A 72,089-nucleotide genomic window follows, 5' to 3' on the forward strand; every position below is an offset into this window, starting at 1 on the left:
AAAGCGATTGGCCTTACTAAGGGCGTCAGGGAAGGGGTGATCATCATGGAGAAGAGGATAGTATGGGGAGGGCTTAGTTCCGGTAAGGTGACGGAAGGTGGACCAGAACTTGGACGAGTTTATAGGGCTGGACTAGGGCAGAGCGGGTCCCTATATACGAAACCAGAGGGAGCGGCTATTGGCCGCTGTCTGCACGTGGCTTAGCGGTGGCGCTCTCGCTGCGCGAGAGCCGCTGCGCGGAATAGCCGCCACGGAGGCGGAGCCCTCTATGGACTGACCATGTCGATTTGTTCTGCCACGTGTTCGACTTCCGCGGCGGAAGGTACTAGACTCATGTCACCACTCTGTAGGTGTCGCCACCGGCGGCAACGTTGTGTGAATGCTCTGAAAAGCTAATCATTTGCATATCACAAAATATTCTTCCTGTCGGTTAAATTTCGCGTCTTTATCACGTCATCTTCGTGGTGTAGCAATTTTAATGGCCAGTAGTGTAAGATTGTAAATGATGTCAAGATGTTGAAAATGAAATGTAAATTATGACGTGACAGCAGTTTGATAGTGGTATGTCTATATAAGCAGAAGAAACTAACGATCAAAGTCCGAAAACAATTTATTGGACTGTTCAATTAACCAAAACCAATTCTCCAAGTATAACACCAACACAAAACAGTGATCCGTCTTCGAATCATAACTACATACAAGAATAATATAGAAAACAATTGAAATAATTACCTACTAATCTCCGCCAGAGACTTCTCCGATATACCAAGCCTAATCCGGAGATCAGCGAGAAGATCCAAGCTGGGCTGCTGGGGCGGCAGCTATCCATGTCTGCTGGCGGTCGATGAACTGCCGATGTGTGGCCGAGCGCCGGCCTTTATAGCGCTTCGGCGGATGAGTACCTCGGAACTATTTTCCATCACGTGGTTTGACGTGTGAAAATAGTTCCAGGATCTGCAGCGACCTTTATGTGGGCCGGTAGTGGCCCTTGGTGGCCGCTGGTGTCTTTGCTGTGTTGTTGTTGTTGTTGTTGTTGTTGTTTCTGTGGCCGATGATCAATATTGCCTGTCGGTTGTGTAGTGCTTCGGTGTGCCTGCGAAGTGGGCAACCCGTAGCTGCAGGCTGTCAGTCTGGTTGCAGATACTGTAGGCGCCGTGATGTCTGGTGGAGAAGGCCACAGCAGATAGTGCCACTCTTACGACGCTATATGTTTACAAAGACTGTGGAGATGAAAAGCGATATTATTTTACCAACTAGAATTTGTTTAGATTATCTGTAGTTGTTGCATAAGCATGTTACATCCGATTTATCCCTTTTCGCGTTCTTAAAGCTCAATGAAGTTTCTAAGGTAGTACTTGTGTCTAAATTCTGTATGTTCGTTTAATATTTATTTGTGCGTATTTGCCTGTGTGCACGCAGATTTCTATTTCCTCAATAGTGCTCACTGCAAAAAGTTTTGGTATTCTGTGCAGAATCTGTAGTGCATTTTCGATCGTATCAGCAGTGTGATTTTGATTTTTCAATTATAGAAAGAAGCTCGGCTGATTATATTCCCTCTGTCTAATGTGTTCTTTATATCTCACGTTAAAATTTCTTCCTGTCTAGCCAATGTAAAAGCTATTACAGCTGCCGCAAGTGATTTTATATATGCCTGGGTTATCATTTTCGATGTTCTAATGCTGGCGGAACGTAATTTTATTGAGAGGTTGTTATTGGCTCGAAAGGCTAGTTGAATAACAACCTTTCAATAAAATGATTGCCGGGCGGTGTGGCCGAGCGGTTCTAGGACCTTCAGTCTGGCACCGCGCGATCGCTGCGGTCGCAGGTTCGAATCCTGCCTCGGGCATGGATGTGTGTGATGTCCTTAGGTTTAAGTAGTTCTAAGTTCTAGGGAACTGGTGATCTCAGATGTTAAGTCCTATAGTGCTCAGAGCCATTTTTGAATAAAATGATTCTTGTAGATGGGAACACGAGGGCAAGCACAACTCACGTACCTCCCTCGCCTAGTTATTAAACGGACTTTCTTTCTTCTTTTTTTCCGGTCAGTTTTTTTGCGACCCCTCTGCGTCTGCGCCCTTGGCGGGTGGGCTACCGCGCCACCCTTTCGGTGCGTGGCGGTGGCACCGACAACGTGGCTGTGGAGGTTTGCCGCGGGCAAAGTGCGGCCGACGCGGACTGCCAATGAAACAGCAGCGCAGCTCAGCAGGCGAATCAGGTGCCGCGCGGCGACCCGGTGTTTAACAAATGAAAGCGCCACCCGCCGCCGCTGCGCGAGGCCGCTCGGCATTCCAATGACGGCCCCTGGTACTCTGGAAGCCTCGTACTCTGCTATCGCGAGTCCGGACACGGCCGCTGCGGGCAGATCAACGATCCGCTGTTTACAGACGCGCCCGCCCGCACTCTGCAAACAAGTGCTGCGCGCGGGGCGACTGCGGAAAAACCCGGCGATCATACAGAGAGCGGACGAGCAAACAGGTCTCTCCACTGCCGGCGGGGCAGCAGGGCGGCACCTGCCGGAGGGAGCAGGCACGACACAGCACGCGGGGGCGGTAATAAATTAACTCTTCCTCTCTCTCTGTAGTGTCCGCAGGAAATTAATAACGCGTGGCTGGGCAGTCGCGCCGCGCAGGTTTACGCGTCCGGTATACCTGGACAGCGATCCGTTGCAGCTGCCCCACGGCACATGAGCTTATTATTTCGTCTTTCTCCGGCGTGTTCCTCCACAGTGTCGGGCGTTGTTTGTAATTAACGTTCCGCAGCTGGATAAACACTGCCTCTCTCTCTCTCTCTCTCTCTCTCTCTCTCTCTCTCTCTCTCTCTCTCTCTCTGTGTGTGTACATGTGTGTGGGGGGAGGGGGAGGGAGGGAAAGAGGCGCGCGGGCGAGTGTGTGTGTCTGTGCGTGCGTGTGTGTGTGTGTGTGTGTGTGTGTGTGTGTGTGTGTGTGTGTATTGTTGCTAGAATCAGGACGTGTTTCCCCACCGCAGGACATAGTGCCGGAACCTGTTCTGCTGCTGATACATTTACTTTTTCATAGTTTGAATACGAGCGCGCCGCTTGTATTTTCCAGCTGTGTGAGGAAACTACGACGACTTTCGTTAAAACCAGGGACAAGTTGCTACCATGAGACCGCGTTAATCGATTCTGCCATCCCTGCTTGCTAGAACAACATCATAGTTACAAATGGAAGTTATAAACGAAAAGAACACAGCTGTGGATCTCCCACAGTAGAACATCCTCAGTGCTTGTGGTTTTCATTTATTACCACAACATTGTGAGTGTTCTACTGTAGGAGATCCACAATTGTGTTATTTTTATTATAATTATGATGTTACCAACTGCTTCTCGAAAAAGTGTGTCCCTACTGTTACTTAGCTTAATTTCAATTTGTCTCTGATACAAACATCTCCTACAGAAATAGCGATCGATAGCAACTACACACATCAAAAATGTTTTGCGTCACCTCGGTTCCGAGAGTTCCGGAACCTGTACAGAAATTTGGAATAGAAATCAACATAAACATCATTTCAGCCCTTTTTATTGCTCATGAAAACCACACACTGTATGTTGTACTACTATACAGGGAGATCTTCAGAGGTGGTGGTCCAGATTGCTGTACACGCCGCTACCTCTAATACCCAGTAGCACGTCCTCTTGCATTGACGCATGCCTGTATTCATCGTGGCATACTACTCACAAGTTCATCACCGCACTGTTGGTCCAGATTGTCTCACTCCTCAACGGCGATTCGGCGTAGACCCCTCAGAGTGGTTGGTGGGTTACGTCGTCCATCAACAACCCTTTTCATTCTACCCCAGGCATGTTCGATAGGGTTCATGTCTGGAGAATATGCTCGCCACTCTAGTCGAGCGATGTCGTTATCCTGAAGGAAGTCATGCAGAAGATGTGTATGATGAGGCCGCGAATTGTCGTCCATGAAGACGAATGTCTCGCCAATATGCTGCTGATATGGTTGCACTATCGATCGGAGGATGGTATTCACATATGGAACAGTCATTACTGCGCCTTCCATGACCACCAGCGGCGTACGTCGGCCCCACATAATGCCACCCGAAAACGTCAGGGAACCTCCAATTTGAGGCACTCGCTGGACAGTGTGTCTAGGGCGTTCAACCTGACCGGGTTGCCTCCAAACACGTCTCCGATGATTGTCTGGTTGAAGGCATATGCAACACTCATCAGTGCAGAGAACGTGATGCCAGTCCTGAGCAGTCCATTCGGCATGTTGTTGGGCCCATGTGCACCGCGCTGCATGGTATCGTGGTTGCAAAGATGGACCTCGCCATGGATGTCGGGATTGAAGTTGCGCATCATCCAGCCTATTGCGCACAGTTTGAGTCGTAAAACGACGTCCTGTGGCTGCACGAAAAGCATTATTCAACATGGTGGCGTTGCTGTCAGGGTTCGTCCGAGCCATAATCCATAGGTAGTGGTCATCCACTGCAGTACTAGCCCTTGGGCGGCCTGAGCGAGGCATGTCATCAACAGTTCCTGTCTCTCTGTATCCTCTCCATGTCTGAACAACTAGTTCACTCCGAGACGCCTGGACACTTCCCTTGTTAAGAGCCATTCCTGGCACAAAGTAAAAATGTAAACCTCAGTATTGACCGTCTAGGCATGGTTGAACTACAGACAACACAAGCCGTGTACGTCCTACCTGATGGAATGACTGGAACTGAGCGGCTGTCGGACCCGCACCGTCTAATAGGCGCTGCTCTTGCATGTTTGTTTACATCTGTGAGCGCGTTTAGTGACATCTCTGAACAGTCAAAGGGACTGTGTCTGTGATACAATATCCACAGTCAACGCCTGCCTTCAGGAGTTCTGGGAACCCGGTTGATGCAAAACTTTTTTTTGATGTGTGTAGTTGAAAGTTTTGTTTCCTTCACCGGCAGAGATTGCCGTTTGTGTTGGAAATTATTACTAGTTTCACGCCACTACTCTCAGAAATTCTGAAGGTAACAGGGATAAAATACGGAGAGCAACAGGTTAAACATAACTTGCGCAGAAGTCAACTGGACTCAAGAGAGTCGAAGGACATAAAATGAAAGGAAGGAGACGAGAAGGGAGCCAGTCGCCGTTGCATTCAGTCTCTATATTAAGCAAGCCGTAAATAAAACCAACTTGAAATTTGGAACGGGAATTAACATTGAGGGAAAACGGATAAAATCGTCTCCGACAGAAACAGCGATTAAAAGCAAGCAATTTGAATAGAATTTCAGTATCACTAGCACTTTTATTTTATACACGAGACAGTATGCGACATGCGCTGAAATTCTATTCAGATCATTCTCTACCGATACGGAAGTCTTCTGTCTTCAAGTTAATCGTGTCGAACATGCTTAACAGTAAAAAAAGAAAGCAAATAATTAAAAATTTTGTTTATTCCGTCGTCATACGTCATTTGCTACAAATGATGACAAGTTTCAGGTTATTACTCTCAAAAATTGTTGGTAATACTAGGGATAAAAACACAGCGACCGAAATCTTATCTGCACATACTACAGAAAGCAAACTGCTGTTATAAAATTCAGAGGACATGGAAGTGAGCCAGTTATTGCCAAAGGAGTGACGCAAGGTTGTAACATATCACTGATGATATTCGACGCGAACATTGCGCAGACAGTAAAGCAAACAAACGAAAATTTTGGTAAGCGAGTTAACGATTAAGGTGATGTTTTTGGGGGGGAGGGGGTTGGCGGTGGCGATAGCGATGTAGTTCTCTCAAAGAATGTAGTCGAATATAATAAGAAAGTATTTATGGAATTAGAATAGGGAAAGAGATCCTTCATGTAGAAGACAAATTCTGATATCTGCAGAAGGAAAGAGTATAAAATGCAGACTGTCAATAGAAAGAAAAGCGTTTCTGAGAAAGAGAAATCTTTTAGCCTCCGCGCATGCACTTGCTTCCGATTCACTGTGCATGCACGACTATCCAAATTTCGAACTTTCCTTTCCATCATCTGTCACTCTTACCGATGTATCGCTATGCGTTAGTTACTGCCGTTTGTAATCACTCTGTTCATTTTGTATCGACTTGTACTTGGAGTGTAGCTGTTATGGATGTGAAACGTAGACGATGAACTGTACAGGTAAGAAGAGAATACAAAATTTTCAAGGTGCTCTTACGGAAGGAAGGCTGGAAGATGATAAGTAGATGCGGAAAATGGTGAAGAGGTACTGAATCGAATTAAGGAAAACAGACATTTGTGGCCCAACTTCACTAAAAAAAAGGGTACCAATTGATAGGACATAACTTGAAACATCAGAGGGTCCCAATTTCGTACTGAAAGTATATTTGGGGGGGGGGCGTAAAAATAGGAGAGGTAGACCAAGAATTGATTACAATAAGCAGGTTGAGGTGGATGTAGGTTGCAGTAGTTAACGTAGAAATGAAGAGATTTGCTCTAGCCTGGGACTGAAGACCACAACACTGTATGCCCGAGATGACCACGAAACACTGGATTTAGACATTTTACATCAAAGCGCAATTTTTTTCAGTGAATCGAAAGACAGACGTAACGCCCCAAATTTAGTCAAATTTAGTAGACATTTGTAACAACAAGGTGTACAGTGTATGACAGCGAAATAATAAGCCTTTGAACTGTTTCCTGTTTTCGACAGATATAAGTCAGTTACCATCTAACCGAGACTAACAGTGTTTGACAGAAAAGACGTTCATTCAGATCCTCTCAGAGCCGGCCGGTGTGGCCGTGCGGTTCTAGGCGCTTCAGTCTGGAACCGTGTGACCACTATGGCCGCAGGTTCGAATCCTACCTCGGGCATGGATGTGTGTAATGTCCTTAGGTTAGTTAGGTTTAAGTAGTTCTAAGTTCTAGGGGACTGATGACCACCGATGTTAAGTCCCATAGTGCTCAGAGCCATTTGAACCATTTGAAAAAGACCCTCTCAGATTCTAACCAACCTTCTTAATTTGGTGAAATAAGTCTTTCACGTCACAGATCTTGGATACTATCTTTAATCTCTTTTGATATTGCACCAATCTTTATCTCGCCTATACAGCATCTTGGATTCGTCTGTGCCACCGAAGAAAGTGGTACCGTAGTGAAAAGTTCGAACTTAGCCTGTAATGACATTAACTACTAGAGAAATTAGTCAACAGCTTTTTCCTTTTTGTGTCCAAATTTGTCAGACATAAATCGTCGTTGTACAGCACTGTTAAAACGACGTGCTCCACGCAGATGATCACCTTTTCCCTGTTTCTTTATGTCATTCAAACCGTCTGGTGCGTAATTTTCTGTCTTAAATTTCATTAAAATTTCTCTGAGTTATTGGTGCCAGAGCGTATCTCAAGAACTGACACTGGCCAATATCATGTTTAAATTTCAGTTAAGAGTGGCTAATTTCAAAAATGTATTTGAACGTTTTAACAACGGATATAATGGAATCATTTTGTTTCGTTAGCGGTGGTAAGCCAGTGAGGCAAGTTCTAATTACGCGAGGGCAAACATTAAGCTCAGGCTATTTGCAATAACAACAAACAGAGGCTGAGTGCACGTATAATTAGGAGACGACTAACTGTAGATTCTACAACACGTTATAACCAGGCGGAAAATGCAATTACAATTAAATAGGTTTGCACTAAATAACGAAGTCCATCAACAGGACAATCACTGATCTATTGGGAACCGTAATTATGAAAATATTTTGCTGCAGCTGTTTGTCGAAATGAGCAAGGCTCAGCGACATAATAGAAAATTATAAACGGCGTCCCAAACGATATCAGGAAGTAAATTTTCAACACATTCTGAGATTGCGCGTTGACAGTTTTATTGAAGAGTAGACTATCTTTTTTAAGTAACCGGGTACCGGCACGTAGCGCGGAATTGACCAGCAGATGCCACAAGAGGCATACCCGCCAGTGTTAAAGGAGGCGGAGAGTACTGTCAGCAGAGAAGCTGATGGGTCGGTGACGTGAGTTCAACGACTTCTGACGATGACGATCATTGGATGTCATCTCATTCAGGACGTCAGCAGAGAAATGTTTGACGAAGAAGTGAAGCTTAAGTTTGAAACAGGACCGAAAAAAAGTGTACGGTGAAGAACGTTATTGAGTTAGCCCTCGAATATGGTATGTCCTTACTCAAAGAGAACAGGTACGGTATACATCGATTTCGAAGCACTTAGAAGAAACAACTTCATAGGCGTACAGAAATGCTACGCTTGCCATGACTTAGGATACCCAGTTAAGCGCTGTAGGCGAGACGCAGCTGTCTGCTCCAAATGCGCCAAACTGGGAAAATGGTTCAAATGGCTCTGAGCACTATGGGACATTACTTCTGAGGTCATCAGTCCCCTAGCACTTAGAACTACTTAAACCTAACTAACCTAAAGACATCACATACATCCATGCCCCAGGCAGGATTCGAACCTGCGACCGTAGCGGTCGCGCGGTTCCAGACTGTAGCGCCTAGAACCGCTCGGCCACTCCGGCCGGCTAATCCGGGACATATCCTAACCAACTGTGCTGAAAAGGCGGTTGGTTGCATACCATGTCTGTATGTACTTGCAACAAAGCAGGTGGTCCGGAATGCTCCATATACAAGCAGTTGCTTGAAAAACTGATGGCTAATACAGACTACAATTGCCGGCAGCGGTGGTCTCGCGGTTAAGGCGCTCAGTCCGGAACCGCGCGACTGCTACGGTCGGAGGATCGAATCCTGCCTCGGGCATGGATGTGTGTGATGTCCTTAGGTTAGTTAGGTTTAAGTAGTTCTAATATCTATGGGACTGATGACCACAGATGTTAAGTCCCATAGTGCTCAGAGCCATTTGAACAGACTACAATTTTCAAAGCTATATCTACTAAGAACGCGACAACGTTCATTCCACACATCTCGACAGCGCGTACGAAGACATCCACTGCCGGAGACACAAATCTCCAGCTACCAGGGCGAGGTCATGGCGCCGCGCAATTGCATGGCGGCAACAAAGGGTCTTCCTCTCGCTGATATTCGACGCCCTTACCCTGCGCAGTTACACCGCGTAGACCGCAGAGAGAGTGCTACCTGTACGTGTGGGGCCAGGGCACATACTTTTTCACTGTCACCAATACATAATAGGACACCAGAAACCAACGTAGTACGACAATGACATGATACAGGCATTAAGCGACAAAGACGAATGGGAGATAACAAATGAAATCGCTGGTGGTGTCTCAAGGACATTACACGACGAATATACACAGACACACCGTATAACAGAACACGCACGAAGTACGTAAGACAGCAGCTCCAATTCATATACCAATACAGACAGCAATACCGAAATACACACTCACTCAAACAGCGAACATTTTCACCAACACGAACCGCAGACAACCTTCCACCACATCTACAATAATTAAAAAGTTCAAATATTACACTGAAACTCCAAATAAACTGGTATAGGCATGCATATTCAAATACATAGATATGTAAACAGGCAGAATACGGCGCTGCGATCGGCAACGCCTATGTAAGACAACAATTGTCTGGCGCATTTGTTAGATGGGTTACTGCTGCTACAATGGCAGACTATCAAGATTTAAGTGAGTTTGAACGTCGTGTTATAGTCGGCGCACGAGCGATGGGACACAGCATCTCCGAGGTATCGGTGAAGTGTGGATTTTCCCGTACGACCATTTGACGGGTGTATCGTGAATATCAGGAATCCAGTAAAACATCAAATCTCCGACATCGCTACTGCCGGAAAATAATGCTGCAGGAACGGGACCATCGCGACCCAATAGAGACGTTCAACGTGACAGAAGAGCAACCCTTTAGCAAATTACTGCAGATTTCAATGTTGGACCATCAACAAGTGTCAGCGTGCGAACCATTCAACGAAACAGCATCGATATAGGCTTTCGGAACCGAAGGCCCACTAGCGTACCCTTGATGACTGCACGACTCAAAGCTTTACGCCTCGCCTCGGCGCGTCAGCACCGACGTTGGACTACTGATGACTGGATACATGTTGCCTGGTCGGACGAGTCTCGTTTCAAATTGTATCGAGCGGATGGACGTGTCCGGGCATGGAGACAACCTCATGAATCCGTGGATCCTGCATGTCAGCAGAGGTCTGTTCAAGTTGGTGGAGGCTCTGTAATGGTGTGGGACGTGCGCAGTTGGAGTGATGTGGGAACTCTTATAGTCTAAATACGACTCTGACAGGTGACACGTACCTTAGTATTGCTACAGAGTGGTTTCAGGAATACTATTCTGAGTTTAAAGACTTCTGCCGGCCACCAAACTCCCCATACATGAACATTATTGAACATATCTAGGACGCTTTGCAACGTGATGTTCAGAAGAGATCTCCACCCCCTGCAGTCTTACGGATTTATGGACAGTCCTGGAGGATTCATGGTGTCAGTTCCCTCCAGCACTACTTCAGTCATTTGTCGAGTCCATGGAACGTCATGTCGCGGAAGTTCTACGTTCTCACGGGGGCTCTGTACGATATTAGGCAGGTGCACCAGTTTCTTTGGCCCTTTAGTGTAGAATACACAGTGTAATGCAACCGACCCTGTAAACACGTTCTAGCTTAAGGACAAACAGCAGGCATTATACCGCTGTTGGGATGTAACACTTGTAACTGAACACTTAGTACATGCCGGCCGTGATGGCCAAGCGGTTAAAGGCGCTACAGTCTGGAACCGCGCGACCGCTACGGTCGCAGGTTCGAATCCTGCCTCGGGCATGGATGTGTGTGATGTCCTTAGGTTAGTTAGGTTTAAGTAGTTCTAAGTTCTAGGGTACTGATGACCTTAGAAGTTAAGTCCCATAGTGCTCAGAGCCATTTTTTTGAACTTAGTATATAAGCAACATAATAGGTAAAATTCAAGACATAATATAGGAACACACTTTATACTCACACACGATTGCACTTTCCACAATACATAATAGTTATAGCGTTTTTGTAAATAGTGTTTAGAAGTATTAATTCGTAAATTAGACTCTAGCGAACCGGGACTACAAAGTTAGAAGTAGTTCCGAGTCTCCCAGATCAGTCTAGCTCAGACAGAGTACCATTTTTCTCTCTCTTTCTGTCCAAGTCTTTCCTATCATCTATCATCGTATTTTCTTAAAATTTGAATATTTTTTGTGTTTTATTTCAATTTCTTATATACATTTAATTTGTTGTTACTTCCATTGTAATTGCTGAAAACAATAATAGGTGTTTGTAATAGGGAATATGTCTTGTAATCTACATGAAAGGCTGTAAAACGAACGACCTGTTATGAAATGTAAGGCAACAGGTCTCAAAATTAGCAATATACCAAATTCAGAATTCAAAAAATTGTCACCTGAATAACAAAACCATTAGAGAGGATCGTTGTAAAAAATCACATGGAATCACTCGGCCGGCCGCTGTGGCCGAGCGGTTCTAGGCTCTTCAGTCCAGAACCGCGCTTCTGCTACAGTTGCAGGTTCGAATCCTGCCTCGGGCATGGTTGTGTGTGATGTCCTTACGTTAGTTAGGTTTAAGTAGTTTCTGATTCTAGGGGACTGATGACCTCAGATGTTAAGTCCCATAGTGCTCAGAGCTATTTGAAGGGAACCACTCGTCAGTTCAATTAAAACAATGAGTTCAAAATAACGGCGCATAATGGTCAGGCAACTCTCCACAAGCCACACATCCCTGCAGTCATAGTTAAGCTACTCTTGAGGTGGTGTGAAGAGCGAAGCCACTCGACAGACGGTGATTGGAAATGACTAGATTGGAGCGACGGATCAGTCTATATGCTGTGGGAATCCGATGGAATGGTTTGGATTTATGTATGTCTGGAGAATCTTACCTGCCACCATGTGTAGTGCCAACAATGAAATATGAGGCGACTGCGTTACGGTACGGGGTATTTTTCGTGGTTTGGATGTGCTCTCGACATTGCGCTTAAGAAAACTCTGAATGTGGAAGGATATGAAGACATTTTACAGCATTGTATAAGGAGTGCTACAGAGGAACAGTTCGAAGCAAAAAGTGGCATTTGTAATACAATGGTTTGTGGACAATGACATGCCTGAAGTGGGCTGCCCAGAGTACCAACCTGAACCCAGTGGAACATCTTTGGAATGAGTTAGAACGTCGACTTTGCTCCAGACTCGAGCGTCCAACAGTGCTACCTTCTCTAATTTCCTGTGTGCTGAGCACATGCTATTTACACGTCATCACCAACAGGTAGACAACTTCGCATCGCGAGCTTACAGTCAGAGCGTACGTGAATAATAGTAACAGAAACTATTCGCTGAGGTGACAAAAGTCATGGGATAGCGATAAGCACATATATAGATGGTGGTAGTACCGCGTACAAGAGGTATAAAAGGGCAGTGGAATGTTGGAGCTGTCATTTGTACTCAGATGATTCACGTGAAAGAGTCTCCTACGTGATTATGGCCGCACGACGGGAATTCAATATTCCGAGATCGACAGTGTCTAGAGTGTGCCGACGATACCAAATTTCAGGCATTACCTCTAACCATGGACAACGCAGTTCTCGATAGCCTTCACTTAACGACCAAGAGCAGGGATGTTTGCGTAGAGTTGTCAGTGTTAGCAGACAAGCAACACTGCGTGAACTAACCACGAAATGTGGGACGCACGACGAACGTATCCGTTACGACAGTGCGGCGAAATTTGGCGTTAATGGTCTACGGCAGCGGACGACCGACGCGAGTGCCTTTGCTGACAGCTCGACATCGCCTGTAGCGCCTCTCCTGAGCTCGTGATCATACCGATTGCACCCTATACGACTGGAAAACCGTGCCTGGTCAGATGAGTCTCGATTACAGTCGGTAAGAGCTGGTGGTAGTGTTCGAGTGTGGCGCAGAGCCCACGAAGACATGGACTCAAGTTCTCAACACGATACTGTGCAAGCTGGTGGTGGCTTCATAATAGTGTGGGCTGTGTTTACATGGAACGGACAGGGTCCTCTGGTCCAACGGAACCGATTATTGACTGTAAATTGTAATGTTCGGATACTTGGAGACCATTTTCAGCCATTCATGGACTTCATGTTCCCGAACAACGATAGAATTTTTATGGATGACAATGGGCCATGTCACCAGGCCAAAGGTGTTGCCTATTGGTTTGAAAAACATTCTGGACAATTCGGGCGAATGGTTGGGCCACCCAGATCGCCCGACATTAATCCCATCGAACATTTGTGTGACATGATCGAGAGTTCATTTCGTGCACAAAATCCAGATCGGCAACACTTTCGAAATTATGGACGGCTGTAAAAGCACCATGGCTCAATATTTCCGCTGGAGACTTCCAGCGACTTGTTGAGTCCACGCCACGTCGAGCTGCTGGGCTACGCTGGGCAAAGCGAAGTCCGACATGATGTGAGGAGGTATCCCATGACTTCTGTAACCTTAGTGTACAGTGTATAGTGCCAGCTGCTCCTTCCTCTGCGGTTCAATACAGTTTAAGGTTCGACACAGGGGGGAATGAATGTATGCCATGAAACTGACTAAGGTAACACAGTTCTGGTAAAATCAACTTTATTCTTAAATTTGTTTTGTCACAGGGCTGCACTCTTCGCAAGTGTTCTAATACATATATCTGAGTCAGTTTTATAGCTTAACAACACAGTTATACTGATCGTTTTGAAACGTCCCCTTTGAACAATTATACAAGACTGTGCTTAAACTGACACACAATATTTTTAGCGCAACGCAATCTGACTTTCAAAAATCCCTACAAAAGAATGGTCCTGACTAACATTAACCTATACCTTTCACAAATCACTTACCTCACAAAAATCTTGGTTACTCGAACTACTGCAATACAGCGAGCGCCACTACTGCCAGCTAAATAAAAGATTCAAACTACGGAAGGCACTAACTACTGATAGGCATAGTTAGCAAATGAAAGATTTTAATAGAGAACAAACAATGTATTTACCTTAATAGTGTTGAAAAATTATAATATACGTAGCAGTTCATGACATCCAGTCTTACAAATTTCCAAACTCCGCCATTTCTCTCCCCACATCCACCACTGCAGGCGGCTCACCTCCAACTGCGCAACGCTACGCGCTGTTAACATCCAGCTGCCCAACACTCACAATGGCAGACAACAATGCAAACTAGCCACAGACTGCACACAGCACAGACAGTGATTTTCATACAGAGCGCTACGTAACGTTGCCAATAAGAAAACATAAAAAGCCTACTTACATAGCCCCCATGCTCCCCACAAAAAATTTTACAAATTGTTTTGGGCAGTGGCCAATAATGATTTGATAAAATTTTTTCATAATTACAATAACAAAGAAATCAAATGCACACACTTATTGATACAATGTTGGTCAAAAGCTAAAATTTTCTCACAGTCCATAAAGACAGTCCTGATCGTTCATCACAGTAAAACAGCAGTGTTTATCTCAAAGTCTGAGCAGTAGAATAAAATGCACACGGAAGTAGTGGATTTCCATGCAGTCTTGAAGAAGTAGTTTTGTCCTTCCAACAGGAAGACAGTGCTGACTCTTGACATGCAGACAGGTAATGGACCACAACAGAGCAAACCCACCGCAGAGTCAGTCGCAGTTTTGAAGAATATTGTTAGGTAGGTCATCGCAGAGTAGACCCACCGTAGTCCTGGTGGAGATTACGGTATTGGTGGGCCACCAGAGGTGCAGACCCACTACAGTCCTTGTAGAGATAATGGTACTGGTGAGTCAGCAAAGGTGTAGACCCACTGCAGTCCTTGTAGAGATAATGGTACTGGTGAGTCAGCAAAGGTGTAGACCCACTGCAGTCCTTGTAGAGATAATGGTACTGGTGAGTCAGCAACGGTGTAGGCCCACTGTAGTCCTTGTAGAAATAATGGTATTGGTAGGTCATCAAAGACGCAGACCCACTGTAGTCCTTGTAGAGATGGCCAGCAGCCATCTGTTATGACTGTGCAGGTGCACAATCACCATTGAAAAGCCTTGCTTGTAATATAGCAAGTCCATAACCACCACTTGTGCACTCAGAAAGTTTTTGGAATTGTCCTTAGAACCAGCAATGCTGTTATCCAGTCCCTTGATGAATTATTAACACATGTGCAAACACTAACAGTCCCTACTTCTCACATATTCTCCATATACTATGACCAACAGAAACGTGTGCAGTGAAATGTAACTTACAAGTTACTTAATTTGATGAACTGGTGTCAATTACAAATTTATAACATGATAATACAATAACAAAGGTACAAAATACATCATTAAAGAACATAACAATGCAGATAACATTTGTAGTAATACAGGCTTTACAAAAGAATATAAATAAACATTTACATCAGTGTTACAAGAATTATGACATAGGTACATACATAAAAGATCAGAATAACTTTTGAAACATCAACTTCACAAATGAGCATTAAAACAAAACAGAATAATTAATGTCTAAACATCTTTACAAAGTAAATAACATATTATCAGAAAAATTCTACAACGTAACTCTCATCAGATAAACACATAAAGACAGGAAGAACGCAAATACCCAAGGGTACACAAACACATAGTGGGATAATAGAAAAGGAAAGGGCAGGGTTTGTTTTCAGTGTAACATTTGGTACTGCAGTCCAACCCAAAACTTCATTACATAGATCTTTCGTCTTATTTCAACATTTGTTTCCACCAAAAAAAATCCTATCCAAGCATGCTTTCTGTATTTATATGTTCACATATTTCTTACCTCATTATTTATTTTCCATTATCTTACCTCATCATTTATGTCAAAGAAAATCCTACCCAAAACCTGTTGTCTCTAAACCCTACTTTTTTTGTTCACATCCTCTTTCAAAATACTTTTTTTTGGCCAAACCATTTTCTTAAAGCTTCTCAATGCATTTCTTCCAATTCATCACAACTCGTTCTCTCATATAGCCTAACTTAAATCTACTGAGCTCAGATGCTAAACTAAGGGACGAGACAATGCAGCAGCACAAAACAATTAACACGAACAGCAATGACAAAAAAATGCAAATTGGCAAAGTAAGCAACAATATTACAACTAATATAAGGCAATGAGCAGCAAACAAGAAAAATAAATCAGTAGTAAACTGGCTTAGCAGAGTAACACAAAGTCAAATTCAGTAACACCATGCCTGGCAAACAGCAGCAGCAAATGAAATAACATATCTAAACATGACAGCTCAAGCAGAAAAAATATTACCTTAAAGACAACAATGCAGACAAGGGAAATGTATATTAACATCTTAATGTCTATGTAATTAAAGTGGTGCACCACAAGAAGTTATTCTACCAAAAAAATTTCCAAGTAGTTGAAAAGAAAATTCCATATGCAATTCCTGTGAAGGGAAATGTCTTTGTGCTCCCTCATTTTTTTTGAATAGAGCATAAAATTATTTACTGGATCTTAGGCATAAAATATTTATATTAGTACATCTATTAAATTTTATTTTAACCAATGCTGCAGTGCTAGAAACTAGATATTAAACAAAATGGGCAAAGCAAGGCGTGAAACGTCATTCACTAGCCATATGGCATTTCATAATGCAGTTAACAATCTTTCAACTAGCAAGACAATAGACATGAAATGTTTCTCATCATTTCATTTCAGTAAATATCATAAATTAAGAACTCTACAGTGTAATCATGTTTTCAAGTTTGAGGGTGTCGTATTTACGATGCTTTCTACAAAGGAATGTCAATAGCAAGGATAACGGCCTCCCTTTTTTTTTCTTCTCCACCTGTGCCTCTGATAGGCACACACTAATGGCTTTTTTCCAGGTATCTGTCGTGCAGCTGGGTGCCCACGATGCATTACGTGAAGGTGGTCACTTAACTTTCTTACCGAAATATTTGCAACAGCAGTTTCCACTACAGTGACAGTCTCATATAAAAATATTTCACAGGTCAAGAATTTGCGTTACAAATCTGTAGAAACAAAACCCTATTGATATAACAGTGTCCAAAAAATTTTCGTCGGCATTGTAATACATTCATGCATTTACATACATTTCATAACTGTTAAAGTACGATTCTTGGTTTCCAACAACCTTTTTCACAAACCAGAGTCCCTAACCACTACTCATTATTCCTTACCTTATTCGTTGACATTTCTTCAATATTTCATCATAACAGATACGTAGCATAATCAAATAACTCATATAGGATCAGATTATTGACCATAAACATACCTCAACAGCATAATACACATCGTCGTTGTAATAATAACATCATAACACCTCAGTCAAATCTCAGAAACGTCGTAGCTTTCTGCAATAATGTCAAAACCTAAAAAAATTCTCTGCTCATTTCAGTAGTGTCATCTACCTCAAATGTACTTTAAAAATCATGATCCCATACCAAATACATCATTCAAAGCTCTCATAGTATCACAATGGTTCCGAAAAAATATATGAACAGTTCACAAAGTACAGACAAAATACAATTTCATAAGTGTGAAGTTATCCAACTGTGTAATTACGTAAACATCTGTAACTGATGTAGTAAAATAAATATTTGTCTCTCTCAGTTAAATGATCAGATAGCTGTGTAATTCTGTGTTAGAGAAATATGGTACCGATGTGTAAAGTTGTATAAGCAAATACCATATTAGCTAGGGCTCCTTGTGCTTGCCACACACATGGTACACAAAGTAAGTGTGTACCCCCCTCAGGATTAATGCAATTATACCCTCAGGTGTTACAGATTACAACAATGGAATGAAATGTATCACGGAATATCTTTGTATCATTTTACTTCAAATATCTTTAAAAATAAATGATTTAAGTACAAAATCAATCACTCAAATATGTGTCCTTTAGCGCTAAATGTGCGTCTTGCTGTAAGATAATCTCTGTGGAAATGTCATAGTTATCGTCCTCCGAAAGCTAAGTTCTGCAGAAGTCAATGTACTTACCTCATGATAAACAAAAGTGAAATGCCTTGCGTATAGATATCGTAGTTATTACGTACAGTACCGTGATCAAGAAAGTACTACACTGTAACGTATTGTTGTGCTACAAACCAAAAAAAAGGCTGTCTTATTGTAGCTATACCACAAAGTTACTATTAAACATGTTTTACTTTCCAGAAGAATTCAGAAAAACTGTGCAGATATAAAGCAGATACAGCACAAAAGCAACAATGTAAATTGTGTCATACATTAGTAGCGCCGTGATATAAATGTATAGCTGTCAAAGAAACCAAGTGCTAAGTCATCTTTAATCCCACAGAAAGTACTTCAAATAAGGAATGTCTTGTCAAGCAAACCAAAATGTTTCATGAAAATGCAGTGCCGGTATATGTTCTAAGTATGTGAGCCTTATAGTCGTTACGTGATCGTGCAACTAACAAGCAAGAATGTACAAATAACAACACTGCATTGTCTGTTCACTATAACAATGCATTCGTAATTTCTGTTTAAATAAGTTCTCTTGGTTCTTGACTGGATATTTAACTTCAAACATTGTTGCATGTTAACAGATACTAAGCCTGACAAAGCATACTAGAAATGTGAAGTGAAAAGCTTTATGGCAAAGACAAAGTTAAAAAGCAGATTATCTTTCAATAAACGGTTTTACATGTGAAATGTGGTGTAAACTTTTACTCTTGCTAGTACGCAGAGTTTCAGCTTCTGTGGAATTATCATGTGGTATATGGGACATCGGTAAAGAATGCTAAAATTTTTCTCAAGGTTAGCGTCTATGTAATTTTTCACTGAGCCAGCCGGCGCACGTGCCTGCCTGCGGTGCGCGTCATTGTCTGTTTCTTTGTTGGAGCGCGTCATTATTGGGATTTGGAGGTCAACTTCTACAAATTCACCTTGTCGAGAGGGCCCAGCCATGTTTAAATCCCGCCAGTTCTGATGAAATTCAGGTCTGTCGTTATGATCATATCGTCTGTCGTCATGCTGGTAGATTCCACAGTTTCTTTTTTGTCGGTCACACGGTGGAGAATTTCTCCCTGAATCGTAACTGCGCGCGGAACTGTTGCGTCTGAAGTTATTCTGTCTCCCTTGATAATAATTGTTTTTGTTCCCATATTGTCTCTTTCTATGGTAATCTCTGTCATACTCATTACTACGGAAATGCGATCTTTCTCTGTAACTAGTATTACTCTGCCAGTGATTGTGACATTGGTGGTGTCTGTTTTGGTCACGATTTGCGTTGTAAGAATAGACTTGTCACGTCCAGTTATTATTTCTGTCATCACGGAATTGTGACGGATGTGACCTGTAGTGATTGTTTTCCTGTTTTCGCATCCTGTGACTGTCTGTGTCAATTTCTAATTCTTGTAACAGTCCCTGAAAAGCTTCAATGTCGTCTTTGCAACGTCCTGCCAAAATAATATGTCGTAAATGTTCAGGTAATTTGATTAAGCAAATGCGGATGAGTTCTGTGGGGCTGTATGGGTTTGACAGGTACTGATTCTTGCGCAACATGTCTTCAAAATATTTCACAAGACTGGAAAATTCAGATTGTTCGAAATGTTTCATCATTATGATGCTATGTTTTACTCGGTCTTGTGTAGTTTGAGACCAATATGCTGAGAGGAAGGCATGGTAAAATTCTCCTTCACTGTGACAATCGTGAATGACCGATCGCATTCTTACAGCTGGTTCACTCTCTAAGTAGCCACACATAAATTCTAATCTGTGATCTAATGACCAGTTGGGTGGAAAACAATGAGAGAACTGATGGAGCCATGCTTGTGGATGAATGTCGTTGCCAGAATTCTTAAATGTTTTGAATGTACGTGTAGTAATGAACAGCTTATAGTCAAAATCATCATGTCAGCGAGCCACATGTCGGTCATTGTTAGGTCGTTTCGGCGGTTCCATCTCAAAATTCGGTGTGCTTTGCCAATTTCTTTCATAATTTCCGAAGTTCCCTGAGTTATTATTTTGTGAGTATTCCGTATTTCTATGTCCCTCTTCCCGTATTGGAGCGCGAATGGCCTCTGAAATACGTAATTCTTGTATTACCTGTGTCAGCTGATCTTGTACTTCCCGGATTTCTCTTTGGTGTTGCGTATTAATTTGATTCTGATTTTGTTTGAATTTCTTAATTTGTTCGCACTCTTCTGTGTCATTAAAGACTACCAGTTTTGTGTCATTCAGATTATCATCTACCTTCGTAGATAAATTATTTAGCTGATCCGAAAGTTCAACTACTTTCTCTGATAATGAACTAATTTCCTCCATGTGTCTTTCTACTGTGTCCTTTAAGTTTTCCTGAGTTTTTGCAAGTTGCGTAACCGAATCGGTAGATGCAACTGAGTCAATTTTAGCTTGCAAGGTCTCATGATTTTCATGAACAATAATTTGCAGTTCTTTTATGGCTGCTTCGTGATTCTGTAATGCATTTTCATGCCGCGAAAAAATTAGGTTGAAAATGCTCACAAATTTGTGTTTTTACGTCGTTACAGACTTTTTGACATTTCGATTCGATTTTATGTAACTTAGTAGTTAAATCTTCACGTGTTTGTTCAAGCGTGGTGTGAAGATTTTGTTCCATTGTGTCTAACTTTTGAAGCTTTTGCTGTGTTTGTCTCTGATTTTGTCCCATTGTGTCTAACTTTTGAAGCTTTTGTCCCATTTGTTGCGTTAATTGTAATAACAATGCACTGGTGTCTGAAACATGTTCCTCAGTGCTTTTCGGCAGTGAATTTGCCCGGCAACATTCACATTTTGACAAGCGGAAAATGTGTCTTGACTCATTTGAGAAAACGGTGAGAACCCAAAACCTGAGTCTACAGTATTTGCAATATTGTGTTCTGTCATTCCCGATTCCTGAGGCGAGCTGTTGCCGACCGATCGATCGATAATGCTTACCTGTTCATTACCTGTTTCACTGTCTACACCATTATTTATCGCCCGCTACATTTCCCTATGCACAGTTACCAAATTACTACTTTGAATGTCTGTTAATTCATTACACAGCGGTGCTGGTAAGCTACACTCGTCGTCACTATTATTTCTCTGTTTACTTTGGAGCCTAGTGTTACGTTTTTCACACGCCATTATTGTCACAATATTTCACACGATAACACAGAAAATAAGAGAACACATTAACATAGCGCTGAAAATAATATCTAGTTAATTGCAAGCTGCGAAATACTTGGTGCAAATTTACATGCGTGCCACACCTGTTTTACTGTACAACAATGAAAGACTGCAACTACAAAGGAGATTCTCTCTACAATTATGCGCTAGCAATAAACAAAATCTACACTAATTACACAAACTACAAGAAAAAAATCAGATGATTCCAGTGAGGTATCCTCGGCTAAGGGTCGACATATGAAACGTCCCCTTTGAAAAATTATACAAGACTGTGCTTAAACTGACACACAATATTTTTAGCGCAACGCAATCTAACTTTCAAAAATCCCTACAAAAGAATGGCCCTGACTAACATTAACCTATACCTTTCACAAATCACTTACCTCGCAAAAATCTTCGTTACTCGAACTACTGCAATACAGCGAGCGCCACTACTGCCAGCTAAATAAAAGATTCAAACTACGGAAGACACTAACTACTGATAGGCATAGTTAGCAAATGAAAGATTTTAATAGAGAACAAACAATGTATTTACCTTAATAGTGTTGAAAAATCATAATATACATAGCAGTTCATGACATCCAGTCTTACAAATTTCCAAACTCCGCCATTTCTCTCCCCACATCCACCACTGCTGGCGGCTCACCTCCAACTGCGCAACGCTACGCGCTGTTAACATCCAGCTGCCCAACACTCACAATGGCAGACAACAATGCAAACTAGCCACAGACTGCACACAGCACAGACAGTGATTTTCATACAGAGCGCTACGTAACGTTGCCAATAAGAAAACATAAACAGCCTACTTACAGTTTTGTCGTGACCGTAGTCACGATCTTGCTGGTTCAGTTCAAGCGCCGCAATTTACGTATACAAATATCAATATCTTAATAAATCAATATAAATTTATCAATAAAGCACACACTAATTGGCTGAAATTGTGCAGTTAACATATCCTATGTACTAATAAGCAACACAAACGTACACGCACCACCATTGGTTGCCGTTTACCAGTGAGTTAAACTTCGTAACTTCACGTTCCGCACCGCGCTCCGACGAGTGAGCCCTGTACTACTCTATCCCGCACTCCCGAGGCGGCACTCAAACCTCAGTGTTCAAATGTGTGTGTATTCCTAAGGGACCAAACTGCTGAGGTCATCGGTCCATAGATTTACACACTACTTCAACTGACTTATGCTAAGAACAACACACACACACCCATGCCCGAGGGAGGACTCGAACCTCCGGCGGGAGGGGCCGCGCAATCCGTGACATGGCGCCCGAATCTCACTCGAGCGACTGGCTATGTCGGTCATAGACGTGTGAATGTCCTTTCGCATTCCAGCATGACAGGTTCTAACCTCCCATCTCCCCTTGCTAATCGATTGATGCGGTAATATGACCGTGGTCGCGTATGTCTAATGAATTTGATTTTGGACGGGGCACCACGTGATTCAAAGAGTTCACAACGAAACTGACTGAAATAATGCAGAAATTAATAAACATGGTCACCAGCCCGATTGAGTACCGTCTGTCCACTATTTCTTCAATAATGCGGACAGCAACGAACACGTAAGCGTGTGGCTGTTCTTATGGCAACAGAAAGTTGAGACGCGTTTCTGACAACATAATACGTTAGGAAATAATAATGAATAAAGGAAGCAGCTGTCTTATTCATCAATTCTTAACTATGTTAATTTAGAAAAAGCATTTGAAATCGTTATTCATGGTAAATAATTGACTGGAGGTAGCTCTTTTGTCACAATAGTAACTTACGTAACCTCAGATTAACGTTTCGTAGTGCATTATATTTTTGGACATGGTATATTGTAATCACTACGAAAATTCTACTGGATGAAATAAGCAACTGTAGGCTTTCAAAAGAATGACAACTCCGATATACGAACCAAGCCAGTTCACTATAGCGTTATTACAAGAGACACGGGTATGAAATATATAAACTTAATTTATTCTTTTCTTTAATTTGAGATTGCCAGAATTATTTTAATTCTGGTTACTTTACTTTGTCTTCATTCAATTAACAAGAACGACTTGCGTTTGTATGTGCGGAGAAACAAATTTACGACAATTGACGGGAAAATGAAAAATATAAAACAATGATGCGTCCTGTTTTGACATATGCAGGAGAAACTGGAGTAGAAACGAAAGAGATAAGACTAACGTCAACAGGAATGGAAGTGCAGGTATTAAGACAGTTCCAAGGACTAACCATGTGGGACGGAAGAGCAAATGTGTCGATAAGGAAACAATGTTGAATATAAAATATGAATAGACAGACGAGGACAAGATAAAAAAAATTGGAAGGCAGGTGTCGAAAGGATGGACCCTTGAAGACTAGTTAGAATACATAAACTGGACAACCGCAAGGACCCAAGAGACGGGAAGCAGCTGGTTCAGTACAGCCACAGACTGGGGCAGACAAACAGGGGCAACTCTAGTCAGCAGAAAATGAAGACTCTGAGTTTAAATATTATTTAACTGTGCTGGTAACCTACTGAGACTTTATTGTTATTTACTTTCAGTTATCATTTCAGCAAACAAAAATACTGCTAATGATTTTAATACTGTTCTTTTAGCTGTTTAAACAACGGCATTCAGTAACTGGAAATGAATGGGACCGCAAGTAGGGGACAATGACTGAGGATAATGACAAGATCAGATGCCTACAGTTTCAACGTACAGCACTTATTACTGAAATAAAGTTCACTGAGAACATCCCTGGGTAATGCCTCACAAAGTTTATAACGTCGATGAAAGTAAAACAACGTTATATTTCGTTGCAGATGTCTATGCCGTCGTCTCCCGTTGATCCACGTAATATCGCGGGTACACCTCGGTTCGGAATGACCAGTTATGGGACAGCATCTTGATGTTACTGGAGGTTCTTACATCTGTACATACCTGTCATGCTCTTGGTACCTCGCTAATGATAACTGCGCCTCACTTAGGCCCGACAGTGCACGCCACCTACGTGTGTCCATTCTTACGTCCTATAACCGAGTAAGTCTTCTGAGCGCTCTGCTCTGACGTCACACACGCCTCCAGCGGCAGCGCCCCTACTCAGGTCTTCACCAACCCCCAAAGATAATTGTTTTGCTAGCTTTTCCTAACGGCGTTAATCCGGAATAAATACACCATAATACGGAACGATTTATACATGTTACAGCACATACGAAATTTCTAATTAACACTCACGAATGTATCTAATGATCTACAGAATGAAACATGTGTAGTACATCGTATTTTCGATAGGCATAATTGACACAAAATTTTAGGTAGGACATCTGTAATATAGTGTCAAAAGGTGACTGGAGGTATGAGATTACGGACTAATCGTTGTTCTGTGCTGCCACAAAATGTGTGTGAGTGTGTTTATTTTAAGTCGTTGTGCAGCGTCTTAGGTCCATCACAAACAGGCGGAACGTGTCGTGTCACCGCCAGATACCATACTTGCTAGGTGGTAGCCTTTAAATCGGCCGCGGTCCGTTAGTATACGTCAGACCCGGATGCCGCCACTATCAGTGATTGCAGACCGAGCGCCGCCACACGGCAGGTCTAGGGAAACTTCCTAGCACTCGCCCCAGTTGTACAGCCGACTTTGCTAGCGATGGTTCACTACCTACTTACGTTCTCATTTGCCGAGACGATAGTTTAGCATAGCCTTCAGCTACGTCATTTGCTACGACCTAGCAAGGCGCCATTATCAGTTACTATTGATATTGTGAATCATGTACCGTCAAAACCGACGTTCATCATTAATGGATTAAAGTTAAGTATTCCACCAGCTACGTCCGTTTTTCTAAATTCTAATTTTCTTGTCCTGTTCCAGACCTCACGCCAGCCTGCATGAGCTAAGACGCGTGCATTTCGGCCTCCTCTAGTAACACGGTGTTGGCTCTCCTGCCAACCACAACATTGGCGACGAGGCAAAACCGCGTTCTTATCGATATTGCCCTGATTTACTTGTGTAATGGCTTCGCCACAATCTCCAGATGTACTGTCCGAATTTTATCGCTTACAGAATCAGCAGACGCAGGTCTTACTGGATGCGCTTGGACAGCTCGTCCAGGGTCAACGTGCGATGCAAAACGATGCGGCAGCAGCCGCTCCACCGCTAACGCAGCCACACACGCAGTTGCACCAACTTTTCGACCTTTTGATGCTGCACTGGAAAGCTGGACGGAGTGGTCACGCCAATTTGGATTCCATCTCGCCGCCTACAGAATTCAAGGTAACGAGCAGCAGCCTTATCTCTTATCATCGGTCGACGTACAAACGTACTGTGTGATAGTCAAATTATTTCCCCGATGCGACGTAGCAACTCTGTCCTACGAAGAAATTTTGTCTGCATTAGATGCATATTTCAAAGAATCAGTCAATGTAGTTGCGAAAAGATATACCTTCTTTCGTACAAAACGTACGGCCGGTCAGACTAATCGAGAGTGGGTTGCAGCCTTCCAAGGCCTTACTAGGGATTGTGGGATTGTGCTTTTGAGTGTCAATGTGGACTCCCTTATTCAGGTACTATGGTACGTGATACAATTGCACAGAACGTTTCTGATGTTCGTATAAGGGAACAGATTTTGAAACTAGTCAATCCCTCCCTTCAACAAGTGTTGGACATATTGGATCGGCAGGACACACTTGACTTTGCTCAGGACTCATTTGAAACTTCACCACCCATGTGTCAGGTTAACCGGCCCGCCGGGCGAGCTGCACGGAACAGGAAACAGTCCTCGCACCCAACCGTGCCGCTACCGCCAGGCTCTCGGCCATGGGTGCCGCGCCGGCAAGCAAATGCAGTGCTAAAATCGTGCCCGCGGTGCACTTCTAGACATTCGCGTGAGAATTGCCCGTCACGCCAAGCTATTTGCTTTTTCTGTAATAAAAAGGTACATGTTCAGAGTGTTTGCCAGAAAAAGCTCAGATCGGAAACTCACAACCATTCGAGGCCCTTTGCTTCGCGCCGGATTCGAACCAAGGATACTCAGGCTCGTGAAACTTCGCCCATGGAAATTCATGTAGTTCATTCCACTCTGCCCAGTGCCACTCTCTCTAACAGTCACTGTGTTCGTCCCACAAATAGTGTGCGTCGACATCGCCGGAACTCCCGTCAAGTCGCAAGTGATTTTGTACCAGAGTCAGTTCACGTGGCACGAGACAGTCGCTCTTGTCGTCAGCAGGACAATAAACTATTTGTAGACTTGGACATTAACGGCAAAGTGATACCATTCCAGCTCGATACCGGAGCTGCCGTTTCACTGATCAATCAAGACACGTACAAACTGCTGAGCACACCGTTGCGTGCCGCAAATGTTAAGTTAACTAGCTACTCAGGTCAAGAGATCACTGTGTTAGGACAGTGCAGCCTTCTTGCAACATACAAAGGACAAACAGGCCTCGGTTGCGCTAAGAACTGTAAAGCACATTTGGAACTGAAAGTAAACGTGCAACCGAAGTTTTTCAGAGCGCGCAATGTTCCCCACGCATTGCGTGATCAGGTCGCAAAAACATTACACGATTTGGAATCACAAGGTGTAATTGAACGTGTGCAGGCTTACCTCTGGGCATCACCCTTAGTAATTTAGCCAAAACCTTCCGGAAAATTGAGACTTTGTGTGGACTTCAAGGCAACATTGAATACACAACTAGTGATTGCAACTTTTCCTTTACCCCGCCCAGATGATCTTTCATGACAAACTGTGCCCGGGTAAATATTTTTCGAAGTTGGACCTAGCAGATGCGTACTTGCAAATACCGGTGGACGAAGAATCCCAGCGCATTTTGGTGGTTAACACGCATCTTGGTTTGTATCGATTCAAACGACTGCCATTCGGGTGTGCATCCGCCCCTGCATTGTTTCAGCAATATCTACAAACTGTTTGTGCGTCGGTCCCTACTGCAGCAAACTATCTGGACGATATTGTGATCTCCGGAAAGACGGAAGACGAACATTTAGCCAATCTCAGAACATTATTTCAGGTCTTGCGACAAAATGGTCTTCGCTTGCGGAAGGACAAATGTGTGTTTTTTGCTCGCGACTTGCCATACCTGGGACATGTACTCAATGCCCAAGGCATACATCCCAGTCCCGAGCACCTCCGTGCCATACAAGACTTGCCTTCGCCGCAGAATTTGAAGCAGCTACAGAGTGCGCTGGGAAAAATCTACTATTATCACCGATATGTTCCACACGCCTCTTCCAATTCAGCTCCGCTTCATCGCTTACGCCGTAAACGTGTTCCGTTCGTCTGGACGACGGAATGCGAACGCGCCTTTCGCCAGTTGAAATCGGCGTTACTTTCCAATACTTGCCTTACGCCATTCTATACCCAGAAGCAATTTTTGCTGATGGTGGATGCATCGGATTTCGGGATCCGTGCTGTGCTTGCGCACAAAGATGGATCGCACGATCGCCCTATTGCCTTTGCGTCCAAATTGCTCTCGTCTGCGCAAAGACATTATCCACAGATCGAGAAAAAATCAACAGACCACAAACCTTTGACATCGCTTTTTCATCCGACCAAGCCTGTACCTCCACGTACAGCGCAGAAATTCATTCGCTGGTCTATTTTCCTCTCGCAGTACCGCTACGATATCTTGTATCGGTCCACTGCTAAGCCCGGAAACGCCAATGCGTTGTCCCGCTTGCCTGTTGCTGAGGATAGGGCATTCGATTCCTCCGAACTTGCTTGCATGTTCATTGATGCGGAAACCGATGATGTGGTCGAGTCGTTTCAGATTGATTTTCGTCGTGTACCTACTGCCACAGCTGCCGACCCTGTCCTTGCTACCGTTCTGCGTTTTGTTACTACGCAATGGCCCTTCTCAAAACCACGGATTGGGGATCCGTTGGTTCGCCAATTTTTTGCTCACAAGGAGAGACTTTTTGTATGACGTGGTGTTTTGTTGTTGGGTTCTGATAATGATCAGTCCAGGGTCGTGGTCCCACGTTCGTTACAGTCCTCTGTCTTACAGCTTCTCCACCAAGGACATTGGGGTATAGTGAGAACGAAACACCTTGCTCGTCAGCACTGTACTTGGTTCGGAATCGATGCCGCGATTACGAATACGTGCTCTTCTTGCATGGTGTGTGCCAAACAACAATCAGCACCAACGCGGAAATTCTTTGCATGGCCAAAAGCCACTTCCCCTTGGCAACGCTTACACATCGATTTTGCTGGTCCATTCTCGAATGCTCGATGGTTGGTTGTGGTAGATTCATTCAGTAATTTTCCTTTTGTTGTCCGGATGTCTTCCACGACATCATCTGCCACCATCCAAGCGTTATCTGCTATCTTTTGCATTGAAGGTCTTCAACAGACTATTGTTTCCCACAATGGCCCACAATTCATGTCCGCATAATTTCAGTCATTCTGCAAGGCCAATGGTATTCAACATCTGACGTCCGCGCCGTTTTCGCCACAGTCAAACTGTGCCGCTGAACGATTGGTCAGGACTTTCAAGTCACAGATGTTGAAGTTAAAAGAGTCGCATTCTCGGGAGGACGCATTATTGCTCTTTCTGTCCTCGTATCGCTCTCAGCCCCGAGATGGTCGCTCGCCGGTTGAGTTGCTCCACGGTCGCCCTCATCGAACCTTGATGTCTTTGCTACATCCGCGGCATCAGGTTCCTGTGCAGCGGCAGACACCTGCTTTTGCTCCAGGCAACGTTGTCTACTACCGCCACTACCGAGGTTCACGGAGTTGGCTCGAAGGGCGCATTCTTCGCTGCCTCGGACGCGCTATGTATCTGGTTTTGGGGGCCTCTGGTGAGGTGCGCCGGCGTCTCAACCAGCTGCGCCTCTGTCGTCGCACGGGATCTGCCACTCGCCGTCTGCTTTCAGCGACGGTGCCGTCCGGTCAGCGCCCTGGGGACCCATCTACTGGCTCGCCTCAGTCCCAGGTGTTAAAGACGCTGCCTTCCATTTTACCCCATGGCGACGGGCCGCCGCCACCGCCGCCGCCTGTTCTCCCGCCGGCGACGCCCGCAGTGGACGCGTCGCTGCAACCGCCGGGCGCCTCCCTGGGTCACGCGCCGCCGATCGCTTCCCATGACCAGTTGTCCTCCGACATGGAACTCTTGCCCGCTTCGGACCATATGTCGTCTTCGCCCGTCGGGTGCCCCGGCCCGATGGAGGTCGACCCTTCGGCCCCTCCTGTCTCTCTGCGGGCGCATACACCGCATGTTGGCGTGCTCCCTGGAGCAGGTTTTCAGGCGTTTCCTAGCTCCCCGGGGTCCGAATGGCAGGGTGCGGGTGGCACAGCCTCGCCTGTTGATAGACTCCCCACCTCGTCGCATACGTCAACATGGGGTCCTCCCCACGGCGGGCGGAAGCCTTATGCCACAACCGTACGCCTATTTGCGGGGGAGGAATGTGGTGTCACCGCCAGACACCACACTTGCTAGGTGGTAACCTTTAAATCGGCTGCGGTCCGTTAGTATACGTCGGACCCGCGTGTCGCCACTATCAGTGATTGCAGACCGAGCGCCGCCACACGGCAGGTCTAGAGAGACTTCCTAGCACTCGCCCCAGTTGCACAGCCGACTTTGCTAGCGATGGTTCACTACCTACTTAAGTTCTCATTTGCCGAGACGATAGTTTAGCATAGCCTTCAGCTACGTCATTTGCTGCGACCTATCAAGGCGCCATTATCAGTTACTATTGATATTGTGAATCATGTACCGTCAAAACCGACGTTCATCATTAATGGATTAAAGTTAAGTATTCCACCAGCTACGTCCGTTTTTCTAAATTCTAATTTCCTTGTCATGTTCCAGACCTCACGCCAGCCTGCGTGAGCTAAAACGCGTGCATTTCGGCCTCCTCTAGTAACACGGTGTTGGCTCTCCTGCCAACCACAACAGAACGAGTCAGTGTCGCCCAGCACTGCTTGTCTTGAGGATGTGTCCAGTCGTGCGAAACCCTCATTTCCGACGTGAGCAATTGTCAGGAACACAAGCGAGAAAAGAGGCAGGGGGGAAACAAAACACGAGCTTAATGAGTATCGCACACGATACATGAGTGCATTTAGGACTTCCTTTTGGATAGCACGTAGCTCTTAGTGGAAGAAAACTGACAGAGGTAAGGGTAATTTTAGGAGTACGTCAAGGAAGCGTGAGAAGACGTCACTGGTTACAGTACGTACGAATCATCTTGTGGATAAGGTAGGAGGCTACATAAGGCTGTTCGCAGGAGATGCTTTTATCTGTATGAAGACCGCAACGCTACAAGAGTGTAGCGAATTACAGAAACACCTGCAAAGCGTCGATAACTGGTGCTGGATTTGACAGCTGACCCTTAAAGTAATTTAGTGTATCGAACTGCGCATAATTAAACGAAGAAACCCACAACTGAAAGATTACACTATTGCTGACAAATCACTGAAAACTGTATGTACCGTAAAATATCAATGAGTATCCGTCCGCAGCAACCAAAAGCAGGATGAGCACATAAAACAAATTGTACGAAAACCAGATAGCAATCTGACACTGATTAAGAGAATCTTAAGAAAATGTAATTCATCCATGAAAGAAGTGGCTGGCAAAAATATTTATTAGATCGATTCTTTGGTGCCGTGCGGGACTAGTTGTACGGTCTTAGGCGCTGCAGTCATGGACTGTGCGGCTGATCCCCTTGGAGGTTCGGGTCCTTCCTCTGGCGTGGGTGTGTGTGTTGGTCCTTAGGATAATTTAGGTTAAGTAGTGTGTAAGCTTATGGACTGATGACCTTAGCAGTTAAGACCCATATGATTTCACACACATATGAACATTTTTTTTTTTTTTTTGATTCTTTGGTATATTGCTAATCACTCTGGGACCCTTGAAAGGTGGGATTAATAGAAGCGACAGACAAGATCAAACGAAGAGTGGTGTGTTTCGTCACGGAATCGTTTAGTCGGCACTAGAACATTAAGGAGATACTCAACAAACTCCAGTACCAGACGCTGTAAGAGAGGCATTATGCACCAAGGAGATGTTTATTGTTGAAATTTCGAGACCATACGCTCCGGCAAGAGTCGGGCAGCATACTATTTCCTAGCAGATATTTTTGGTAGGATCTTATTGCCTCTATTCCGAACAATGTTTTGATGCAGCTCCCCATGCTACTCCATCCTGTGCAAGTCTCGTCTCCGAATACCTATTGCATACTGTATTCAGAGGTGAGTCCCTCTCTACAGTTCTTCCCCCAAAGACTAATGCAATATATCGATCCAACCATCAGCACTCTTCTGAAGCAACACGTTTCAAAAGCTTCTACTCTTTTCTTCTCTGAACTGCTTATCGTGAATATCGTCCACGTTTCACTTCCGTGCAAGGCTGTACTCCAGACAAATACGCTCAGAATCAACTTCTTAACGCTTAAATTGCTTTTGGAAGTCAATAAATTTCTCTTCATCAGAAACGCTTCAGTTATCGTTGCCAGTCTGCATTTCATACTCTCTCTCCTTCGGACATCGGCAGTTATTTTTCTGCCCAAATAACAAAACTTATTACTACTTTCAGTGCCTCGATTCCAGTCTAATTCCCTCCGCATCGCCTGATTTAATTAGGCTGCTACTTTGTTTTGCTTTTGTTGGTGTTCATCCTCCTGTCCTCCGATCAACACGCTGTCTATTCCGTTCAACTGCTCTTCCAGTTCATTTGCTATCACAGGCAGAATTACAACGTCATCGGCAGAGTTTCTATTTACTCTCCCTGAACTTTAGTTCCCTTTTCTTTGATTTCTTTCACTGCTTGCTCAATGTAGAAACTAAATAACATCGGAGATAGATACAACCCTGCCTGACACCCTTCTGCACCGCTGCTTCCCTTGCATGTTCTTCGACTCTTAGAACTCCTGTCTGCTTTCTGTAAAGCTACATATAACCTCTCGCTTCCTGAATTGTGCCTCTGCTATTTCAGCCGGCCGGAGAGGCCAACCGGTTCTAGCCGCTACAGCCCGGAACCGCTTTACCGCTACGGTCGCAGGTTCGAATCCTGCCTCGGGCATGGATGTGTGTGCCGGCCGCGGTGGCCGAGCGGTTGTAGGCGCTTCAGTCCGGAACCACGCGACTGCTACGGTCGCAGGTTAGAATCCTGCCTCGGGCATGGATGTGTATGATGTCCTTAGGTTAGTTAGGTTTAAGCAGTTCTAAGTTCTAGGGGACTGATGACCTCAGATGTTAAGTCCCATGGTGTTCAGAGCCATTTGAACCTCTGCTATTTCAAAGAGTGTATTCCAGTCAACACTCTCAAAAATATTCTCTAAGTCTTTAGTTGCTATAAACCTATATTGTAGGATACAGCCAGTTGTACAAGTAAGAGCAAAGCGGCTCGCGGAGAACAGACGAAAGCAAGCGGAGGAATGCGCGAGGTAGTCCGTGAGCCATCGATCTCTCTGCTTGTGTAGGTGCAGCTATCTGAGGAAAACACGTGAGGGGCGATTTTGATTGGACCTTCCGCGTCACACAGATTCTGGACGTGCAGTTTCCTTCTTGGAGGAGGTCAGACGGGCGCCGCCATGGCGCGACAGGTTTCGACGGCGTCTGGAGAATAGAACGGGAGCGCTGGCGGATACTAGACGAGGCGCAGTGCTCGCCTTGTAGGGAGACGCGTTCTCCGTCGCCACTGTGCGGTCGTTCGCTTCCCTCACCCCTTTAACATCGACCAATCAGATCGGACGGCGCTGTCATACTCATAGTGACACTTTAATACGAAGCCATGACACACGAACACACGGGCATGAGGGCGCGTGAACACATGCGCGCGCAAAACACTGGTAATTTCAAACATATACGAGGGTTGGAACTTAAATAGTGGCAACTATTTATTCACAACCGATACAAAAGAGTTAAATACACTACTGGCCATTAAAGTTCCTACACCACGAAAGTGCCGTGCTACAGACGCGAAATTTAACCGAAAGGAAGAAGATGCTGATATATGCAAATGATTAGCTTTTCAGAGCATTCACCCAAGCTTGGCGCCGGTGCCGACACCTAACAACGTGCTGACATGAGGAAAGTTTCCAACCGACTTCTCATACACAAACATCAGTTGACCGGCGTTGCCTGGTGAAACGTTGTTATGATGCCTCGTGTAAGGAGGAGAAATGCGTACCATCACGTTTCCAACTTTGATAAAGGTCGGATTGTAGCCTGTCGCGATTGCAGTGTATCGTGTCGCGACATTGCTGCTCGCGATGGGCAAGATCCAATGACTGTCAGCAGAATATGGAATCGGTGGGTTCAGGAGGGTAATACGGAACGCCGTGCTGGATCCCAACGGCCTCGTATCACTAGCAGTCGAGACGACAGGCATCTTATCCGCATGGCTGTAACGGATCGTGGAGCCACGTCTCCATCCCTGAGTCAACAGATGGGGACGTTTGCGAGACAACAACCATCTGCATGAACAGTTCGACGACATTTGCAGCAGTATGGACTATCAGCTCGGAGACCATGGCTGCGGTTACCCTTGACGCTGCATCACAGACAGGAGCGCCTGCGATGGTGTACTCAACGATGAACCTGGGTGCACGAATGGCAAAACGTCATTTTTTTCAGATGAATCCAAGTTCTGTTTACAGCATCATGATGGTCGCATCCGTGTTTGGTGACATCACGGTGAACGCACATTGGAAACGGGTATTCGTCATCGCCATACTGGCGTATAACCAGGCGTGATGGTATGGTGTGCCATTGGTTACACGTCTCGGTCACCTCTTGTTCGCATTGACGGCACTTTGAACAGTTTACGTTACATTTCAGATGTGTTACGATCCGTGGCTCTACCCTTCATTCGACCCCTGCGAAACCCTACATTTCAGAAGGATAATGCACGACCGCATGTTGCAGGTCCTGTACGGGCCTTTCTGGATACAGAAAATGTTCGACTGCTGCCCTGGCCAGCACATTCTACAGATCTCTCACCAATTGAAAACGTCTGGTCAATGGTGGCCGAGCAACTGGCTCGTCACAATATTGTTGATGAACTGTGGTATCGTATCGAAGCTGCATGGGCAGCTGTACCTGTACAAGCCATCCAAGGTCTATTTGACCCAATGCCCAGGCGTATCAAGGCCGTTATTATGACCAGAGGTTGTCGTCCTGGATACTGATTTCTCAGGATCTATGCACCCAAATTGCGTGAAAATGTAATCACGTGTCAGTCCTAAAATAATATATTTGTTCAATGAAAACCCGTTTATCATCTGCATTTCTTCATCGTGTAGCAATTTTAATGGTCAGTAGTGTATTCATACCTGTTACTGTCCTTCAAAGTAGTCACCAGCGTTGTGTAGAACCTGCTGTCAGCGATGTGGAAGGCGTAGTATACAGTTAGCAGAGCCTGTTGTGTTCATGGTGCGAACGGAGCGGTCCACAGTTATGGTGATTCTCGAGTACGACTGTGATGGTGTTATCCTAAGGCATTACATTCCTTCACGGCAGACCGTCAATGCACAGTATTACTGTTCGTTTTTGGAGCAACACCTGCGACCAGCTTTGCGAAAGAAGCGGTGACACTTTCTGCGCACCTCACCCATCATTTTGGACGACAATGCGCGGGAGCATACAGCGCCAGTTGTGGTTGATCTGTTCAGTCGATGATACTGGGAAGTACTGTACCATCCACCATACTCCCCGGACTTAAGTCCTTGTGAATTTGATTTGATTTTGAAGATGAAGGAAACACTTCGAGGCTTTCGCTTCAGAACTGTTCCAGAAATTCGACAGGCATTAGACCGCTCCATTCGCACTATCAACAGAACAGGTTCTGCTAACGGTATACTACGCCTTCCACATAACTGGTAACGGATTCTACACAACACTGGTGACTACTTTGAAGGACAGTACTTACTTACTTACTCACTGGTCATACCGGACTCGAGAGTCCATTACCGCAGCAACGTATTTTCGCCATCTGTCCCTGTCTTGGGCTATTTCCTTCCATTCACTTTCAATACCTAGGCTCCTCAAATCAGCCTTCACATTGTCCTCCCATATACGCCTCGGTCTCCCCACACTACGTTTTCATTCTAGGTGCCCTACCAGAACTCTGCACGCTGCCCTGCCCTCATCCATTCGAGCTACGTGACCCGCCCATCGCAGCCTACGTGATTTAATAATACTGATTATGTCAGAGTTCGTGAACCTCTTCGTTATGCAGTTTTTGCCACTCTCCGCTAATGTTATCCCTTTTTTCTCCGAAAATTTTCCTCAAAAATTTTGTTTTCAAATAGTCTACACGGCTTTTCATTTTGCACAGTGAGAGACCAAGTCTCACACCCATACAGCATAACTAGTAGAATAATAGTTTTGTATATTCTAATCTTTAAATTCCTAGACAATATCAGTGATGAAAGTAATCTATTCAGTGAGAAGTAGCACGCATTTCCTGCCCGTAATCTCTTCTTCAGTTCGGATTCATTCTCATTTCTCGTAGTGATGTCCATGCCTAGATACTTAAATGCGTTCACTTTTTCAAACTGTATGTCTCCAACTCTTAACATTTCCTGATCTACTGCTGTTGGCGTTCTAGTAATAACCAGGTATTTAGTTTTGTCTTCACTTATCCTTAGACCTACATCTTCACTAGCCTTGATTAACGCATTCGCATTTTCTGTTACAGATTCTTTCCCATCGCTAATGATGATTAGATCATCTGCATACCCTAATATCTTAATATTTCTATTTAACTCCACACCCTCTGAATTATTTGCTGCCATTCGTACAATATATTCTAGGACTAAATTAAAAAGTAGCGGAGACAGGATAGTAACAGGTGGAAATATGTAACTCTTTTCTATCGGTTGTGAATAAATAGTTGTCACTATTTAAGTTCCAATTCTCGTACAAACGACAACTGAAAGAGCAATTCTGGCCTTGAAATCGCTACCACAACAGTGTCCAGACCAGTCCTCATTCGCCGCCGAGAAATACAGCAACGACATAAACAAAGCGAAGTGGAAAGAAATAAGCGTTTTATCCAATACTTCAATACAGTTTGTAACCTCAGATGTCGTTACATAAAGTCCATAGATCAAGCGTGTCAAACCCGAAAGCTGACAAGGGCCAAATGAACAAGGTACAAGTTTATGCCGGCCGCAAAAAGAAAGAACATTAAATTCAGTTTTCATGGAACTCCGACCGAACAGGCCTCTAAAGACGCAACGGAACCGACCGATCTCTGTGGCATTCTGAGCCGAGAGCCGTCGCTGGATGCGGATACAGGGGGCATTTGGTCAGCAAACGACCTCTTCGGCAAATGTCAGTATTCGTGACCGGAGCGGCTACTTCTCAAAGAAGTAGTTTTTCAATTGGCCTCACAAGGGCTGAGTGCAGCCCACTTGCCCAACAGCGCTCGGCAGATCTGGGTGGTCACCCATCCAAGTGCTAGTCAAGGCCGATAGCGCTTAATTTGGGCGATCTGACGGGAACCGGTGTTATCATTGCAGCAAGGCCGTTGTCAGTTTTCATAGAAGGGTAAATTTATTTAAAAAAGTACTATAAACCACGCTGAAATCGATAAAAAATGGAAATGAGCGTATGGCATCGTTGGCCGGCAGGACCCAACCGGCCGCTGTGGCCGAGCGGTTCTAGGCACTTCAGTCCGGAAACGAGCTGCTGCTACGGTCGCAGGTTCGAATCCTGCCTCGGGCATCGATGTGTGTGATGTGCTTAGGTTAGTTAGGTTTAAGTAGTCAATGGGACTTACGATCTCAGATGTTAAGTCCCATAGTGCTCAGAGCCATTTGAACCATTTTTAGGAGGCCCCATTCAGAGAAGTTCGGCTGCCAAGTGAAAGTTTATTTCAGTCGACGCTACAATGGACGACTTGCGCGCCGGTGATGAGGACAACACAACACCCAGTCCCCAAGCGGAGAAAATCTCCAACCCGGCCGCGAATCGAACCTGGGCCCGCTTGCATGGGAGGCGAGCACGTTACCATCCAGCTAAGCAACTGAAATTGATAATATTACTGTTTTCTTCCTGACACTCGACATCTTTTTCTGCTACTATCTTACCTATTTTGGAAAGAGGCCTATTCGTAGTAATTACTTTCAAAACTGATCCAAGGAGAAAGTCGGAGATTTTGGATCTCACAACGGATTTACTTCCTCTCATAACTCACAAAATGGTTCAAATGGCTCTGAGCTCTATGGGACTTAACTGCTGAGGTCATCAGTCCCATAGAACTTAGAACTACTTTAACCTAACTAACCTAAGGACATCACACACATCCATGCCCGAGGCAGGATTCGAACCTGCGATCGTAGCGGTCGCGCGGTTCCAAACTGTAGCGCCTAGAACCGCTCGGCCTCAGGGGCCGGCCATAACTGACAATAGGTGCGACAGCTGTGATGACAGACTATGTGGACAAAGACTTTGGTCGAGACTAGTCTATTGCTTGAGCTTGAATGCGCTGCAAAGCACTCTTCTGATTTGCAAATCAAACACTGTTGTTCTATGGGTCCGAATGCAGCGTATTCTGCAAAACCCCTGAGATGAATCTGCTTTTATAGTCTTCGAATCTGTCAAATGGTAGTCGCTCAGCAAAATATTTATCTCTAGTGACGCGATGTTTACCTACCGTTTGGGGTGGGCACAAATAGCATTTAAGGACCGCAAGCCGCCCCTACGCCCTAAGTCTGACACCCTTGGATCACTATTCAAGCTATCTATATTCGTAGAAGAGCATAATGTTCAGTTTGTATTCACACGTACTGATAAACGCGGCAACCTACATGCATTAATGCTGTTATGTCGTAACCACAATCATCTCCAAAATCGAAAGCAAAGTCGTCAGTGAAGTAGAGCATTGAACACCGAAATCATATTTACTACTGGCACCACCGTACATGCAGAGCAGAATTGCCTCCCGGACGGAGAGTGGTGATGTTTATGCGAACATCGAATATTCCAGAATTTGCAAATATGGCAAATATCGAGAAGCTTCAGGAAACAGTAAACGCTAAATGACAAATATTCGCTGGTGGCTGTGAAACGTCTCCATTTGAGCCGTTCCATTGATCTTGGAAACCAACCTTCGATTTTTCTACAGTTCTTAATGACTCAAATGTTCGCTATGACTATACCCGGAGAGCAAAATGGACGCGTGGCATTTCAACGCCGCAGGAGAATGTCTTTTTCAGTTTTAAATTCATAACTATGTTCCGTATGTTTTTATGTAATCCACCATCATGTGTTCATTTTATATATTTCCTGTTCCCACTGTCGTCTGCTAGTATGAATGTGTGGTTTGTTTGCATTTCAGTTTTCCGTAGTTCCCTGGTTCTTTGAACGTTAGGGACAGTTAAGCCAATCTTCGTGTAGAACTTTGAATAAGGCTCCGCTGGGTCACAGAGGCATTAGTGGCCACTGGTCAGCATCCATTGTGAAATTGGTACAGATAGAAACCGCTTACGCCATCTGGGCCCGTCCAGGTTGCTGTGTGGACCCCAGCGAGCGACGGGGCAGGTTAGGTTTGCTCTTCCCTAGCTCGCCAGTGAATACGAGTGCTCTGAGAAGTATCTCTAAATGCTAAGTTGAAATGTGTAAGAGCCAGCTCTGAGTTTCCGGTAGTCACTCTGCCATTGGTAATAATGCCGCACCAACTATTGCAGTCAGGGAACGGTATTAATTTCATTAGTATTCAGTATTCGATGAGATCTTTTGTGCAACTGCAACTTGACGTGGACGAGCGTTCCCGCCACTTGATGTACAGTTTTAGTTATTTTCGCGTGTTATGCATGAATGTGTCGTGTGTTTTGTGGAACTCTTGTGTTACATTTTATTTAATTTATCATCCAATTTGTGTTTCATTCCCATTGACTTAGTAGATCGTACTCTACTGCACCACGTGAATTTCTTTGTAATCCGTGGGGCTCCATTTCGCCGTATACACGTCTAGCGTTCGAACTGAATCCTTAGTTTCATCGCGGAGTAGATGTGTTCATGTTTGGTGAATTTATTTACAAATTTACGGAGTTGTACGGAATTTCAGAATTGGGCGTCGTTCTCTGAAATTGGCCGTTAAAGTTAGTGGCGCTCTGACAGTGAGCTTACACGTGGAGTAAGGAAGCTTTCTTCTAAATTCTGTCTTTCGTGGTGTGACTAATCAGTGTGAATGTGGTGTGTGTGATCTTGATGAATGATAAACAGTAATTTAGCAGACTTCTGCCCCGCGTGTCGGCCCAGTTATTGCGCTGTATAATGTACTGTGTGTTGAGATTCACGCGCCAGCATTCCAAGTAATGTGTTTTTAGTTAACATCTATGTGTGTGCTACTTTTAATAAGGAAATAAATGTTAATGACTGCTAAATTCGTTGCTATTACGTCTAACTGCGCCATTCCGCTCTCCAATCAGGATCTTTCAAAGTATTCAGTTTGCTCCTCCCCGTAATAATGTTTCAATGAAATTTATCGTGATTACTGTATAACCAGTACACGGATTAGTATTTTATTAGATCATCAAATTGTCTGTGAGGTGTCGCATCTTCAGTAGTTTCATTAATTTTATTTAAATAAATTTGGTTCACCAGTCATAAATTTTGTGTTTGGTACTTCTTCGAGGAAAGCGAATGTAAGCTCTACTTGCATAGCCATTCCCGGGATTTAGAAAATCAGAAAAGAGATATTTCGTGAAGCTCATCTTATCAGTACCAGTAAAAGGCGACAGGCAATATTCAGTTAGATATGAACTGACGACTCTTAGCAAGGCAGACAGCGACACTAGCTGCTCTCGCCCCATTAGCCACTCTCCTGCAGGAACAGCGATCGGCTGCTTCAGAAGTTCTCTCTGTAGCTGAATAGTGTCAGAGATCTCGCCAGTGATCCTCTGTATGGCAGCAGAGTTGGATCCTCGTGTTCGGGTCATGTTTTTACATCCTCTTCATTATAGTGAGCATCGAAGATAGCCCCCCTCAGTCGATGCTTCGCGATTCTCTAGCGGGCCCTCAGCTTTCTTGTTGAGTAGCCCTCATTGTCGATCTCCGCCTGCGAGTAGCAGCGGAGCTCCATACAGAGGATATGGACGGTCTCTCTGCGCTTTTGTCTTCTAGATGAAGGGTCATAATACAGAACTTATTACCTGACATTCGACAAGCTACGATGGGTACGATACGGCACAATGTAGCATTTACCAACTTCTCCGATACTTTCGCTTCCCGCACAGGTGTAAAACTCCATACCAATCCTCCTTGCCTGGACCTCACTGCTCGGTACTTGGCGTTACAGCGCTCTAGGTTCTTCTCTTGGGCGACCAGACCCGGATACGAGTCAGTTGTCTTGCTTCTTCAGTCCTGACAATGGGGTATTTCACATCGCCATCCTGCTTACCGTCCGGCTGAAACGAGGACAGGGTATCCATTGTCATTTCACACTCGCGACCGTACAGCAGGCCTCTACCGTCGTGCCCCGTGTAGGGCCCCCACGAGCACGCAGAAGTGACACATCACGACGTAGTATGGACTCGACTAAAGCCTGAAGTAGTGCTGGAGGGAACTGACACCATGAATCCTGCGGCGCTGTCCATAAATCCGTAAGAGTACGAGGGGGTGGAGATTTCTTCTGAACAGCACGTTGCAAGGCATCCCATATAAGCTCAATAATTTTCATTTCTGGGGAGTTTGGTGGCCAGCGGAAGTGTTTAAACTGAGAACAGTGTTAGTGGAACCACTCTGTAGCAATTCTGGGCGTGTGGGGTGTCGCATTGTCCTGCTGGAATTGCCCAAATCCGTCGGAATGCACAATGGACATGAATGGATGCAGGTAATCAGACAGGATGCTTACGAACGTGTAGCCTGTCAGAGTCCTATATAGACGTATCAGGGATCCCATATCACTCCAGCTGCACACACCCCACACCATTACAGAGCCTCCACCAGCTTGAAGAGTCCCCTGCTGACATGCAGCGTCCATGGATTCATGGTGTTGTCTCCATACCCACACACGTTCATCCACTCAATACAATTTGAAACGAGACTCGTCCGACCAGGCAACGTGTTTCCAGTCATCAACAGTCCAATGTCGGTGTTGATGGGCCCAGGTGAGGTGTAAAGCTTTGTGTTGCGCAGTCATCAAGGGTACACAAGTGGGCCTTCGTCTCCAAAACCCCATATCGACGATGTTTCGTTGAATGGTTCGCAACCTGACACTTGCTGATGGCCCAGCATTGAAATCTGCAGCAATTTACTAAAGGGTTGCACTTCTGTCACGTTGAACGACTCTATTGGGTCGTCGTTGGTCCCGTTCTTTCAGGATCTTTTTCCGGCTGCAGCGATGTCGGAGATGTTTTACCGGATTCCTAGTATTCGCGGTACACTCGTCAAACGGTTGTACGGGAAAATCCCCACTTCATCACTACCTCGGAGATGCTGTGCCCCATCGCTCGTGCGCCGACTATTACGCCGCGTTCAAACTCATTTAAATCTTGATAACCTGCCATTGTAGCAGCAGTAACCGATCTAACTGCGCCAGACACTTGTTGTCTTATATAGGCTTTGCCGACCGCAGCGCCGTATTCTGCCTGTTTACATATCTCTGTATTTGAATACGCATGACTATTGCAGGAATACGCATGCCTATACCAGTTTCTTCATTGTATCTGCTAACATCCTATTAAACCGCTCTTTGAGCCCATTCTTCTGTGGATAGTAGGCAGTTGTCAAGCTCTGGGTAGTGTTGCAAGGTGAGATTGCCTTTGATACTAATCTCAACTGGAAAACATGAGGTACCCAGTGCTTCGCAATGATGTCTGCTACAAAGAACTTTGCAATTACTGAAGCTCCATTAGTGCTCCAGCACAACTTTTGTTACATCACAGTCAGTGAGGTAGTCAGTGCATACTGTTAATCATCGATTATTGTTTGTCGACATTGGGACTACACAAAAGGTCGATTCCGGCAGCATGGCGTTGCTACAGCCAGAATTGGTGTCAGATGCCATGGAAGTAATTGCAGCATGTGCTTTCGTCGTTGACATTTATTAATGAGGATCATACAGTGTGTATCTGATCTGTAGAGACCTGAGAACTGGGGTAAGGGTGATTCTGCACCACTCTGCATTGTTGCCAGATGTATCCAAGATGGCGGTGATGACGTCATCCAAGATGGCGGCGATGACCTCATTCAGTATGGCGGATTTTGGCGAAAAGTTTGAATTTTGGTGCAAAAGTGCCAGGCACCGACCTCAGAAAATGGCAGGAAGTTCAAATTCCAACAGGATAATGCATCACACCACAATTGTCTCCTCTAAGCAAAGCAAATCATGTGAAGATAGTTCACTTGGCCTACCTCCACTAACCTAAGTCACCCGACCGCCACTCCCTCCTACGAACTGGCACTAAGCTTGAATTGCAACAGGATAATGCATCATTCCCCAGTTATCTGTACCAAGCAAAGAAAATCGCGGGAAAATAGTTCACTTGGTCTACCTCCATTAACCTAAGCCAGCCGACCGCCACTTCTTCCTATGACCTGGCGCCAAGTTTGAATGTTGGCGGTAAACAACGGTCAATTCACGTATCTCTACTAAGCTAAGAAAAGGCACGAAAGGATCACACTTGTACTAACCTCAGTCGCCCGACCGCCACCTCCTCCTAAGGATTTGTGGGAAAAAAGGACTTGGACATAAGTCCTTATTTAATCATTTTCATGCAGCACGGCCATCCAGTGTGTTCACCACAAGTTCCAGACTCCAGCTGACTTAGTACACCACGCCACCACCAGAGGGCACTCTCATCCGTGACGTAATCCAAGTTGGCGGCAAACAGTGTGTTCACTATGAAGCCTAGTACATATTGACACATCCAGAGAGCGCTAACATGGATTTGGAATGAATTTTCACGAGTGCCACACCCACCTGGACTTGGAAGGAAATAGTTAAAGTCTCTACTGCGATGCTCAACCGACCGCCACGTCCCCTTACCAACCCACGTCGGCGGGCTGACGTGTACTAACGTGCATAGTACATGATGTCATCCAAGATGGTGGGGCAAAATGGCGGGAAAACGACTCTGCCTGTGCTAAATATAAATCTTTATTATTTTTCAAGCAAGGTGGACTGATAAGGAGGTTCTCCACAGAATCGGACAGGAAAGGAATATCTGGAAAACATTGGCAAGGAGAAGACATAGGAAGATAGGACATCTGTAAAGACATCAGGGAATGATTTCCGTGGTACTATACAGACCTTTAGAGGTCAAAAACTGTAGAAGAAGACACAGATTGGAATACATTCAACAAATAATTGAGGACGAAGGTTGCAAGTTGTACTCTGCGATGAAGTTGGCACAGGAGAGGAATCTGTGGTGGGCCGCATCAAACCAGTCAGAAGACTGATGAATCAAAAAAACAAAAAAAAGTTCGCAACACAAATAATATACAAGGAATAATATTCGCACAGCTATATTGTTCCTTCCGAAGATTTTCAGGAAAATAGACTTGGTTGACATTTAATTACATTTCTTTTTCGACAATTAATTTTAATGCTTGTCATACATACAACAACATAGTCTGAAAACTCGTTGCTGACACTAAATTGTGCTATGAATTGTTGTACCCATGCAGTTACGCAATTCCCACTGGGTTTCCAGAAGCACATAGCAGTTTTAAAACCTCCAAATAAATTTCTGCGCCGCACTTTGCCGTAAACAAGCACTGCGCGGTCGGTTGTGTTTTGTCCCTCGCAGCGGACTTGCAACACTGTTACTCATAACTATTTTCATCTGACAAGGCTTAAAATTTAAATAATGTACTAACCGAAGTCGTTTGAGAGATTTACTGGCGTACCTTGTTATTATTCCTTACTGATTATCTTATTAACCATTCTATTCCTGCCAATTTCGATACGGAAAAGAGTACCATTTTAGAATCGAACACACAGATTCTCTGCTCCCAAATCAGATGCCTTGGTTTTTAGGCTACCAGCGCATTCCATTGCACACTCGAAGAAGCAATGGAACGCAGTGGACACTGTCTTGAAAGGAGGGTGTACGGCGAATATCAACAGAAGAAAACAAGGTTAATGGAATGTAGCTGAATTAAATCAGGCGATGCTGAGGGAGTTAGTTTAGGAACTGAGATTCTGTAAGTAGTAGATGGATTTTGCTATTTGGTCAGCAAAATTAGCTATAAGGTCCGAAGTGTAGATGATATGAAATAAAGACTGGTAACAGCAAGGAAACCAGTCTCATAAACTGACATACGGCTGGCAAAGCGATGTGCTGACCACATGCCCCTCCATATTCGCGCCCAGTGACGCCTGTGGGCTGAGGATGACACGGGGGCCGGTCGGTACCGTTGAACCTTCATGGCCTGTTCGGGCGGAGTTTTAATTTTAACAGCAAGAAGAATATTTCTGAAGAAGTAGAATCTGTTACCATCTAATTTCAATTTAAGTATTATAAAGTCTCTTATGAAGGGATCTCTGTGGACTGTAATCTTATACAGAGTGAAGCGGACGATACGAAATTCAGACAAGAGAAGAGAAGTTTTTGAAATGTGGTGCTTTATAAGGGTGCTGAAGGTTTTATGGGTGGATCGAATAGCTTATGAGGAGGTACTGAATCTAAGTCAGGAAATCAGAAAGCTGTAGTAGAAGTTGATTAAAAAAAGGGTTTGGCTGATGGGACACATCCTCAAGCATCAAAGAGTTCTGGATGTGGGAATGGAAGGAATTGTGGGGAGCTAGAAACTGTACAAGGAGACCAAGGCTTGAATACAGTAAAAAGGTTCAGAAGGATGCAGGTCTCAGTTTTTATTGCTCAATGAAGAGGCTTGCACTACCATCCCCCAAATACACAAAATATGCGGCTGTTAGCAAGGCCCATCACTGTCATTACAGCTGGATGCAACTGCAAAAATCATTCAGTCGTACAGAACTTTGAATGCCATCTAGTCAATACTTGAAACGTCCCCTTTGAACAATTATACAAGTCTGTGCTTAAACTGACACACAATATTTTTTTTTAGCGCAACGCAATCTGACTTTCAGTAATCCCTACAAAAGAATGGCCCTGACTAACACTAACCTATACCTTTCACAAATCACTTACCTCACAAAAATCTTCGTTACTCAAACTACTGCAATACAGCGAGCGCCACTACTGCCAGCTAAATAAAAGATTCAAATTACGGAAGGCACTAACTATACTGATAGGGATAGTTAGCAAATGAAAGATTTTAATAGAGAACAAACAATGTATTTACCTTAATAGTCATAATACATACAGCAGTTCATGACATCCAGTCTTACAAATTTCAAAACTCCGCCATCTCTCTCCCCACATCCACCTCTGCTGGCGGCTCACCTCCAACTCCGGAACGCTATGCGCTGTTAACAGCCATCAGCCCAACACTACAATAGCGAATATTACAACACTGCCACCCAGCCACAGACTGCACACAGCACAGCCAGTGATTTTCATACAGAGCGCTACGTGGCGTTACCAATATAAAAACCTAAACGGCGTACTTACATAGTCCCCATGCTCCCCACAAAAAATTTTACAAATTGTTTTGGGCACTGCCCAATACGGATTTGAAAAAATTGTTCATAATTACAGTAAGAAAGATATCAAATGCACACACTTATTGATACAATGTTGGTCAAAAGCTAAAATTTTCTCACAGTCCATAAAGACAGGCCTGATCATTCATCACAGTAAAATTGCAGTGTTTTTCTCAAAGTCTGAGCAGTAAAAGAAAATGCACACGGAAGTAGAGGATTTCCATGCCGTCTTGAAGAAGTATTGTTGTCCTTCCAACAGAAAGACAGTGCTGACTCTTGACATGCAGACAGGTAATGGGCCACAACAGAGCAAACCCACCGCAGAGTCAGTCGAAGTTTTGAATAATCTTGGTAGGTAGGTCATCACAGAGCAGACCCACTGTAGTCTCGTTAGAGATTACGGTGTTGGTGGGCCACCAGAGGTGCAGACCCACTGCAGTCCTCGTAGAGATTGTGGTATTGGTGGGCCACCAGAGTGCAGACCCACTGCAGTCCATGTAGAAATAATGGTATTGGTGGGTCATCAAAGATGCAGACCCACTGTAGTCCTTGCAGAGGTGCACAATCACCAATGAAGAGTCTTGCGGATAATATAGCAAGTCCATAACCACCACTTGTGCACTCACAAAGTTTTTGGAATTGTCCTTAGAACCAGCAATGCTGTTATCCAGTCCCTTGCTGAATTATTAACACACGTGCAAACACTAACAGTCCCTACTTCTCACATATTGTCCATATACTATGACCAACAGAAACCTGTGCAGTGAAATGGAACTTACAAGTTAATAATATGATGAGCTGGTGTCAATTACAATTTTATAACATAAAAATACAATTACAAAGGTACAAAATACATCATTAAAGAACATAACAATACAGATAACATTTGTAGTACAGGCTTTACAAAAGATTCGAAATAACATATACATCAGTGTTACAGGAATTATGACGTGAGTACATACATAAAAGATCAGAATAACTTTCGAAACATCAACGTCACACATGAGCATTAAAACAAAACAGAATAAATAATGTCTAAACATCTTTACAAAGTAAATAACATATTATCAGAAAAATTCTACAACATAACTCTTATCAGATAAACACATAAAGACAAGAAGAACACAAATACCCAAGGGTACACAAACACATAGTGGGATAACACAAGGAAAGGACAGGGTTTGCTTTACTGCAGTATTTTGCAAACAAAACTTTCTTTACTTCTTCCCTTCATTCTTCATTATTTTGAAAAAGTCCTATCTATACCTACTTTCTGCACTTTTTTCGTATAACTTCTCAATGCATTTCTTCCAATGCATCACAACTCATTCTCTTATATAGTCTACCCCCTCTTAAGCTAGCTTAAATCTACTGAGCTCAGATGCTAAACTAAACGACGAGGCAATGCAGCAGCACAAAACAATTAATACAAACAGCAATGAAAAAAATGCAAACTGGCAAAGCCAGCTACAGTAAATCTACATTACCAAGCAAATCAAACATTACAACTAATATGAGACAATCTGCAGCAACAAGAAAAATAAATCAGTAGTAAAACTGGCTTAACAGAGTAATACAAAGTGAAATTCAGTAGCACTATGCCTGGCAAACAGCACCAGCAAATGCAATAACTTATATCTAAACATGACATAGCTCAAGCAGAAAAAAATATTACACTAAAGACAACAATGCAGACAAGGGAAATGTATATTCACATCGTAATGTCTATGTAATTAAAGTGGTGCGCCACAAAAACTGATTGTACAAAAAATTACCAAGTACTTGAAAAGAAAATTATATATGCATTCACTGTTATTAGTCCCTTTTTATTGTTCTTTCCAATCCAAGAGCTCATTTTTCGAAGAATGTGGCTCAGAAAATTATTATTTGATAGATCTGTTGACAGAAAGTGTTCACATTAGCAAATGCATTTAAGTTTATTTTATTTAAACCAATGCTGCAACACAGCTGGAAAACAGATATCAAATGAAATAAGCAATTACACAGACCAAAGCATAAAAACATCATTCAATAGCTATGTGGCATTTTGTAAGTCAGTAGCTGTCAACTCTCGTAGAAAGACACTTGTCATAATCATGTTTGCAGATGTAAGAATATTTCCCATCAATTCATAAGCATTTCAGTAAGTAGCACAAAGTACGATATGTTTCCAAGTAATGAGCGTGTCGTATTTGCGATGCTTTCTACAATGGAATGTCAATAGCGAGGTTAATGGTCTCTTTTTTTTTAACCTGTGCCTCTGAAAAGGCATACACTAATGGCTTTTTCTCCAGGCGTCCGACACAGCTGGCCGCTCAAGACGCATTACGTCAAGGTCACTTGGCTTTCTTACCAAAATATTTACGACAGCAGTGACAGTCCCACATAAAAATTTCACACGTCGAGAATTTGCGTTTCAAAACTGTAGAAACAAAATCCTGCAAATATAACTGTGTCCAAAAACTCTTTGCCGGCATTGTGATACATTACGCATATACACATATTTCATAACTCTTAAAGTACGATTCTTAGTTTCCAACATCCTTTTTCACAAACCAGAGTCCCTAACCACTACTCATTATTCCTTACCTTATTACACATATACTTTTTCGTAGACACTTCTTCAATATTTCATCATAATAAATACATAGCATAATCAAATTCCTCATATAACATCAGCTTATTGATCATAAACATACCTCAACAGCATAATACACATTCTCATCATAATAATATCATAAAAACTCAGCCAAATCTCAAAAACGTCGTAGCTTTCTGCAATAATTTCAAAACCTAAAAACAATTCTCTGCTCATTTCGATAGTGTCATCTACCTCAAATGTACTTTAAAAATCATAATCCCATACCAAATACATCATTCAAAGCTCTTATAGTATCGCAATGGTTCAGAAAAAATACACTCCTGGAAATTGAAATAAGAACACCGTGAATTCATTGTCCCAGGAAGGGGAAACTTTATTGACACATTCCTGGGGTCAGATACATCACATGATCACACTGACAGAACCACAGGCACATAGACACAGGCAACAGAGCATGCACAATGTCGGCACTAGTACAGTGTATATCCACCTTTCGCAGCAATGCAGGCTGCTATTCTCCCATGGAGACGATCGTAGAGATGCTGGATGTAGTCCTGTGGAACGGCTTGCCATGCCATTTCCACCTGGCGCCTCAGTTGGACCAGCGTTCGTGCTGGACGTGCAGACCGCGTGAGACGCCGTTTCATCCAGTCCCAAACATGCTCAATGGGGGACAGATCCGGAGATCTTGCTGGCCAGGGTAGTTGACTTACACCTTCTAGAGCACGTTGGGTGGCACGGGATACATGCGGACGTGCATTGTCCTGTTGGAACAGCAAGTTCCCTTGCCGGTCTAGGAATGGTAGAACGATGGGTTCGATGACGGTTTGGATGTACCGTGCACTATTCAGTGTCCCCTCGACGATCACCAGTGGTGTACGGCCAGTGTAGGAGATCGCTCCCCACACCATGATGCCGGGTGTTGGCCCTGTGTGCCTCGGTCGTATGCAGTCCTGATTGTGGCGCTCACCTGCACGGCGCCAAACACGCATACGACCATCATTGGCACCAAGGCAGAAGCGACTCTCATCGCTGAAGACGACACGTCTCCATTCGTCCCTCCATTCACGCCTGTCGCGACACCACCGGAGGCGGGCTGCACGATGTTGGGGCGTGAGCGGAAGACGGCCTAACGGTGTGCGGGACCGTAGCCCAGCTTTATGGAGACGGTTGCGAATGGTCCTCGCCGATACCCCAGGAGCAACAGTGTCCCTAATTTGCTGGGAAGTGGCGGTGCGGTCCCCTACGGCACTGCGTAGGATCCTACGGTCTTGGCGTGCATCCGTGCGTCGCTGCGGTCCGGTCCCAGGTCGATGGGCACGTGCACCTTCCGCCGACCACTGGCGACAACATCGATGTACTGTGGAGACCCCACGCCCCACGTGTTGAGCAATTCGGCGGTACGTCGACCCGGCCTCCCGCATGCCCACTATACGCCCTCTCTCAAAGTCCGTCAACTCCACATACGGTTCACGTCCACGCTGTCGCGGCATGCTACCAGTGTTAAAGACTGCGATGGAGCTCCGTATGCCACGGCAAACTGGCTGACACTGACGGCGGCGGTGCACAAATGCTGCGCAGCTAGCGCCATTCGACGGCCAACACCGCGGTTCCTGGTGTGTCCGCTGTGCCGTGCGTGTGATCATTGCTTGTACAGCCCTCTCGCAGTGTCCGGAGCAAGTATGGTGGGTCTGACACACCGGTGTCAATGTGTTCCTTTTTCCATTTCCAGGAGTGTATGAACAGTTCACAAAGTACAGACAAAATACAGTTTCGTAAGTGTGAAGTTATCCAACTGTGTAATTACGCAAACATCTGTCACTGATGTAGTAAAATAAATATTTGTCTCTCTCAGTTAAATGATCAGATAGCTGTGTAATTCTGTGTTAGAGAAATATGGTACCGATGTGTAAAGTTGTATAAGCAAATACCACATTAGCTAGGGCTCCTTGTGCTTGCCAAACACATGGTACACAAAGTGAGCATGTACCCCCCTGAGGATTAATGTAATTATACCCTCAGGTGTTACAGATTACAGCAATGGAATGAAATGTATCACGGAAAACCTTTGTATCATTGTACTTCAAATATCTTTATAAATAATTGATTTAAGTGCAAAATTAATCACTCAAATACGTGTCCTGTAGCGCTAAATGTGCGTCTTGCTGTATGATAATCTCTGTGGAAGAGTCGTAGTTATTGTCCTCCGAACGTTAAGTTCTGCAGAAGCCAATGTACTTAACTCATGATAAACAAAAGTGCAATGCTTTGCGTATAGATATCTTAGTTATTACGCTTATTGCCGTGATGAAGAAAGTACTGTGCTTTAACGTATTGTTGTGCTACGGAAAAGGCTGTCTCATTGATGCTATACCACAAAAGTTACTACTAAAACGTGTTTTACTTTCGAGAAGAATTCAGAAAAAACTGTGCAGATATAAAGCAGATACAGCACAAAAGCAACAATGTAAATTGTGCCACACATTAGTAGCGTCGTGATAAAATCGTGTAGCTGTCACATAAACTAACCAGTGTGGCATCTGGTATCTCACAGAAAGTACTTTAAATCCAGAATGTATTTTCAAGTAAACCAAAATGTTGCATTAAAATCTTATTAGCAGTACTGGTAAATGTTCTAAGTATGTGAGCCTTATAGTCGTTACGTAATTGTGCAACTAACAAGCAAGAATGTACAAATAACAACACTGTGTCGTCTGCTCGCTATAACAATGCTTTCATAATTACTGTCTAAATATGTTCCCTAGGTTCTAGACTGGATAGTTAACTGTAAAACATAGTTGCATGTTAACAGGTTCTACGTCTGACGAAGCGTATTAGTAACATGAAGTGAATAATTTTATAGCAAAGACTAAGTTAAAAAGCACATTATCTCTCAATAAACAGTTTTACGTGTGAAATGTGTTGTACACCTTTACTCCTCCTGGTGCGCAGAGTTCCAACTTGAACGCAATTATCATGTGGTATACGTCGGTAAAGAATACTAGAATTTTTCTCAAGGTTAGCGTCTATGTTATTTCTCGCTGAGCCAGCCGGCGCACGTGGCTGCCTGCCGGTGCGAGTCATTGTCTGTTTCTTTGTAGGCGCGCGTCGTTATTAGGATTAGGAGGCCTAACTTCTACAAATTCACCTTGTCGAGAGTGCCCTGCTCTGTTTGAATCTTGCTAGTTCTGATGCAATTCAAGTCTGTCGTTACGATTATATCGTCTGTCGTCATGTCAGTAGTTCCTGTAGTTTCTTTCTTGTCGGTTAAGTGGTGGAGAATTTCTGCACGGTGGACTGTTGCGTCTGAAGTTATTCTGTCTCCCTTGATAATATTTATTTTGGTTCCCACATTGTCTGTTTCTCTGATTGTCTCTGTGATAGTCATTACTGCGGAGAGGTGATCTTTCCCTGTAGTTATTACTACTCAGCCAACGGTTGTCATACGAGTGGTGTCTGTTTTGGTCACGACTTGTGTTGTGAGAATAGCCTTGTCATGTGCAGTTATTATTTCTTTCATTGTGGAATTGCGACGGATTTGACCTGTAATTGTTGTGTTCCTGTTTTCGCGTTCCGCGATTGTCAGTGTCAATTTCTAATTCTTGTAAGAGTGCCTAAAAAGCTTCAATGTCGTCTTTGCAACGTCCTGCCAAAATAATTTGTCGTAAATGTTCAGGTAATTTGATTAAGCAAATGCGGATGAGTTCTGAGGGGCTGTATGGGTTTGACATGTACTGATTCTTAGGCAACACGTCTTCAAAATATTTCACAAGGCTGGAGAATTCAGATTGTTCGAAATGTTTCATCATTATGATGCTATGTTTTACTCGATCTTGTGTAGCTTGAGATCAATATACTGAGAGGAAGGCATGATAAAATTCTCCTTCACTGTGACAATCGTGAATGACCGATCGCATTCTTACAGCTGGTTCATTCTCTAAGTAGCCACACATAAATTCTAATCTGTGCTGCAATGACCAGTTGGGAGGAAAACAATGAGAGAATTGATGAAGCTATGCTTGTGGATGAATGTCGTTGCCAGAATTCTTAAATGTTTTGAATTTACGTGTAGTAATGAACAGCTTATAGTCAAAATCATCGTGTCGGCGAGTCGCACATCGCTCACTGTTACTTCGTTTCGGCGGTTCCATCTCAAAATCCAATGCGCCTTGCCAATTTCTTTCATAATTTCCGAAGTGTCCTGCGTTATTATATTGTGGTTGCTCCGTATTTTTATATCCCTCTTCCCGTAGTGGCGCGCGAGTGTCCACTGAAATACACTCCTGGAAATTGAAATAAGAACACCGTGAATTCATTGTCCCAGGAAGGGGAAACTTTATTGACACATTCCTGGGGTCAGATACATCACATGATCACACTGACAGAACCACAGGCACATAGACACAGGCAACAGAGCATGCACAATGTCGGCACTAGTACAGTGTATATCCACCTTTCGCAGCAATGCAGGCTGCTATTCTCCCATGGAGACGATCGTAGAGATGCTGGATGTAGTCCTGTGGAACGGCTTGCCATGCCATTTCCACCTGGCGCCTCAGTTGGACCAGCGTTCGTGCTGGACGTGCAGACCGCGTGAGACGACGCTTCATCCAGTCCCAAACATGCTCAATGGGTGACAGATCCGGAGATCTTGCTGGCCAGGGTAGTTGACTTACACCTTCTAGAGCACGTTGGGTGGCACGGGATACATGCGGACGTGCATTGTCCTGTTGGAACAGCAAGTTCCCTTCCCGGTCTAGGAATGGTAGAACGATGGGTTCGATGACGGTTTGGATTACCGTGCACTATTCAGTGTCCCCTCGACGATCACCAGTGGTGTACGGCCAGTGTAGGAGATCGCTCCCCACACCATGATGCCGGGTGTTGGCCCTGTGTGCCTCGGTCGTATGCAGTCCTGATTTCCTGATTGTGGCGCTCACCAGCACGGCGCCAAACACGCACACGACCATCATTGGCACCAAGGCAGAAGCGACTCTCATCGCTGAAGACGACACGTCTCCATTCGTCCCTCCATTCACGCCTGTCGCGACACCACTGGAGGCGGGCTGCACGATGTTGGGGCGTGAGCGGAAGACGGCCTAACGGTGTGCGGGACCGTAGCCCAGCTTCATGGAGACGGTTGCGAATGGTCCTCGCCGATACCCCAGGAGCAACAGTGTCCCTAATTTGCTGGGAAGTGGCGGTGCGGTCCCCTACGGCACTGCGTAGGATCCTACGGTCTTGGCGTGCATCCGTGCGTCGCTGCGGTCCGGTCCCAGGTCGACGGGCACGTGCACCTTCCGCCGACCACTGGCGACAACATCGATGTACTGTGGAGACCTCACGCCCCACGTGTTGAGCAATTCGGCGGTACGTCCACCCGGCCTCCCGCATGCCCACTATACGCCCTCGCTCAAAGTCCGTCAACTGCACATACGGTTCACGTCCACGCTATCGCGGCATGCTACCAGTGTTAAAGACTGAGATGGAGCTCCGTATGCCACGGCAAACTGGCTGACACTGACGGCGGCGGTGCCCAAATGCTGCGCAGCTAGCGCCATTCGACGGCCAACACCGCGGTTCCTGGTGTGTCCGCTGTGCCGTGCGTATGATCATTGCTTGTACAGCCCTCTCGCAGTGTCCGGAGCAAGTATGGTGGGTCTGATACACCGGTGTCAATGTGTTCTTTTTTCCATTTCCAGGAGTGTATAACGGATTCCTTTTAGCTCTCATGTGGATGACCTCACACTTCTCATTGTTTAGGATCAATTGCTAATTTTTGCACCATAAAGATATCTTTTCTAAGTCGTTTTTGTCTCCCAAATCGTTTATATAGATAAGGAGCAGCAAAGGGCCTATAACACAACTTCGGGGAACGCCAGAAATCACTTCTGTTTTACTCGATGACTTTCCGTCAGTTACTACGAACTGTGACCTCTCTGACAGGAAATAGCAAGTACAATCACGTAACTGAGACGATATTCCATAAACACTCAATTTCATTACAAGTCAAAAGTCAAGTGTCAAAAGTCTTTTCGAAATCTACAAATACGGAATCAACCTGAAATCCCTTGTAGGTAGTAGTCAACACCCCCGAATTGCTCTTCAATAGTGGGAAGCAAGAAGGTGATTAAAACATCAATGTAGGCCTATCCTGTGATTGTGTCACGCAAAACAACAAGGGGTGCTAGCCCCCTCCATGAAAAACACGACCACACCATAACACCACCGCTACGAATTTTACTGATGGTACTACATACGCTGGCAAATGACGTTCTCCGGACATTCGTCATACCCACACCCTGCCATTGGATAGCCTCATTGTGTACCGTGATTCGTCACTCCACACAACGTTTTTCCACTCGTCAAAGGTTTACGCTCGTTACACCAAGCGAGGCGTCGTTTTGCATTTACCGGCATGATGTGTGTGGCTTATGAGCAGCCGCTCGACCATGAAATCCAAGTTTTCTCACCTCCCGCCTAACTGTCATAGTACTTTTGATGCAGTTTGGAATTCCTGTGTGATGGCCTGGATAGATGTCTGCCTATTACACACTACGACCCTCTTCACTTGTCGGCGGTCTCTGTCAGTCAACAGACGGGGTCGGCCTGTACGCTGTTGTGCTGTACGTGTCCCTTCACGTTTCCACTTCTGTATCACATCTGAAACAGTGGACCTAGGGATGTTTAGGAGTGTGGAAATCTCGTGTACAGAGGTATGACACAAGTGACACCCAATCACCAGACCATTCTGCGCTCTCACAATTTCTAATGACTACTGAAGTCGCTGATATGGAGTACCTCGCAGTAGGTAGCAGCACAACGCACCTAGTATGAAAAACGTATGTTTTTGGGGATGTCCGGATACTTTTGATCACATAGTGTATATTATTGCATCATCATACTCTAAATGGAACCTACCTGGTGTACAGTCTGGGCCGGAAGACTTGCAATTGTTAAGTGGTTTAAGTTGCTTCACTATTTCGAGGGTATGTACTTCTACGTTACTCATTTTGCAGCTGTTCTTGATTGAAATTCTTGAATATTTTCTTCCTCTTCTTTGGTTAAGTAATTTTGGAAGGCTGGGTTTGTAACTCTGGTTTAGCAGCACTGTCGTCGCTAGTATTGTAATTGCTATCGCGTATTGACTGTCTCTTGCCGCTAGCATACTTCACATACGACCAGAATCTTTGGATTTTCTGTCAGGTTTCGAGACAAAGTTTCTTTGTGGAAACTATTGCCCCAGTGACGCTGCCTACTGCTCTACCCCCTGCCTGCATCTCAGAATGGCCCATCCCAGGACTTTGGTACATAATTGCGGCGAAATAAATAAAAAACATTTGAATTTATTGTTTTTTTTTTTTTTAATGAGGAAAAATTATGGACATGGAATTGTAACTTTAGAATTTTTGAAAGGCTTTTTACGGATTGTATTGACCGGCTTGAATGCGGACGAATACAGTGCTGCGTGAAACATGCCTGTAATATAATTTACCATTCCGATTAATTACATTTTGAATTCTATGTCATTGTTGATTTAATCAGAGTTCTCACTTTAGACGTAGAATTAGTCCTTCTGCCACAATATTAATTCATTAGTGGCCATCGATGTTCTTCTCTTTGTTGACCGTGTGTATCTTCCTAAGTCAGCATCGGTTCACTTCACGAAGACGGTGGAAACCAAGGAATACAATGCTACGTTGCTTTAAATAATTTTCGTAGCACTTCGATACTTCTCACTATTTTTTATTCACAAGACAATAAGACTTGCTCTGCTCGTCGCACAAACCATAATTACTAACAATATGGCTACCTTTCCGCACACACCAAAAATTACGTCCATCCTCCACGAGGCAACAATCTAAAGTGTCTCTTAGCTCCATCTTGGGGTATGATACAAAAGAGAATCCACTTTGAACATTACAAAGATTATAATCTACATGCCTCTCAATTTAATCTTTGGCGCAGCCTTTAAGGTATTGTATGTCTCTGCGTCGGAATGTGTCATTACAACTGCCCCCCTACTGTATACTGTCACTAGAAAATTTTATTTGGTTGACAGGATACAGTGGTCGACCTTGCAATTGATAGGTTTGGGGGCCTTTTATTTACAAACTTCATTTTTACTGTCTCATTTTCATGGCACTGTGAATTCTTTGGTATTACTAAGTGTGTGTCAGTTTCTTGGTATACTTATGCTAATATTTACAAACCTTAATCCTAATATACAAAGTTTTGGTTAATACTGAGAAAACGACATCATGTGGTAAAGTTTGTACAATAAAATATACAAGGAATACAACGTTATTTACAAATGTTTCCTTCCTCATCAGAGGTGAAAATTAAGTCCTTGTATTGCTTTCTGTATTTATTCTGGGGCGACGAGCTTTGTTCGCTAGCCCCAGTGTTGAATATGGGCGAGTGATACTCGCGCCTGATTGTTTGGTCGTCCGTTAGCGGGCGACGTTGGTTGAATGCACGCGCCAGTGCACTGAATATACACCGACGTGCGGGTACCGTCGAGACTTCCGAACCTCAGCATGCGTGTGCTTTTTGTAGTTCCTTCCGGCACTTAGACTGGATACGACGAGGTACATTGGAATATGTGCCCCAAAGAACACACCACACTATGTGCGAGGCGGAGGACGATCCCGTCGATACAACTCCAGGTAAGAAGCGTACCATGTCAAACTTGTTTGACATTGTCTTTGCTTATTGTGACGCCATGGGTCGTTTGACGATACAAGCTTCAATTTTCGATGTCACTTGTTTAGGCTCGCTGACACTTGCAACGTAGCACTACTTTGCACAACTTTAATTTTTACAGACACCACTTTAACCGGGAGTATTGTGATCGAAACTTTCTTTTTAACTACACTTTTTTTTCGCATTAACCCCTTTTACCTATTGTAACGAGATTCATTTCCCTCAATACTTCTGGTCAATGTACGTAAGTATTCACAAATTTGTAAGTCACGGGACTTGGCATGAAATACAACGTACATCTCATACAATGGAATAACATATAACACATACAATACATTGTTTACATTAACTACAGGGAAAAACTATCGACTAAAATTGAAAAAATTTTTGACCACTCATAGTGGCTTCTTCGTCTTGGATTTTACTGACACACACACCTTTTTCCATTAATCTGTTAGAAGGAACAAGTCCTTTGTTTTCCTTCTTGAACTCGAGTATAAGTTAAGGTTTACCTCCGTTACGTATTCTTCATACGCAACGACATGCATCACCATGCAGAGAATATACCTGTAGCCGCTCCAGTGAAGCTTGGGAAGGGAATTTTCTACCTTCTACTTAGGGTAGTGGCAACGACTACGTGTATGCTACGGTTTTTTACGTATAAAATCTGAAAATGCACGAAATAATCATTTACATGCAGCATAACCCTAATATGTACAGTGTTTCGGGCATAAGCACATTCTGGTGTGCTTGTAAATCATTAACCCTAATAAAACTTCCTACGTTAACATGGACGTATAAACATAAAATTTTGAAGTTCAGGGTGTAACTACTATTATTATGTACAGTGTTTCATAATAGCGTCACGCCAATGTGTGCGTGTTGTAGGGAAGCAGCCTACTCACGCTGTAGTAAATTCACATCAGTCTTTCCATTGTGTGCCAGCCTAGTCCGCTGTAACTAGCTCTGACGTCATAAATGTTGCGCAATACTTTAAAAATCAAGCAAATAACCTGAAACGGTTCTAGCATGTCAGGAATAATACTAAATTAATATGTGTTGAATATCAGTTCGATAACTTTAACCATTTTCGAAATTTTGACGTTTTTCTGTAAAAATCATTGGCGCAACAGAAAAGAGCTAGAAAGTTAAAATTTTATATTTAGATTCATTTTTCATAATTATTTAATAAAAACAGTCTTCTGGATCTCACAATTTAAGATTTTAGTGGAAATTCATGGTTTTCTGGTTTTTGTCTTAAAACTTAAGGAAGCAAGATAGATTAAGTAGGCTAATAAATAAGGCTAGGATGTTTATATTTAAGTAGGTTGGAGATCTGCTATAACTATGAAGATGTGAGAAATTTCATTTGAATACCTATAAAACTATAGCGATAGCGTATCTCCAAAGGGCCAGTTCAGAGCTCGTCTACTGCGTGCAGTGTAATTAAATTAATTATCTCACCCAAAATATTTAACTTAGCCACGTCAAAATTTTATTATCAATATTTACCTGCGTGCTGAATGCACATTTAAATTAAGAGCTTCATCGGCCATCAGCAAGAGAAGCTATGATTTATTCAATGACTTAAAGTGGTGCATTACTAGCCCAGCGGCTAGTCGGGAGAGCCGATTTGATCAGGCGTTCCCTTAGCCGTCCGCAACGCGGCTTTATATATAAGAACGCTGCGCGAGGAAGGCAAGGCCCCAGTTCTCTCCAGACGCTGAATAGCACACCATCTGTGTCGGGAGTCGCATCGCGTCGGTATCATTGCTACAAACAGTCTCGGATGCCGTCTTAAGTTACTCGAGATACACGTAACCATGAAATCATTTTCGAGTGAAGTGTTAATTCTGGGTTGACTTTCATTATCGATCTTCAGTTTGCGTATTGTCGTATTTTCACGTGCCGCCACGGGACAAACATTCTATCATTATTTAGCGTGGCGTTTGATGAACCTAATCATCAAATTATGGCGAACATTCATTTAAATATTCAATTTGGACAATTATAGTTGCATCAGCGCATTAGACTCTGAACTTGTAACACCACAGCTCTTATGCTGTATGGATTCATTTTGCTTTATTTAACGTTACATTGTTGATCGCCTGTGAATGTGTTCAAATCGATAGCATAAAATTGTGTATTCTTTTCTTTGTCAAACCTTTGATGTCGTGATTTGATTCTATGCAAAGTAGTGTATCTGCAATTTGTATTCTTTGTCCCATTTGGAGGGAACAGAACTTATTGTATGTAATTGTAATTTTGTGTGAATAATTTTTTGTAGAAGTGTCAATATGTGAAAATGTTCTGTTTTATTTAATGTATTTGTTTGCTGTTATGTAAATTGCTGATCCTCACTTAGGGTTCTTAGTTAGTTTGTATGTAAATGGTGTAGTGTTTCCCCTCGGGAACGGAACTGTGTAGTGCGCGCAAATTGTGGTTGGCCTAGGTGGAAAAGGTGGAACTGATAGTCAGTCGGGGACGAGCAGTCAGTCGGAGACGAGCCACTAGTCGGGAAGGAGCTACCAGTCTGTGCACTGTCAATGTGAAGGTGCATATCATGCTGATTCAGAGAGAGGCTTTTACTGCTTCTTTCCAATGCCTCGGATGGGTGGATAAATAGCTGGATCTATTCTGGAATTTGTATGAATCATCGCCATGAAGATACGATAAAGTCCGGCAATTCTACCTGTAATTCCACCTACCAACATGCAGTTGCCACCACATTGCGCAATCACTGTAACGTAATACTATATTGATGTACAGTGAAGGATCAGCCTAATGGATGTGTTAGTGTGCTGAAATATAAGGTAATTCATATCGGAATTTATTTACTTACCTTGATTTTACTCCTCATCATAACACCTCTCAGGGTCCTCTCCGTTTGAAGTAAAGTGATTACCGAGTGTCCTTACTGAAAGTACGTTGAAGCCTAGAGTTTGGTTAAATAATGCCTCTTGAACTTATTAGAAAGATAGTTAAAGCTAATGTGGTAACAGAGTGAGTTAAAGCAAAGGTTATTTGTCCAATAATAATTTTCCTATTGAAGCTGTTATTTAAAGTGCTGTTACCAACTTCAAACTTTAGGCTGAGTCTTATAAAGTAAATGATCACGTTGTTGTCTGTAGTAAATTCTAAAAAGGAGAGTCAGTTCCTTGCAGTTTTGTCAGCATTGTATTTCGTTGTAGTAAAAGTGAGAAAGCTGCAGTTGTGAAACGTTACATTCTCATGTATGCCAAGTGTTTGTCTCTCTTGTGTGCAGATTAACAGTATAAAGACCACTCAGTTTGTGTAAACCCTGAAAGTGATAGTGTTTTTCTGTACCTGTTATAATTTTGAAAATAGTTCCTGCTGCTCTAACTGTTAGCTTCAATCTTAAAACATATGTGTGTTAGAGTTCATTGCACTCGCGTGTTGCTAAGTCTAGGTTGTGTCTGTTGTGTTGTCCATTATAGTTACTTATACCTACTTTCACAAACGAGAATGTTAATCTTTCTCTTGCCTAATTAGGCTGGCGACCGTTTCCCTTATTCTATAAACAGTATAGCTAGGCAAAATTTTGTTTGTCGCTATTCCAATATTAACGTAATTCTGACTTTCATTTCCGATAAGCCACTTCCATTAGGAACAATACGGTCAACTTAACAAAATTCCTCTCAGAGGGTAACACTGCTCTGTTGCTTTGTGCCATAGTTACTTTTACAAAATTGTTTTATGTTACAACCTGCTTCTGGCATTGAGGTTATGGTACAGTAGTTAGCAGACGGGGAGTGTTATAAACTGCTCTGTTAGTTTGGTTGTGTGGATTCTTTTGTTTTTCATCTGTGACTTTCAGAATATACTCAACTATTTTAGAAAATCGTTTTTGATTATAAATCCCGGACAATCACCTAATTCGTCAGAGCTATAAGCTGTAACTATAAGTGTATTCTCAGATGAAGTGGGCACTAGGAATTCTAACTACAGGCTTCACGTTTTACTAATCACTTTCTGGTTGCCAATATTGTAGTTAGAGAGCCAGTGTTGAGAACGGCGAAAGACAGCATAAATAACATTCTAAATAATAGGAACATTTAACAACATTAACTCTATCCGCCGCCCCACATATGATGCATCGGCCAGGAAATGCAGTGTTTCTCCATTCAAACAAACATTTATGCAACAGTTAAACAATAAAATCCTATCCGCCGCCCCACATATGGTGCATCGGTCGGGAGAAAAAAAAAAAACAGAAAGAAACTAAGTATAAGTGAAAGTGATTTTTAACTATTCGGATTCGTGAGTGAAATGCGACACGCAACTGAGCATAGAACAGTGAATGTGTTACGTGCGTATGTGGACGACGCAATTGGATTAACAACGCCTCTGGATTGACGGAGCTGGCACTGAGTCTAGCGGCGCTGCCGGCATCGAGAGAAGCCAGTTTCGCCTCACCGCAGACGTCCGCTGGAGCAGCCAGAGCCGCGCCTGCAGTTGTGGGCCATGCAAACACACAACAGCCGTCGGCAGTTCAGCGCACTGCGGTGCATCAGTAATCCGGTACGCCGCGCAGACAACGCCATACCTCGTGCAGAAGGAACTAAGTTAAGTGAAAAGCTGTTAAAAATTTTACTAACCTGCACTAAAAGACTGTCGGCGATGGAACCGCCAAAAGAATCTGAGGTTAAACTTATATCAGAACTTATGTCTGTTGAGGGAACTGTAAATCCAGACAACGGTTCAAGTGTAAATATGCATGAAAGTAGTAATGTTAAAGTGACATATGAAGTATTGTCTCCTGACAGTAGTATGGGAAGGGGCAATGATTCAATAATAGAGACCCCTGTAGTAAAGCAGAAAGCAGAAATTGTTAATTTATTGGATGATAGTTTCTCTGTTGAGTTAAAAATGAATCATTCAACAGAGGTGTTAGAGTTTAAGAAGGACAAGTTAGATATGACTAATCAATCAGAAGTTTCATTTAGTTTTGATGATTCTGGTGTTGGAGCTAGTTTTTCGTCACCTGAGTGTGATAAAAAGCCAGCTAGTGAGCATCCCAAAGATACTGGGCTGTTGATTTAAATGTTATATTACAAGCAATAGCTGCCAGTAATGCGAAAATGACAGCTGAATTAAAGTCTGAAATAAGTGAACAGGTCAAAAGCAGTAATGCTGAATTAAAGTCTGAAATTGTGGCCAGCCAAACTAGTTTTAATAAACGATTGGAGGTAATGGACGATACCTTCAAGGCTGGTTGCAATAAGTTGAAAGAGTATCTAGACAGTTTGAATTATAAAATTGATTACAATCATGAGGACATTAAGAAAAAGGTTGCTCAACAGTTTTCTGAAATGTATAAAACAGCAAAATCCGAAGTTGCTGAGGTTCGCAAAGACTTCCAAATGGAAGATGCGAAGCTGGAGCACAAGTTAACAGAAAAGATCGAGGCAGAATCTGAACTGTGCTCAGATAGATTTAAAGATGTTAATATAAAAGTAAACATATGTCAAGCAGGAGTAGACGCAATCAAAACTGATACTACTCATATTGTGCAAAGAGTAGATAATGTTGAAATGAAAGTAGAAAATATTAGTACTAACATTGCTAACATTGAGAGTAAAGTAGCTTCAGTAACTTCTGGTAACGGTAGTCTACAACAAGTTGTAGCTGCAAACGCCGCTTTTATCGGGTGTCGGCAGTTCTTGCGGTTCGATCCAGATAAAAATATCCACCCGCTAGATTTCTGGAACGATTTTGAAGATGTGATTCCCCCAACTTCGTCTGAACGAGAGAAAATCTCATTTATTAGAAGCCATTTAGCAGGTGACGCCATGCGTTGGTCAGCTGATGTTATGTTGAAGTGTAAAACATTAGCGGAGTTTAAAACAGCTTTCATTAATGAGTATTGGTCTAGTAATAAGCAAAATGAAGTGTTGAGAGAATTTTGGAGTGGAAAACGCTTCAATGCAGGCAAGGAATCAATTAAAGAGTTTGCTAGGTCATGGATCTCACGTTTGTCACATTTGGCGGAAAAGCTAAAACCGGAAATGATTATACTAGGTCTTGAAGCCAAACTGCCATGGTATTGGCAAACTAGAATTATATCTGCCCCTAGAGACAATCTGGATCGTTTCATTGAATATTTGGAACGTGTAGAACGTGTTGCTGCCAATGAGGAGCAAGCACATAACAACAGAAATATTAATAACAATAGTAGTAATTTTAGGAACGAGCAAAATGGAAATGTAAACATCAGAACAGTAAGTGTTCGCCATCCTAAGAGAGGTAGGAATTGGAGAAATGATTATCAGAACCAACAATGGCATCCAAGTGATAATAATTTTGTTCCAAACAGAATTATGCATGTAAACAACAGTACAGAAAGTAATGCTGTGCCAGTTAACTATAATGAAAATAAAGGAAACAGTAGTAGGCCGAGGCAGGAAAACTAGTTCCCGTCTATGAGGACACTGGCGCTCACCAGGCGGTTACTTTTCCGAAGCCAGTAGTTACGGGAATTGGTTAAGACAAATCAGATTACTCAAACTGAACAGGTGGATGAAGTGTCGGTAGCATCTAAGGATACAACAGAAATATTAGATCACTCACAGTAATTGATAGATACCGTGTTAGAGACGCTTTCTAAGTGGGAAGAGAAAGAGAAGGCGCAGCAGTGTAACGACAGGGAGGAGCTACAAACTACTGAATTGTCAGGTGAAGAAGCAGAAGAAATTCATGCTTATATTTACGATGAGGATGATGTGCTCTTATCTAAAGTGCCTGTGCAGGATGTTGATAATGTACTAATAGATTTAGGACAGGAGATAAGTGAGAATGTAGAGGGTAGCCTGTTGGGGGTCGATGAACCCAGTAGCTGTGACCAGTTGTCACTTGAAAAGGAAACCGACGATAATGGTGAAAGTGGTTTAGCTGTAACTAGTGTTATGCCCGGTCTGGAGGCACAGAATCGCTCAGACTACAGTAATTTGGGTTATGTTCAGCAAACTAAATGTAATGAAGTCGTGCGGTGTTTCGATTTAAAATTAATAGACCGACTGGAAAAGGCAGCTGAAAATGTAATTCAGGAAACCTCTACACACTGTGACCTAAATGTAATGAAGACAGATGTCGATCACTTTAGTTGGAGACAAATTCAAAAGGAACTATTGGATGAGTTTGAGGAACCACCTGTACAACCTAGAATAAGCCACCCTTTAATAATAGTGAATGTGTTGGGTATCAAGGTACGTTGTCTCTTAGACAGTGGAAGTGAAGTGAGTGCGATATCTCAGTCCTTCTTTGATGCATTACCTGTTAAAGACAAGCTTACAGTAATGAGGGTATCAGGACTAAGAATAATTGGTGCTACCGGCAAGGTGTCAAAAACAGTAAAGCAAGAAGCTTTGCTGCCCTTTAACATTAATGGTAATTTAATTGATCATCCATGTTTAATTGTAAACAATCTCAGTATTGAGGTTTTAATTGGCATAGATTTCTTGTCGAAATATCAGAGTGTTGTTGACTTTGAAAGAAGCCAGTGAAGAATGGTCTTGCCAATAACCGGAGTAATTACAGTACTTTTTAGTGATAACCATGTAGTAACTAATGATGAAACTTGGGAGCTGCCTATACGAGTTCTGAAAAATAGGAGATATTGGGACGAAGGTTTTAATCTTAGTACAAGTAAGCTAAACACAGAAGAAGAAGAAGCAATTATTTTGGACAAAATAGAAGCTAAATTGCAGGAAATCGATAAAATTTCAGCTAATCAGAAGGAAGAACTGAGACAGGTTTTAAAAAGGCATCATAAGGTATTTTCAGATCGACCTGGCGTGGTCAAAGGTTATGAATGCCAATTAAAGGTGAAACCTGGCCAAGTGTTTTTCAGGAAGCCATACCAAATACATGTAGCTAGGAAGGAGGCAGTTCGAAAGGAGATACAGAGAATGCTAGAGTGGGGTGTGATTGAAAAAGCGGTCAGTGAGTACAATAATCCTCTTGTTGTGGTACCAAAAAGAGACGGGAGTGTCAGATTGGTCTTGGACGCTCGTTGGTTGAATGAAATAGTGGTTAGGGAAAGTGATAGACCGCAGAACATGGACGAGTTATTGCAAAAGTTCCGGGGAGTAACATTCTTAACTTCTATGGACATCACGTGTGGATATTGGAATTTGCCACTGGCGGAAAGTTCAAGGAAGTACACAGCTTTCTTGTACGAAGGAGTTTGTTACCAATACCGTGTGGTACCTTTCGGACTTAATATCTCTGTTTGTGCCTTCGTACGTGTGATGTGCCATGTTTTAGGACCAGCTTTAAGTAATAAAATAACAGTCTACATAGATGATCTGTTAATAGCAACTCCTACCTGGGAAGAACACATAGCTTTATTAGAGGAAGTGTTAGAGGCTATTGAGAGAGGTGGCATGAAACTAAAGATTGAAAAGACAGAGTGCGTTAAAGAGGAAATAGGTTTCTTGGGATATAGGATAAGTGGAAAAGGTATTCTGCCTGACCCAGGCAAGCTAGCAGTCATTGAAAAATTTGAGGCTCCCAGAAACAAGAAGCAGTTGAGATCGATGTTCGGTCTTTTCGGCTTCTATAGGCGTTTTGTTAGTAATCAGGCTTTTAATGCTCCCTGTCTTCACCTCCTGCTGAAAAAGAATACCCCTTGGGTTTGGACAGCAGAATGTCAACAGGCGTTTGAGGTGCTTAAACAATCTTTAATTAATAGTCCTATTTTACATCATCCTGATTTTGAAAAACCATTCTGTATGTCTGTTGATGCTAGTGGCTATGGTATAGCTGTGGAGATATTCCAAGTAGAAATAGAGAACGAACAAGAAGTGCACAAGACTATAGCTTTCGCAAGTCGATCTTTACAGGCAGCAGAGAGAAATTATGGCATCTCAGAATTGGAAGCGTTGGCAATTGTATTTGGGGTACAGAAGTTTGAGCAGTATCTATTAGGTCACAAGATAATTGTTTACAGTGACAGTAAGGCGTTGACCATTTTAAAGACCTGTAAATTGAGGAATGCTCGTTTGGTAAGATGGTCATTGTATCTCCAGCAGTTTGACCTTGAGGTTAAATATATTCAAGGGAAAGACAATCTGGTAGCTGATGGGTTATCTAGAAGTGCGGAGCTCTGTGATGACGTGGGAATTACAGCAACAGACGTAAGTGAAGTACGAATGTTTGCATTGCACGAAGTAAAGGAAGAAAGTGCATTAAAGAGAGTGATTAAGAACTTGAGACGTGAGCAGAATGCAGATGACCAACTGAAATTAGTGAAGAGCTATTTAGGAAATGCGAACTATCCTAAGGTTTCGCAATGCTATTGTCTGCATAAAGGTATTCTGTTTAGAAGGAAAAAGGTAGGTGTTTCTGAGTGGAAGCTGTGCTTTCCCTCACAACATGTAGACTTACTTATCGACTATTTACACCTGAGGTATGGGCACTACGGTGCAAAGAAGTGCATTGCAAAATTAAAAGAGAAGGTTGTGTTTGACAACATGTACCGCCGTGTGGCCAAGCGTCTAGCATCTTGTGTAGTGTGCCAGAAAGTCCGTGCTGCTAACACCAGAATACAAGGAGATATGCATTCAGTAGAGCCAACTGAAACCCTAGAATTACTGGCTTGTGATTTGTTTGGCCCTCTTCCTGTTTCGAGAGGTGGTTGTACCCATGTTTTTGTTATTGTGGATGGATTCAGTAAATATGTTAAGCTATACCCAATTGGTTGAAAAGTTGGAAAAAGATTTCTTCGTGAACGTTGGCGTTCCGAAGAATTTGCTGTCAGACAATGGGCCTCAATTTACTTCTGATAGATTTAAGGAATGTTTAGATAAGGCCGGCGTGAAACATCTGAAAATATCTGCGTATTTCCCCCAAGGAAATATGAGTGAACGTATTATGAGAGAATTGAATAGGCTTTGCAGAACTTATTGTGCTCGGAAACACTCAAGTTGGGCAGAGCACATTAAGTATTTTGAGAATGTAATTAACAACTTAAGACATGATGCCTTGCGAATTGATGTTTGGCCAAGAACCGCACAATGTGATTGCAGATATGGTAGAATTCCCTATTCTAACGCAAATATCCACAGACGAGAAGAAATTAAAGGCTAGGGCAAATATAAGAAAAAGAGCGTTGGAAAGGAAGAAGCGTCATGACGCAAAAGCTGTACCTACTAGTTTTGAAATAGGTCAGTTAGTCCTTGTAAAAACCAAGGAAAAATCAAAGAAAGTAAATGCAGAAACAAAGAAATTCATGTTCGTATACCAAGGACCTTTCAGGATCATAGGAAATCCACATGCCAATGCATATAGGCTAGAGTACCCTAAAAGTAAAAAGCTATTAGGTCTCAGGAACGTGATCGACCTAAAGAAATTCATAGATAGTGATTGAATGCTGTAGGGAGGAGGTTGTTCTGTAACCTCTACACAGTGTGGCAGCTGTGCAGTCCCAGCTCTGTGAGATCTTCTTTCACATTTCAGAGCTCACTCATTCTTCATCTTTCCTATCCACACAAAAATTTCGACCCCTTCTTTCCAACACAAAATTTTCCGGTATGGTTATCAGGTCGATAATAAACTAATGGATGCTGTAGGGAGGAGGTTGTTCTGTAACCTCTACACAGTGTGGCAGCTGTGCAGTCCCAGCTCTGTGAGATCTTCTTTCCCATTTCAGGTCTCACTCAATCTTCATCTTTCCTGTCCCCAAAAATTTCGACCCCTTCTTTCCAATATGAAAATTTTCTGAAACCAGTGAATGCTGTAGGGAGGAGGTTGTTCTGTAACCTCTACACAGTGTGGCAGCTGTGCAGTCCCAGCTGTGTGAGATCTTTCCCATTTCAGGTCTCACTGAATCTTCATCTTTCCTGTCCCCAAAAATTTCGACCTCTTCTTTCCAACAAATTAAATTTTCCGGTATGACTATTAAGCCAGCATTAAACTAATGAATGCTGTAGGGAGGAGGTTGTTCTGTAACCTCTACACAGTGTGGCAGCTGTGCAGTCCCAGCTGTGTGAGATCTTTCCTTTTCAGGTGTCACTCATTCTTCATCTTTCCGATCCACCAAAATTTCGGCGCTTACTCTCTAATACAAAAATTTTCCGTCATGACTATCAAGCTATGAGTTCTGTAACCATTGAATCCACCGATTAGTGAAGAAAAATACCTAATGTGACAAACCTAATAGTGACAAACAATAGAGAAGTATGACGTAATTAAGATATAAATGTATTTGAGTAACAAGTATGTATAGAACCCTGGTAATATTATAAGTACAAAGTTGGTGTTTTATTGGAAATGGTCCAACAACAGTAATTTAAAAAGATATACTAATTAGTGTACAAGCCGGATCTGAAGTGGCAATGAGACCTAGTGTACGCATTAGAGCTAACTACTAAATAGTAAGAGACAGTGCTTAGTGTTACGAAAAATATGCAGACAAGTTGTAAGAATAAACTCACCTTGTGTAGCACGGGATGGCAGTGTAATAGAATTGAGCAGTGTTTGTGGTTGAGATGTGAAGGACACGTCCCTGAAGTATTTATAAGGTTGGAGCTGGCCATTATTTTGGTGTAGTGTGTGTGACAGGACACACCTACACGTATTGAGGTTATGAGTTGGAGGCGTGAATGCGACCATAGGTACCCTTATGTTAGATGAGACAGAGCAGCTCATGGTGTCCTATAGGTTTAAGGAATTTAGCATTACGCTCGTCCATAATTACTTGATGCATTGTAGTGGTAGGTCGAGAGAGACTACCTGTGGTTTCAGCGTCCAATCGAGTGGAAATGGATTGCCACGTGAGCAAACTGATCAGCTGCAATACACTACAGATATGAAATAAATGTCTTATCCTATGCTTTAAATTTAAATGGAGTGAGTATTACTTAAGTTCATACACTAGCAAAGTAAGTAAGTACATAATGGCAGATGTGAAACATTATTTTTAGCTCAGCATAAATACACTTCAAAGTAAGTAAGTAACTAATTGCAGATGTGGAACTGACACAGCAGCAGAGGACCAATAAATGAAGTTAGTAGTCAACTAAACGTAGTGTGTTTTGAACACTCAGAACTGTACTATTACCAAAAGTTACTCATATGTACAAAGAAGCTGAGAAAACTACTAATCAAATATACTCATACTATCTCTAAGAATAAGGTAATCAAAGATGAGTCAGCTAAGTGAATAAAATATAGATTTATCAGGAATGTACCGAGCATTGGTTCAGTGTTCTGGCCCAGAAATAATAAATTCAGATTAAATAGGATTTATGATTCTATGCCTTGAGCATAAATTTTCTCTACTACGTGACTAACGGCGTTTTGAGCCATTTGTTTACCGATTTTATGACAGTTAAGTAACCACGAGAGTAAAATTGAAAAAGTTCTGCTAACTTTGTTCCAGAAAAATATTGAAGGATAAAATGTATATATCCCCATTTCATTGTGACCCACCCTTAGATATTAAGTGAACAGAGTCTGAGGCACTCTTTTTGTTTGTTCTACAGGACAAACCAGATAATGGCAGCTTGGTAGCTGCGTGAAAGCGTGAAGTGACTTGGACACAACTCACAGTGACCCCTCCCCTTTCCCCATGTAATTTAGAGTGAACGTGAAGGACGCACACCATAGCAACTTCCCCTCCTCTACCCTTGTGAATGGAAGTGTAGAACGCCAGCCAAAGCGGCTACAACCAAGTGTGTAAAAATTGTGAAATTTTCTTTCAGGTTTAGAAAAGACTGCTAAGATATAATCATCTGTTTATGTATCTTGAATAACTGTTAAATTTTTTGAATTTGTGTATGTAAAAATGTATTTAATGGATTAAGATTTTCATAATTTCACATATTTTTATGTGTTTGTTTGTCTAAGGCAATATGTATACCAAAGTGTTTCATTGACTTTGCTTAAATTTTGAGTAATAATATTGCTTAAGAGGCAGTGAACATCCCCGCAATTTAAATAATTAGTGTAGGTAATCAGTTTCTTTTAGTGTTTCTACATGTTTACATTCCAATTTTAAATTTTCATAGGAAGTTAAGGTGTACTCTTGCTTCCCTTTTTGTAATTAAATTTTTTTTCATTCATTAAATTCAAAAACAAAAAATTTAAGTAGAGGGTGATGTAGGGAAGCAGCCTACTCACGCTGTAGTAAATTCACATCAGTCTTTCCATTGTGTGCCAGCCTAGTCCGCTGTAACTAGCTCTGACGTCATAAATGTTGCGCAATACTTTAAAAATCAAGCAAATAACCTGAAACGGTTCTAGCATGTCAGGAATAATACTAAATTAATATGTGTTGAATATCAGTTCGATAACTTTAACCATTTTCGAAATTTTGACGTTTTTCTGTAAAAATCATTGGCGCAACAGAAAAGAGCTAGAAAGTTAAAATTTTATATTTAGATTCATTTTCATAATTATTTAATAAAAACAGTCTTCTGGATCTCACAATTTAAGATTTTAGTGGAAATTCATGATTTTCTGGTTTTTGTCTTAAAACTTAAGGAAGCAAGATAGATTAAGTAGGCTAATAAATAAGGCTAGGATGTTTATATTTAAGTAGGTTGGAGATCCGCTATAACTATGAAGATGTGAGAAATTTCATTTGAATACCTATAAAACTATAGCGATAGCGTATCTCCAAAGGGCCAGTTCAGAGCTCGTCTACTGCGTGCAGTGTAATTAAATTAATTATCTCGCCCAAAATATTTAACTTAGCCACGTCAAAATTTTATTATCAATATTTACCTGCGTGCTGAATGCACATTTAAATTAAGAGCTTCATCGGCCATCAGCAAGAGAAGCTATGATTTATTCAATGACTTAAAGTGGTGCATTACTAGCCCAGCGGCTAGTCGGGAGAGCCGATTTGATCAGGCGTTCCCTTAGCCGTCCGCAACGCGGCTTTATGTATAAGAACGCTGCGCGAGGAAGGCAAGGCCCCAGTTCTCTCCAGACGCTGAATAGCACGCCATCTGTGTCGGGAGTCGCATCGCGTCGGTATCATTGCTACAAACAGCCTCGGAAGCCGTCTTAAGTTACTCGAGATACGTGTAACCATGAAATCATTTTCGAGTGAAGTGTTAATTCTGGGTTGACTTTAATTATCGATCTTCAGTTTGCGTATTGTCGTATTTTCACGTGCCGCCGCGGGACAAACATTCTATCATTATTTAGCGTGGCGTTTGATGAACCTAATCATCAAATTATTGCGAGCATTCATTTAAATATTCAATTTGGACAATTATAGTTGCATCAGCGCATTAGACTCTGAACTGCTCTGTTAAGTTAGGTTGTGTGGATTCTTTTGTTTTTCATCTGTGACTTTCAGAATATACTCAACTATTTTAGAAAATCGTTTTTGATTATAAATCCCGGACAATCTCCTGATTCCTCAGAGCTATAAGCTGTAACTATAAGTGTATTCTCAGATGAAGTGGGCACTAGGAATTCTAATTACAGGCTTCACGTTTTACTAATCACTTTCTGGTTGCCAATATTGTAGTTAGAGAGCCAGTGTTGAGAACGGCGAAAGACAGCATAAATAATATTCTAAATAATAGGAACATTTGACAACATTAATTCTATCCGCCGCCCCACATACGGTGCATCGGCCGGGAAATGCAGTGTTTCTCCATTCAAACAAACATTTATGCAACAGTTAAACAATTAGTTCTATCCGCCGCCCCACAGTGTATCGTCTTCAATTAAAGTGCGCTTATAGGCGTTATCATGGGAGAAAAAATAGACATTTTAATACATCGGTTGTCATGAAAATCTATGTACACGAATAATCCGACTTTCATAGCTTCAGTGCAGCATGAAATTCTGTATGACGTTTTTTTTTTCATCGTTTATTTTATAGACGATTCCTTTGCTTACAGGTCGTCCATCACACTACTTACCTGTTTCTCGTACGGCGGCGATATCATTTTCATTCTTTCTGACCGTAAATCGTTATATGTGTGAAAGGTATAATTTTGACATGATTTATCATTTCATATTTCAAGTGTATAAAGTAATTCATACCTTCCTTCTGCATACATGAGTGAAGAATCGCTAATGTTGCACTGGGTACCAGGTTTTTCGTATTTTCTCGTAAACTCGTAGAGTCTTACGGTTTTAATTAAGTTATTTCTTGACGTTAGGTATACATGTTTATACGAGGTTGTCTTAGAGTTTAATTTTCCTTATACACTTCTATGTTGTTTAG

This window comes from Schistocerca americana, chromosome 8 (assembly GCF_021461395.2).
Source record: "Schistocerca americana isolate TAMUIC-IGC-003095 chromosome 8, iqSchAmer2.1, whole genome shotgun sequence".
NCBI lineage: Eukaryota > Metazoa > Arthropoda > Insecta > Orthoptera > Acrididae > Schistocerca > Schistocerca americana.